Source organism: Papaver somniferum, unplaced genomic scaffold, assembly GCF_003573695.1.
Source record: "Papaver somniferum cultivar HN1 unplaced genomic scaffold, ASM357369v1 unplaced-scaffold_6, whole genome shotgun sequence".
NCBI lineage: Eukaryota > Viridiplantae > Streptophyta > Magnoliopsida > Ranunculales > Papaveraceae > Papaver > Papaver somniferum.
In genome coordinates, this window is record NW_020648748.1 from 1952282 (window position 1) to 2024370 (window position 72089).

The following is a 72089-nucleotide window of genomic DNA, read 5'->3' on the forward strand; positions in this document are numbered from 1 at the left end:
TCATCCCATGGACCATGAACTAGAGACACTAAAGAACCAAAACTGGAGAGCACAAATCCCTGGTACAATACAAAATTTGAAAAGGTACCCCTAAAATTTCTACTACTGCATGATTTCCTCGTATACCTACTAAATCTGATAATGCACTATTAGAAAAAACAATACACTCTAGATTGGCATAGATAATGCACTATTAGAAAAAACTAGATTATCCAATAATATCTTACTTTTGGGAGTTTGTCATTGTATTGTCTTGGAACTGCCAAGGGTTAGGCCAAAAAAAAACTTAAGACTATCTGAAAGATCTATGAGAATCCATATTTAATTTTTCTTTTGGAGACAAAGCAACAATACAAGAAAATGCATAAAATTCTTAAAAACCTAAATGTTCAAAACTACGGGCATGTCCCTCCTAGAGGACAAGTGGTATGCTTGGAAAAGGTCCTACAAATTATAACCGCAAGTGCACGGTGTCGAAAGTGGCAAATGTGCAAGTACGGGTCGATCCACAGAGATCGGGTGTGTTTCGGAAATGTGTTTTAGCTAATTGGGTTCCTAATTTGCTATTGGGCTTAGAAGCCCCTTTGGAACTTTTGGGCTTATTGTGCTAATGGGTTTGTTCATAATAAAAGGAACTGAGCTTGGGCTCAGTTGGTCTTTGAAGTGCAAATGGGCTTAGGCCTTAAACTTAGGCTTTTGATTAAGCCTGAATTGGATTGGGCTTTTAACCTTAACCTAAACTGGGCTTTGAGCCTTAATGAAATGGGCCTTGGTGGACTGAACTTGAGCTTTGATTTAGCTAGGCCTTTGGATCTTAACCTGAGCTGTGGTTTCAATGAACTGAATTGGGCTCAGCTGAAGCAGCAGTCTTTGGCTAGGCCTTTGGGGAGGAAATGGACTAGGCTTGGCAGCAGAAGAAGTGGCAGGGTAGCAGCAAATCAGCATCAGCAGCAGCAGCAGCTTCAGGGCAGATAGTGATGCAGCAGGAACTGCAGGAAGGCAGCAGCAGCAGCTGCAAGAGCTGCACAGCAAGGCCAACAGCAACAGCAGCTGCAGGGCACAAGCAACAGCAGCTTGGCAGCAGCAACAGCAACAGTGACAGAAGGCAATGTAGCAGCAGAGGAGCAAATACAACACAGGGCAAAAACAAGAAACAAAACAAATGAAAACTAAACAGCAACAAAACAATGCACAAAAGCAAAACAAAGCAAAAGCAACAGAAAATAACACAAGAATGAACCAAGGCCTAAGGCCAAGGGCAGGGGTGATAAAGAAACTGAAATGAAGCAAAGCTAAGGCAGGATACAGGCAAACTAAAAGAATGGGAGGAAAATTAGCTTGCTCATTGTCACTAGTGAGCACTAATTTCCCCCAATGCACAATCAACACTACAACCTAAGCATACAAGGAGAATGGCAAGAACATCAGCTTGCTATGAGCACTGATTTCTTGCCATTGCACAATCAGCACATTGCTTCACAGATACCTAGCCTAGCATTCCTTCAAATGTAACAATACATTAAACACAACAGGAACATTTAACTGACAGTGAACATTTAACAGTAAACAACACTAACAGGAATTGAAAACAAGAAATGATACAGGCTAACACATTAACAGAACTTGGGCATAAGCATAACAGGAATATGAACATAAGCATAACACATTAACAGGAAAATTAACAAACAAAGATTTAAAACATGGAACAATGAACAAGAACAACACAACTGTGAACTGAAATTAAGCAGTGACTGAAAATTGAAAATTGAACTAAAGTTAACAGTTAACAGGACATGAGAGTCCTGGATGTGGGCTAATCCCAACATCAGTCTTTACATCACACCCACAGTCCCAATTTATAGTTACAAGCACAATTAGGGTTCTACACAAAAAATCCCCAAATTGACAGTAGACTAGGGTTTTGATTTTCGAGCTTACCAAACGTGATAAGACGAGTCCGTCTTCAACCCATGCTTCTTCTCCCTTCTCTGCTCCTTCCCATGCCTTCAATTTCTCTTTCTAGCTTCACTAATTCGTCAACCATTCACCTAGGGTTTCGGCAGGGGAGAAATTGACGAATTAGGGGGCTATAAAGATGGGTAATAGTTGTAGGAAGGTAGGGGTGATGATGGTGGAGGTGTGGTGGTGGTAGAGGAGTTGGTGATGGAGTCAGAGCAGGTGGAGAAGGTGGTGGTGTACGGTGGTGTCTGTGGAGAAGATGGTGGAGAGGGTATGGCTCGACTGTGTTTGGGGTAGGGGGTGTGTTTGGGTTAGGTGGATGGGCTCGGGTACTAGGGGTGTAAGGCGAATGCATCGAGTCTTGATGTTCTGTGACTCTGAGCTGCGAGATTCGGAGATGGTAGGTAGATCGGACGGTGATTCGGAGGTAAGCGATGAGAGACCGTTGGATTATATGATACAACAAATAAACGGTACTTGATGGAGTTAGGTACTGTAGTGTTAGGCGGAGATATCAAACTTTGATGCACAGCAAGGGAGCGACCGTTGGATTCAACTACCATCTAATCTGAAGGCTTGGAATTTCAGCGCTGTGGTGCTTGGCAGAGACATCAGATTTTGATGCTCAGCAAGGAGCGACCGTCGGATGCTTCTGAGAAATGATCTGATGGCTGAGAACGGAGGCGCTTTTGTGTGTAGAAAATGAGGTTGTGCGCACCATTCTTCGCGGCTTCCTTGCGTAATTTCTCCCGGCTTTTCACTACTTTTCTGCTCTTTTCGCTCCGCGACTCATCCGAACTTTATTTATTACCTAAAAATGCAAAATTAATTAATAAAAATATTTATTCTTGAAAACAATGAAAATACAGAATATGGGATAAAATGTAGAATTACTGCAAAAGATGAGTTAAATGCCAACAAAAAGGGATAAATATATACAATATTTGGCACTCATCAAATACCCCCAAACCTGAATTTTACTTGTCCTCAAGTAAAACAAAACTAAGGAAATCCTAACTATACCACTGTCGCTGGTCTCTCGAATGCATTTAGCGTATGCACTAAGCCTTTTAAACCACTAAGTGTCCCTAGTGGACGAGTTGAAGTCTCGTGAAGGTTTACCAGAGGTGTGCCTACAAAACCTAAGGACAAAATATAAGCTCAGATTCCATCAAACGTGACATGTGCAAAACAGTTTAAGCTCACAGCAAAATGGAGATGTCAATCTAGCTATCGAAGGCACAATCCTAGCACTGATAACAAAAAAAGACATGTGATAAGAGTGTAAAGTGTATCTACACATGTGTAAAGAAAGATCTGAAGTCATGACTACTAATCACCAAGAGATAGTTTCTCAGGCTAAGAACTGAGGTCGAAATCTAGCTAGCTGTCCGGACTTTACGAGAATTGTGAATGAGTTGGAGGTATTTCACAATTACTCGCGTTGTACATCAATGGCATACACCCTCCTTGCTTATTACAAAAACAACAAAAGATGATCTACATGACTCTTATTTACATTGACTATTCTTTTTATTTTTGGAACAAGAGATGATGGAATTGATAAATACTTGTTTTTTTTTTTTTTCTGATTTTTTTTTTTTTTTTTTTTTTTTTTTTTTTTTTTAAGAGAAACACTTTTGATACAATACAAAAGGAAACAAAATTACATGACACTTTGCAAGAGGTAGCCCTTTTTGATGCACCCAGTTAAATTCGATGGTTGTCTTTCTTAATGTAACCTCCACCTTCTATCCCAACCAACCAAAGAACAAGCTAGTCAAGTTTCGTTCAGTATTCTAAAGTGATTGGCAATCGTAACTTCCTATCAAACACCTTGAAGATCGAGGCCATACATGTATTGGTAGATCGTGCGCGTGCAAATTTCTTATCACTATGTGAATTGTGCTAGAATCAGGGTGCCTAAATATCTAGACTAAGACTCCTAATAATTACATATTTGCACAAGAGTCAACATTTCAAGGTAAATGAGCTCCATTTTTATGTTTTTTTTTTTTTTTTTCAATTTTATTTTTAATTTTTTTGAATTTTTCAATTTTTTCAAAAGAAGAAGGAGTTCGTTTTCAATTATAGCATATCATGGTATCATTCCTACCCCCAAACCTAAACTAAACATTGTCCTCAATGTTTCAAAATATGGAAAGAATTAAAATGCAACATATGGAAAGGGACATGCTGAGTAGAGTAAAAGGAGAGAGAATACCCGATTTCGGCGAAAGCAGAATTAAAACTCCGTTATTCAAGGCAAAAATCCAACATATTTTAGCCGAGATCAAATTGGATTAGCAAAATATATACAAAAGGAACAAAAGGTTTTTTTTTTTTTTTTTTTTTTTTTTTTTAAAAAAAAAAAAAACGGGAAAAAAGTAAAGTAAATTTTTTTTTTTTTTTTTTTTTTTTAAATAAAATAAAATTTGGTTTTTGTATGGGAGCAAGCCCACTGTGCAAGCCTCTAATGAAATGGATGGAAGGCTGCGGCCCACGAAACACTAAGTTTTAATTTTGAAAGTTTAATTTGGCCCAGTTGGTTAAGGCCCGACGTTTGTTTTAAAACTTTGGTTTCGAGGTCCACTTTCGAGTGGAATACAAGTCCAATTGATGCTTACAAGCTCAGCTGGGTTTAAACCCAGAGTTCAAAATACAAGTCCAATGAAAGAATTTAAACAAGCCCACAAAAAATAAATACAAGCCCACAAATAAATTATTACAAACCCAAAATAGAAAAATAAAAAGCCCAAAAAAATTGGGTTAATTATTACAAGCCCACAATTAAAAATTTGGAAGCCCACAGGTTGGGTTCTCTCAATGGAATGGGTTTAGGCTTACCTTTGTAGCACAGCCCAGCTGCTCTGATATTGTTGCAAAAACCCAGTTGGGTTTTGGTTCTTTTCCTTGGTGGCGTCCCAGCAGAGGAAGAACAGGTTCAGAACAGCAGGTCCAACAGCAAATGAAGTGAAGCAGATGCAGATGCAAATGCTATGAAATGAAATACAAAATAGCTAAAAACACACAGATAAAACACAGCACCGATCCCCGGCAACGGCGCCAAAAACTTGGTATGCTTGGAAAAGGTCCTACAAATTATAACCGCAAGTGCACGGTGTCGAAAGTGGCAAATGTGCAAGTACGGGTCGATCCACAGAGATCGGGTGTGTTTCGGAAATGTGTTTTAGCTAATTGGGTTCCTAATTTGCTATTGGGCTTAGAAGCCCCTTTGGAACTTTTGGGCTTATTGTGCTAATGGGTTTGTTCATAATAAAAGGAACTGAGCTTGGGCTCAGTTGGTCTTTGAAGTGCAAATGGGCTTAGGCCTTAAACTTAGGCTTTTGATTAAGCCTGAATTGGATTGGGCTTTTAACCTTAACCTAAACTGGGCTTTGAGCCTTAATGAAATGGGCCTTGGTGGACTGAACTTGAGCTTTGATTTAGCTAGGCCTTTGGATCTTAACCTGAGCTGTGGTTTCAATGAACTGAATTGGGCTCAGCTGAAGCAGCAGTCTTTGGCTAGGCCTTTGGGGAGGAAATGGACTAGGCTTGGCAGCAGAAGAAGTGGCAGGGTAGCAGCAAATCAGCATCAGCAGCAGCAGCAGCTTCAGGGCAGATAGTGATGCAGCAGGAACTGCAGGAAGGCAGCAGCAGCAGCTGCAAGAGCTGCACAGCAAGGCCAACAGCAACAGCAGCTGCAGGGCACAAGCAACAGCAGCTTGGCAGCAGCAACAGCAACAGTGACAGAAGGCAATGTAGCAGCAGAGGAGCAAATACAACACAGGGCAAAAACAAGAAACAAAACAAATGAAAACTAAACAGCAACAAAACAATGCACAAAAGCAAAACAAAGCAAAAGCAACAGAAAATAACACAAGAATGAACCAAGGCCTAAGGCCAAGGGCAGGGGTGATAAAGAAACTGAAATGAAGCAAAGCTAAGGCAGGATACAGGCAAACTAAAAGAATGGGAGGAAAATTAGCTTGCTCATTGTCACTAGTGAGCACTAATTTCCCCCAATGCACAATCAACACTACAACCTAAGCATACAAGGAGAATGGCAAGAACATCAGCTTGCTATGAGCACTGATTTCTTGCCATTGCACAATCAGCACATTGCTTCACAGATACCTAGCCTAGCATTCCTTCAAATGTAACAATACATTAAACACAACAGGAACATTTAACTGACAGTGAACATTTAACAGTAAACAACACTAACAGGAATTGAAAACAAGAAATGATACAGGCTAACACATTAACAGAACTTGGGCATAAGCATAACAGGAATATGAACATAAGCATAACACATTAACAGGAAAATTAACAAACAAAGATTTAAAACATGGAACAATGAACAAGAACAACACAACTGTGAACTGAAATTAAGCAGTGACTGAAAATTGAAAATTGAACTAAAGTTAACAGTTAACAGGACATGAGAGTCCTGGATGTGGGCTAATCCCAACATAGTTTTTACAACACAACCCATAGTCCCAATTTATAGTTACAAGCACAATTAGGGTTCTACACAAAAAATCCCCAAATTGACAGTAGACTAGGGTTTTGATTTTCGAGCTTACCAAACGTGATAAGACGAGTCCGTCTTCAACCCATGCTTCTTCTCCCTTCTCTGCTCCTTCCCATGCCTTCAATTTCTCTTTCTAGCTTCACTAATTCGTCAACCATTCACCTAGGGTTTCGGCAGGGGAGAAATTGACGAATTAGGGGGCTATAAAGATGGGTAATAGTTGTAGGAAGGTAGGGGTGATGATGGTGGAGGTGTGGTGGTGGTAGAGGAGTTGGTGATGGAGTCAGAGCAGGTGGAGAAGGTGGTGGTGTACGGTGGTTCTGTGGAGAAGATGGTGGAGAGGGTATGGCTCGACTGTGTTTGGGGTAGGGGGTGTGTTTGGGTTAGGTGGATGGGCTCGGGTACTAGGGTGTAAGGCGAATGCATCGAGTCTTGATGTTCTGTGACTCTGAGCTGCGAGATTCGGAGATGGTAGGTAGATCAGACGGTGATTCGGAGGTAAGCGATGAGAGACCGTTGGATTATATGATACAACAAAATAAACGGTACTTGATGGAGTTAGGTACTGTAGTGCTTGGCAGAGACATCAGATTTTGATGCTCAGCAAGGAGCGACCGTCGGATGCTTCTGAGAAATGATCTGATGGCTGAGAACGGAGGCGCTTTTGTGTGTAGAAAATGAGGTTGTGCGCACCATTCTTCGCGGCTTCCTTGCGTAATTTCTCCCGGCTTTTCACTACTTTTCTGCTCTTTTCGCTCCGCGACTCATCCGAACTTTATTTATTACCTAAAAATGCAAAATTAATTAATAAAAATATTTATTTCTTGAAAACAATGAAAATACAGAATATGAGATAAAATGTAGAATTACTGCACAAAAGATGAGTTAAATGCCAACAAAAAGGGATAAATATATACAATATTTGGCACTCATCAACAAGCAGGTGGGATGGCTATGATTTGGAAAAATAATATACAAGTGAACATTCAAAACCACAAACACAACATTATTGATGCCATGATCACTGATAATACTACTCAAAAGAATTACTTGGTAACTGCCTTCTATGGTAGCCCCTACTCAAGTAAAATAGAGTCTTGGAAACATATAATAAAAATAGCAGATAAAATAAGTATCCCTTGGATGATTATTGGAGACCTGAATATGGTCTTAACAAATGAGTAAAAAAAGGGCTAAGGCCTTTTGATAGAAATGAGGCTGATACTTTTAATGATGTCATCTCTAGTATGAGATTACAAGACATTGGATTCACAGGGTACCCTTTCACTAGGTGCAATCAAAGACTTGATAATACTAGAGTGGAGGAAAGACTTGATATAGCCCTATGCAATGATGAATGGAGCTTTTCCCACAATCCAACTTATTCCATTTAGTTGCAAGGGGCTCAGATCATTGCCCTATTATTCTAAAAACAAATCCTGGATGAAAATATGGAGCCTACCCATTCAAATATTTTGGGGGATGGATGGAACATCCAGACTGCAAAAGATTAATTACGGAAGCTTGGGATTCCACTCAAAATGGCTCTGCTAGTTACTCCATTGCAAAAAACTTATACAATATCAAAAATGTCTTAAAAAATGGAACAAGAATGTTTTTGGCAACATAAAAAACAGAATTGATACCATAAAAAAGAAGATTGAAACTCTATCAAATGACACAAATAGATGCCCAATTACTATCAAAAGACTAGAAGAAACTCTAAGTCGATGGAAAGACATTGAAGAGGATTTTTGGAAGACAAAAAGTAGAAACAACACTATAAATTTGGGAGATAGGAACACCACCTTCTTTCATAATTCTTCCAGAACAAGATATAAGAGAAACAAGGTGGACACCATCAAAGGAAAAGATGGAATATGGCTAAATGATAGAACCACCATAGCAAACTATTTAACTGAACATTTCAGAGATATTTATACCACCTCCAAACCCATTCTCAACATGGATATGATTAAATCTAATTCCAACTGTTGTTAATGAAGAGGATAACAAAAAGCTCACTGAAATTCCATTGCCTGAGGAAATAAAAAATGCTATTTTTGACATGGACGGAAACAAGGCTCCATGCCCATATGGTTTCCCTCCAAATTTTTTCAAGATAATTAGGAAACCATTTGACATGACCTTATCAAGATGGTACAACACTTTTTAAACATTGGATACATGCTCAAGGAAATTAACTCTACCTTCATTTCTCTCATCCCTAAAGTTCAATTCCCTAGTTCCCCTGTGGACTTTAGACCAATTACATTATGTAATACCACATATAAAGTTATCTCTAAGCTTATGGAAAAGAGAATGAAACCTCTTCTCCATAACATAATCTCCCCATATCAATCTGCTTTCATTCCTGGAAGACAGATACATGATAACACTATGGTAGCCCATGAAATAATCCATAATATGAGGGTTAGAAGAGACACTCAGGGCTGGATGGGGTTAAAAATTGACATGTCAAAGGTTTTGACAGAGTAGAATCGGACTTCATCATTTCTGTTCTCACTAAAATGGGATTCTCCAAAAATTGGTGTAACCTTATTCAGCAATGTATATCAACTACCAACCTAACAATAATGCTAAATGGAGTTCCTTGTGATTTCTTTAAACCCACAAGAGGATTGAGACATGGAGATCCTCTATCTCCTTAACTCTTCATCATGTGCATGGAAGTGCTGTCTAGAACAATTCTAGATGCTGAGAACAAAGGGAAGATTCATGGAATAAAAATTGTCAAAAAAGCTCCTTCAGTGAGCCACCTCCTATTTGTTGATGATTGTATAATCTTCTGCAAAGCAAATAGGGAAGAAGCTCATAACATTCTTCAAATCTTTGAAAAGTTCGGTTCTTGCTCTGGTCAAATGATAAACTTAGAAAAGTCTGGGATATTCTTTAGTAAAAACACAACCAGGGAAATGGTTCATGATATCACAAGATTCATGAAAATTGAACCAATACCTATGACAAATACTTGGGATCACCTCTTTTCACAAATAAATCTAAAGTGAAGTCCTTTTATCCTATCACTGTGACCATAAAAAGAAGGTTAACTGGATGGAAAGGAAAAACCATTAATCCAGCTAGGAAAATGGTCCTGATAAAGCATGTAACCTATACTTTGTCTAACTACCAAATGAGTACCTTTAAAATACCAAAAACTACCATTAAGGAAATGAACAACATACAGAGAGACTTCTTCTGGGGAAAGAAAGAAGGAAAGAGTAAAGGCATTCATCCAAAAGCTTGGATAGCTGTCTGTAAAGACAAAGAGGAGGGGGGATTAAACTTTACGAACCTTGAAAAATTCAACAATGCAATGATATCTAATATAGGGTGGAGGATAATGCAACATCCTGATACTTTAGGTGCTCAAGTACTAATGAAGGCTAAATACTACCCATAGGAGGACATTATGCGCACTCCCACAAAACGAAAACCCACTGACTCATGGGTTTGGAAAGGCATTCTAACTGATGTTGAAAGTATTCAAAACTACAACACCTTGAAAGTAGGTAGAGGAGACAAAATTCATATCTGGTCAGATAAATGGGTCCTCAATCAAAAGGAACCTCTGATAAAACCTCCAAACTGTAATGCAAACATACAGAGAGTAAATGATCTAATGATCAATAACTCTTAATGGAATGAGGAACTCATACATGAGATCTTCAATGAGGAAACAACTTATAACATTTGCCACACTAAGATAAATAACAATCAGGAGGATAAAGTAATATGGCCTCTTACAAGAGATGGGAAGTTCACGGTCAAAATTTTATACAAGGAACTAACCAAAAGTAGAAGTAATGTTATAGAAAGGAGAAAGAATTGGCAAACAATTTGGACTCTGAACACAAGCCCTTCTATTAAGCTATTTCTGCGCAAAGAAGCACACAATATTCTACCAACTGGATCAGCAGTAGCAAAACATATCCACTACATCGAAGATATATGTAAAATCTGCAACTGCCAAAGGGAGACTCTAACCCATCTTTTCATGCATTGTCCTTTAATAACTGATGTATGCATAGAACTAAAGACTTACCGTAGAGAAGTCTACGGAGATCATTATGATTTCCACTTATGGTTAACACAAATTTTAGAGTAACATAGAAACCAGACTGACACTAATGAAAGAGTTGAGTTGTACATAACTTATGTATGGCATATTAAGGAGAGGTGTAGTATTAACTTTCACAACACGAAACATATAGCAAAAAATATAGCAAAGGTCATCAAACTTTATATAAACACTATACTTACTGCTACAACAAAAAATAAAAACAACTTTATGTACACAGGTTATAATAAGGAGGAAGCGGAAACAAAGACTATCGAGTTTAGAATACAATGGCTTCCACCTCCAATATTCACTCTGAAACTGAATGTAGCAGTTTATTTCAATATATCTCTGAACTGTTATGGACTTGGTTTAATCCTTTTTGATTTCACAGGGGAATGCACAAGTGCAAGAGGGATCAGGCACCTCCAAGCAATCTAGAGATTCAACATATGACAGCTGAGATGACTTTTGATTGGGTAGCATAATTGAGAAGCCGAATAGAGATTGAATCACACTCATGCAATCTGATAAAGCTGGCGAAAAGACTTCATGCTGAGCAAATGCACAGGAGATTCAAATTAAACTCTAGCAATTACAAATATCTTAAAATAGCTGAGTGGAGTACCACCAACTCCACCCAAAACTATTTAGCTTTAAACTTAGCAACTTTATGTTCAACCTGTAATATTAAACACTGGGAAGAATCAGAGATCCAAAACTTAATGCAACAAATCAGGAGTGATTTGTATGCTGCTGTTGAGGAAGGAGACAACACTGATCAACACTATGAAACTCGGGACCTGTCCTCTGAGACTCATAGTATCTCCACTATTTTGTAATTGCCTTCGGGACCTTATTTTCTTATATAAGAAAAATTACAAAACACACATGTGACTCAAATTGTACTATGTCAATAAAAAATTATCGTATAAGGATCTTCTTTCGACCAAAATCTTCTTGTTATCCAGTCTTCATATCCAGATTCAAACATCACTTATTGATACTTTGGAGGTAGTTGGAAATAGTTGTACTAAATATTAATATGTTTATAGATAGAAGCGCAGGACACCAATGTGGCTGTAGTTTAGTGGTAAGAATTCCACGTTGTGGCCGTGGAGACCTGGGCTCGAATCCCAGCAGCCACATATTCTTTTTTCTCTCTTTTTCTTTTTCTCGAAGACCCGCAAGTTCTTTGTGGGGGAAGGCATTAAGCTTGGAGCATTATAAGTTTACAACTGAACCGATAAGAAGTATGCATTAAATTTCTTTATACATCTACCGGGTATCTCCGTTGGCCAAAATTGAAGAATATCTGAGCTCTTCAAAACTTCTGGTTTTGATGTCGTACAACCAAACCCAATGCTCGCAGCCAAGCAAAACAACATTGCGGTCTACCGGACTGAAATCTGAAACACGGATACTTCTAACATCACATGTCTGAAAACAAATTTCTGCCAATGTATCGTCAACTAAAATATCCTCGTGCAAAACTTGCTATTTGTCCCCATCAAGCATCCAGGAACTGACAGTTATTTGCCTCCGAGTAACTCCGGCTGTAGCGTAACAGATCCGGCCTTCTGACTCTCCAAGAGTACGACTATTAAAGATATCAATCTCATCAAAGGCGCGATAAGCGAAACTTGGACCCGGAAAATTGATCAAACTACACCGATGTCCATAACTTCCGTTATTCTGATTCAGATTATAAACTAACATTCGATCCCATCCTTCCAGAATAAACAGAGCACCATTAAGAGTAATAACACTTCTATGTGGCCCATACGAGAGCTCTTGATCACACGAAACTTCGAAACTTCTCCATTCACCCATATCAGAATCAAACATATCAACATTAGATTCCTTTAAAGACTCGAATCTTGGAATACATACAACCTTGTACGACAACTTGAAGACGATGAATTCTCACAGAATATACCATTATACTCATATGAACTAGGTTCGTGACGCGGTGGTGAAGGAAGTGAAACCCATTGTTGAGTAAGTGGATTACAAACATGAAACCTTCCCCCATCATTCCATGGAAAGCAAAGTACTAGACCATTGCTAGAAGCCAAGAGACGTAGTTCATCTCTTTCCGTTAGATTCTCATTTAAAAGAAACTCAAAAGAGAATCCATGATCATCTTCAGAGATTAGCTGTGAATGTGAATCGGGATATGCATTTCTAAATTTCGATGGGTGAAGATCAAGATAGTGGGGAGTATGTGTATGATACTGAACCATTTGGTAATTAAATTTGGGTTTGAGAGGTTAGATAACCATAACTTCGAGACAGATTTGCATCTGTAAATTGAAGTTCGAGGAAGATACATAAAGATCTCAATCAAGATATCATTTGTTAACGATGAAAAAGTAGTTGAAGAAGCCATCACAAGAATGAAATTGAGATTGAAAAAAAAAACCAGGTTTAGAAATGCTCTGTTAATTTTCATGGTCTAGAGATGATAATTTATATTCAGAATCATGGCTCAGTGTTTTACGAATCTATTTGAATAAATTATAAATAATAGAGATATCCACATGGGAAGAGCACCTACCGCAGTTAGACGTGCTGTCCAAGAATTTATATTTTGGTTGAGTATGAGTGTTGTACGATCTGTACTATCCAGTGATTGTGCACGACAATCTCCTTGTTGTCTAATTGATTATTATTCAACCTCCTGCGTCGCAAGTTAATTAATTATTATTCAATCTCCTTGCATCGCAAGTTAGTTGATTATCATTTAATCTCCTTGTTGTTTCACTTCGGCGCTTTTATATTTAGTGCTTAAAGAACCTATAGTGAGACCTTCATAATACTCAATTACTGCTATGGAGAATCTGGCTTCTCCTTTGTCTCACCTAGTACAAACCGAGGTTAGTCTAGCAAGATTGTTTTCCCCTCTCTTACTTCCACCACTGGTTGGGAAACGTCCCAGGGTCCAGATCAGCACAGTTGGTTAACTCATGTCACAACTCTAAAAACTCTATTAGTCACAATTCTAAAAACTATAATACTAGTTTAATATTTGACTCAGTAGTCTCTCTCTTTGATAAACTATGTAATTATAAACTTTGGTTTTTGAGTGGAGCAATCAGCTAGGTGCTACTGATGTCTTCCTTGTGTTGGTCTTTGATGAAGAATTTCAACCTTCTCCCAGTAGAGATTAAATTTGAGATTCTCAAATTGTTACCTTTTGAATCAGTTTTTACATGTAGGTTATCATGCCAAGACTAGAAAAACATTGTGCATCATCGTCTTCAAGATTATGCTTTACAGAATCCTAATACAAATACATCTTTGCATTCGGTATACAGCTAATGAATGTATGTTTGAGATTGAACGGAAGGCCGAAGAACCAACTAAAACGTACGGGGAACAACGGTCTTTTAAGGTAATCAATTATTTATTAAACTCAGGTGATTTGTGACTTGGTCAAGCGACCAGTTATAAAGGCTATTGAGCAATCTGGAGTCAGTGGTGTACCTACAGCAGATGCTAATCTCTTTAAAGCTATAAAGTCGGCACAGCATTCAGCGAAAGAATTTTATATGGTTAATTTCTGCATGATCAATGATAAAACCAACTGGATGGAAAAACATATGCACAAACTTCTCCAGTAGATTATATTTTGGGAGTTGATCAACTGCTCGGCGTGCCCATGCAAAGTGACTGAATATCCGTTCGTGTGTCTGTGTTTGCTTCTTGGAACCTTTGTCCTAGGACAAATTACGTCATCGGAATTGCATGTTTGCTATAAAAGTTTTGCTTCATCCCAAGGAGAGATGGAAACCTTAAATTGTTTTAAATTATTATTAGAAACTTGAAATTGTTAGAAACTGTTTGAAGTTTGTGGGCTTCCAACTCAAAATCAATTGGCAATGAGTGGAGTGGCTCCACACCTTATATTAAGATCTAGGCTAAGGAGTTAGCTATGTGGGACTATCTTATAGTTTCTCCAACATGCTCCCCCTCCACGTGTAGGGCGGAGGAGAATAAGCCACTACAACGTGGACCTCTGTATGGGTGGATGGACAGCCCTTTGGGTCTACTTCTCATTCCACTCTCATAGAGGCCTAGCTCTGATACCATGATAGAAGTGTGTGCACCGCATGATCTTAGATGCCCAGACAATGTGGTTCTAATAATATTAACACGCCCTCTCACGTGTCGCCTCGTTGAGTCTAACACGTGGACAATAAATTGGGTGACGCGGAGTAAAGGCGCGGTCTAATGACTCGTCGCAAAATAACCTGCTCTGATACCATGTTAGAATACGGGCATCCAACTCATAACCAATTGGCAATGAGTGGAGAGGCCCTAAGAAATTATAAACCGCAGGATCTTAGATGCGCAGACAATGTGGGTCTAATAATCTTAACACCAACCCTCAAAACGAGGTCCAGAGGGAATGTAGAATGAAGACGGGTAAGATTTGGGACTAGGTCTAGAAAGAGTGATATGCAAGTAATACCCATTTGCATTGCCGAGCTTTGTAGCAGAAAACCATTTTTGATTATCTTCATGTTTCCATACTCTTTTTCCAAGATCACCATTTTTCCCAGCATCAAACAATAAATTCTGGAGATCTTTGGCTAGGTTAAAGGTGAAGGAGCCCATAAGCTTTCCATGAGAATGAAACTCAGTGAGTGTAATATAAGAAGAAGGAATGGTTTTGCTCAGAACATATGGGATTTAAAACTAGGGGTTCTATGGGATCTAGGTTGGAGGTAACTAATGGATCTAATCTCTAACAGGGATGAAGAAACTAGTGGTTTTTTTGAAACTTGAAATTGTTATCTGCTATAAAATTGCTGCCTTTACATTTTGAGAAGAAAAGAGAAACAAAGATAGTGGTTTCATTGATCGAGGGACAATAACTCAAATATGTTCTTAGCCTGCAATTACTTCGTCATATATATTTTATAGCTGTAACAGTGGTTCGACTTACAAAGTTACAAATGCTGTAAAAAACCATATTTTCATTCCTATGAAATTTTCTCAGTTTTGACATGATATTGAGAGACTACAGTTGATAAAGAAGTTATATTCTGAAGATCAAAACAAAGGAGTTAAAAGCTATAAAAGTATACATACGTACTAAACCAAACGTCCTAAACAACATGCTCAATTCTCTACGGGACGTACAAGTGAAGTGACAGAACAACAAACGAAACGAAGATTAACCGTATAAAAAGAATGATTTCTTCATCGCTTTGGAACAGAAGTTTGGCAAAACTTGTAGAGATACCAACAACCATCAGTGCAAAAATATTTTGTCTTGCCGAATCCATGTATAAACTTATGACATTACCGTTGACCACATATCTGAAGAATATAATGTGTTCTGTGGTGATTAGGCTTATATGAAAATGCATCAGACGTCAAGTTAAAATATTCAAACTCATACCCCAACCAGTAATCTTTTCTCCTTCTCCTTATTGAACTCAAAATCTAAATTTGTATCATTGAATGACTCCCCAAGTTTGTTGGGGTGCTTACTGGTCCAGTTGGGCGCAAGAAGGGAGCTAGATATGAACAAGTAGAGGCAACTCCAACTTCTCGGTATCTTAGTATTTCACGTATAAGTTCTACATTACCAGACCCAACATACCTTCCACATACAACACCATCTCTGACAAACATAAATGTTGGAGCTTTAACAATTTTCATATCTTTCAAGAATTGCATACAGCTATCATTTTCATCTCCATCCATTCTTGCGAAAACTACAGTATCCCTCATTAGTCGTGATAGCATTAAGACGGTTGGATATACCTTAACACATGGTCGGCAATGTTTTAACCCTACGTCCAGAACAATTAACTTGTTATTTATTCTATGTTCTTCAAACAGATTTTCCACATCTTTTCTTGAATATAATTGAATTACACCTGAATAATTGTCTCCGTAGTATAATACGTCTCGCATGAGTTCATCCCGACCAATTATACCGCTTTCTTCATGGATTTTCTCCATACTTCTGTAAAAATTAAAGTGTGGAACTTTTTCAATTTTTTCTCTTTCACAAAGCGCTCTTGTCTTGTTAGATTCATCACCCCTTACTAATACAAACTTAGTGTCATTACATCTTCTACTTAAATCTTCCATGAAAGGATAGATTTTCTGATTATGTTTACTATAACTTGCGGCTACTACAAGCTTGTCTCTCGCTGTTTGAAGTGCTTCGTCGAATTCTTCAATACTGTGAACTTGTTGAACTCTGTCGTTACTACTTTTTCCCTTCTTGGTTGCAGTTATTATCACTTTTTTATCGAATTTCTTGCGAGTTAACTGGAGTTTTTTTGGTTGGAACGGTTTGGATAGTGGAGGGAGGAAAAAAGGGGGAGTTTTGGAGGAATATGGGTGTGCTTTTACTGTAGAAGAATGTTGTTTGAATAAGAAGCTTTTTGGTGTAGTAAGGGCAGCCATGATAATTGAGAGTTAGAGTTTTGGAAATTGTGTTGAACAGAATGGACCGATACTATATATCATAGAAAACCAGCTTCAAATGTTCGGAGAGGGATGGAAGCCTAGAAAACCAGAGAGATGAAAACTATCGCAAGATTGATAGATCTATATAAGCTATAGAAAACCAGAAAGTATTCCCTAAGAAAAAATATAACTCTGATTATAATACTTGGTCTTCTTATATAGGCTTCAATTTCCATATAGCACTAAGAAACAGACCGAAGTTAGAAAAAGGAAATCCTACATTAAGAAACTAACTAAAATTGAGGTTTTGGCCGGACCTGCCCACAAGGCAAGCCTGGCGGTGCAGGTTTATTTAGGGTTCGGTTCTTGCAGTGAAAGCTTTAAGCTTGCACTTTTCTGGCTAATCCCTACTACCAAATTACAAAACAGACATTTGGCTCAAATTGTACTATATCAAGTTTAGCTAAGCGGCCAAAGGGTATCTCAGTTGGACCAAAATCATCTTGTTATCCAGATTCAAACATCACTTATTATAAACTTAAACATCGTTGGAAATCGTGGTACTAAATGTCTGCATACGTAATCTGTGTGTAGATAGAATTACAGGACACCAATGTAGCTTTAGTTTAGTGGTAAGAATTCCACGTTGTGGCCGTGGAGACTTGGGCCCGAATCCCAGCAGCCACATCAAAGTTTTTTTTTCTCTCTATCACTCTTTTTTTTTTTTCGTTTTTTTATTTTTCTCCAAGACCCGCAAGTTCTATATGCCAGGGTTCTTTGTGGGTGAAGGCATTAAGCTTGGAGTATTATAAGTTTACAACTGAACCAATGAGAAGTATGTATTAAATTTCTTTATCTGCATAAACAAGCATCATGGAACAACAAACACCTTAAAATTGAAACATTGACTTATATATCTAGATTCATGTAATCTGTAAAGGACTAGTCCAGCAACTATCCTAATCCAGTTCCGCGTTCATCATCTTCAGAAGAGAACAGTTGAGAAATAGAGAAAACAGTCATACCTTCATCATCTCCTCCCCGTGGGTCTTCTTCGGACGAGAACAATTGTGCAATAGAGAAAACATCTCCCATATCCAAAGGGACATATTTGGGGGGAGGCGGACGACAAAAATCATCATCTTTGTCTGTCCAGGTTGGCTGCGGAAATGCTGTTGGCATCACCTGTATCGCAAATGACTCGTGCATTTCCCCAGCATCTCTGTTGTGTAGGGAATAGTCGTGCACTACTATCCCGATTGATTATTGCGGAAAGTAGATCAGTGAGAAAATACACCTAACATGATAGAAACACTCAATAGAAAAGAGAAGCACACAGCAATTTACGTGGTTCGGCAAGTTTCCTACGTCCACGGACAAAGAAGATTGTTTCACTATAATAATTCAAGAAGAATACACACTGATTTCTCACCAAGACCTTTCAAATAAAGTCTCATTACAACTCTCTGCACACAAAAGAAAGCTAACTCTCTTTATCTCTTGTCGCAGCTACTTGAGTTGTGAAACTCTGCGATGCTTAAACAAGCTAATGAAGAACCCCTTTTATAGGGTCTTTCCATGCGACATTGATCCCTGAATTAAGGGACAACTCCGTGTTGTACCAAAAGAGCTCCATACTTTCACATTGTGAAAGTCTAATGTGTAGGCACATTAATTGTCTTCACATCCTGTGTACTTTTGTTTGGTAAACAAAAGTTGTCTTGTACGTACCCTGTAGTTTTGTTTTGGTAAACAAAAAACTACTCCATATGAAAAATGAGACAATAGCAGCTTTTCCAATAGTGTACTGATTGTTGTGACAACAGTACTCACTATGTAGGAATAGCTCCACAAATCTCCACCTTGTCTCAATTTTTCACGCCACATTCACATGATCTTCAAGAATCTCCACCTTGGCATGATAAATTGTGCCAACTTAGTGCTACAAACTTCGATGTCTTTGCGCCATTACAGCGCGTTGAACCCAAAAGTGCTTAATTTCTGAGGATGTTTATCAAATTTGAGCAATGCTCAAACTTCACCGCTGGTACCGTCTTCGTCATCATGTCGGCTGGATTTTCATGAGTGCTGATTTTCTTAAGACAAATTTCACCTTCGTCGACAGTCTCTCGTATAAAATGAAACCGAATGTCGATGTGCTTGGTCCGTGCATGGTGAACCTGATTCTTAGCTAAATGAATAGCACTTTGACTGTCACAGTAGACTCATATTTTCTTGAGAAATTCCCATGTCACTAACCATACCTTGTAACCACAAAGCTTCCTTGACACCCTCTGTAACTGCCATATATTTAGCTTCTGTAGTAGATAATGCAATTGTTGACTGCAACATAGAACGCCAACTAAAGTAAATACGTAGCCTGTTGTAGACCGGGGTTTATCCAAGTCACCTGCGTAATCTGAATCCACATAACCTTTGACATAAGACCCCAAACTTGCATCTCTCTGGTACACCAAACCAACCTCCAATGTGCCGCACAAAAAACGCAATATCCATTTCACAGCATTCCAGTGCTATTTTCCTGGATTAACCATATACCTACTAACCACTCTGACTGCCTGTGAAATATCTGGCCGAGTGCAAACCATCGAATACATGAGACTACCAACCGCACTCGCATAAGGAACCTTGTACATGTAATCGCGTTCCTCATTTGTTGATGGAGACATACTTGCTGACAGTTTCATATGAGATGCCAAAGGAGTCACAACAGGCTATGAGTTTTGCATTCCAAAACGTTCCACAACCTTTTGTAGATTTTGCCTTTGACTAAGACGAACACATCCACTACTTCTGTCTCTAACAATCTCCATCCCAATAATTTTCTGTGTTGGACCCATATCTTTCAGTTCAAACTCTCTCTACCCAATTCAAACTTGAGCTTGTTAATTTCCCCCATGCTTTTGGCAGCAATAAGCATGTTGTTAACATAGAGAAGTAAGAAAATAGAAGAACCGTCTTGTAGTCTCCTGAAGTATACACAGTGATCGAATTCACTTCGTGCAAATCCCCGATCAAGCATGAAATTATCAAATCTTAAGTACCATTTTCGAGGCGATTGTTTTAGTCCGTACAAAGATTTCTTCAACTTGCATACTAAACTTTCTTTACCAACAACGTTAAATCCTTCGGGCTGTGAAATGTATATGTCTTCCTCCAAGTCTCCGTGTAAGAACGCAGTTTTGATGTCAAGTTGTTCTAACTCGATATCAAAATAACCCACCATAGCTAAAATGACCCGAATAGAAGTATGTTTTACCACCGGAGAGAAGATTTCATGGTAGTCAATGCCTTCCAATTGTGCATAAACTTTTGATACTGTCGCGCCTTATATCGTACACCGTTTTTGGAGCCCAGAACACCATCTTTCTTGGTAAAAACCCACTTGCTGCCAATAGACTTCTTTCCATTAGGTAATGGTACCAATTCCCAAGTTTTATTTTTGGGAAGAGATTGCATTTCCTCTTCCATAGCAAATTTCCAATCCTCCACATGAGGATCCTTTAACGCTTCTTTGAAACCAGAAGGCGCTTCATCAAACATTGTTAATACAAAAGCCACTGTGTCTTGGAACCTTGCTGGCTTCATAATTGCTCTTCTTAGTCTGTCGCGTCCAATTAATGGTTGTTCTTCTTGTTGTCCTAAGTTATCTTCATTAGTAACATCCTCATCTATAAAAGTATTTTGCTGCGAATATTCATTTATAGAATCATCTTGAGCATCAATCTCCAAAACTTGAGATCCACCATCTCTACTTGGCTCCACCTGAGAGTCAACCACACCGGAGGATAACATCAGTGACTCATCAAATGTAACATCTCTGCTCACCACAAATTTATCCAATTCTGGGCACCACAACCTATATCCCTTAACATACCCGTCTTGGCTCTTGGCTCAAGCTTATTATTCTGCACATGGAAATATGCAGCTGTTTGAGGGTGAATACAAGTTCTGCTGGTTTCGGTAATTTCGTGTGTTGTGGGAGAAACGAGTCTTAACCATAAGCAATGTACTGCAAGGGAGTACTTTAGATTCGAGAGATAAATCTGTACAAATCCGGACTAAACCAAGAAATGGCCGTTCCAGACTTGCTTCGGTCACAAAGTGAAGGAGAAGGGTTGGTTTTGGTGAGGGAAGTGAAGAGAGTGTTGAGACCAGAGTAGTTGATTCTGGAAGAATAGTTGTTTGACTTGTATCAGAAAGTGAAAGCTAACATATGGGAAATCTAACAAGTGATTTCTGAGTATTGTATGCTCCTGACCAAAACTTGTTGTTCGGTGGTAATGGGTAAGACCTATTTATACAAGTCGAAGTGAAACGTACTCTGATATCGTGAGAAATGGAAACGAATGAGTAAATGGGAGGAGGTGGTAACTGGTAACGCCTGGAATTGATGTTCCATAATGAAGGAAAGCGTTTCACCATTACTCCCGATATTTACTAACCGCCTCATTCTTATGACACTGTCTTGTAACGGGCGTAGTGTACGCTTCACGCTTTAAACCGCCAAACCAATACCCTAATGAGTATCCCCCAGTTTGTGACATGTGTTGATGTCTCGAGTGTTTTTCGTGGAAAACATGTAGCAGGTTGATGTTGTTTGGCAAGTTGAGCTTGGGAGACTTGGCGGCTCGGTGGTGACTCTCGACGGTCGAGATTTGCATCTTGAGAGGAAGGGTAGCCGTTGATTATTGCAACCCTTCGTTTGGTAGCCAGCTACATGAAAGCATGGCCGGCATGGCTTTGACTTGGTTAGGCGTGGCCAAGCTTGGATTTTGGCATAGTTTAGGCGCGGCCAAGAACTAGGGTTTCAGCATAGTTTGGGCGCGGCCAAAATTAGGGCTTGGCGTTTGGCCAAAGGTTGCCACGCGTTAGCTGGTGACCTTGGACGGCTAAGATATGCATCTTAAATGGAAGGGTGGCCGTTGATTTTCGCAACCCTTCGTTTTGGAAGCCAACGGCGTGGAGGAAAGGCTGGCATGGTTTTGGCATAGCGGTGCGGATGGCATGGTTGGCATGCCTTGGCACGGAGATGTGGCTGGCACGATATGCCATTGGCACATGTGGAGCACTGGCATGGTTGGTATGCTTTGGGCGCGGAGATGTGGCGCGGCATCCCATTGGCACATGCGGCACGGTTGTCATGCCTTGGCGCGGAAAGGTTGCACGGCATTCCATTGGCACATGTGGCATGGTTGGCATGCCTTGGCATAGAGATGAGGCTGGCACGGCATGACATTGGCACATGTGGCATGGTTGGCATGCCTTGGCGCGGAAAGGTTGCACGGAATGCCATTGGCCATGTGGTGCGGCTGGCATGGTTTAGGCGTGGTCAAGCTAGGATTTTTGCATAGTTTAGGCGCGGCCAAAAAATTGAGTCTTAGCATAGTTTGGGCGCGGCCAAAATTTGGGCCAAAGGCTACCACGCGTTATCTGGCAACCTTGGACGTCTAAGATTTGCATTTCAGATGGAAGGGTGGTCGTTGATTGTTGCAACCCTTCATTTTGGAAGCCTGAAGTAAAGGCCGGTATGGCATGGTTTAGGCGTGGCCAAGCTAGGATTTTGGCATAGTTTAGGCGCGTCCAGAAACTAGGGTTTGACATAGTTTGGGCGCGGCCAAAATTTGGGCCAAAGGATACCACGCGTTACCTGGCGACCTTGGATGGATAAGATTTGCATCCCAGGCGAAGTTAATTGCTGAAGAGAAAAGACATCTTGAGGAAACTGAGAAGCTGGGTGCGAAGTTAACCGCTCGCAACTCCAAATATCAGAAACTTAAGAGGAACTATACTATCACTGTCTCCAATAATAGAAAAGATGATGTTCGTGTCCGTGATGCAGCAGTTAAGAAAATCTGTGTCAATAATAACATTCCTCTTTTAAATTATAAGCTTGTTGATGTTGCTCCCAACGAAGTAATGTCTAACATTTCTGATAGTGAAGGGGAGTATGAAGAACACGAAGAATAAGAAACTGGTAAGACTGATCCTGAGCGAGATGATGGAGGTGATTCTGAGAATGAGCGAAATAGTGAAAGTAATCCATGCGGGGAAATTAATCATATCTTTATGTTCTTTAAACTTCTTTTTCAATGCACACCTTTTAAGTATCAATTTTGTGAATAACAAAGCACCATCATTTCTCACATGTGCATGAGTCTATCATATGGGTCAAATAACATTCTTGTTCATGCTTCCATTCCCATTCTTGCCTCTATTAGTTGCCACAGAATGATGGACGAATAAACATGTCTTTGTTGCTTGCCTCAGTTATGAAACTTGCAGTATATTTATCTTCTGCGATCAGACAGAATTAATTCATGAGGTCTTATTTTTCCTTCTTAATTAAAGGTCTTATTTTTCCTATCATATTGTTTATTATTGTGCGACGAGATCGCAGGCGGTCCTTACATTTTAGTGTAATGACCCATTGATCTCGCCTTATCATATTCTTGTATTGTTGCCTCTGCAGGTTTAATTGTCGCGTAAATACGATAAGCCTTAATACTCCCGTGAGTAAAAAGCCTCATGATATTTTCGTCTTTTGACACAATTCAGCTTCCTAATGGAGGATGTCGTCCTTATATTCCCCCTGATTGCCCCTCCAAGGAGGCTTACCCCGACCGGGTTATGGTGGGCTCCTTCCATCCGGTAAAGCAACAATCAGTTGATTTCACAGTTTCTTACCCCTCTACCGATAAGGTTTATGGTTACAAGACCGCACCCTAAGTGGGGTTTCTTCGGACCAAGTGCATCATAGTCAGGACTTGTCAAGCGTGGCAAGGTACGCCTCCAGAATCCCCGGTCACTCTTGACTCAACCGTGTACCTCGGCGCCCTGATCGAGTTTCTGCACTCCTTAGGAGAGATGTTATTACCTTAATATTTCGATTTAGGTGTCTCTCCTGGATGGGATTTCATCTTACCCCAAATCTCCATGACTCAAGTTCCAGGGTCGATGATGTAGCTTTCCCTTGAGCCATGTTCACCAGGTTTTCCCCAATTATGACGTGCGTTAGGTCTTATCTTTGCCTCTTGCATTTATGCGAACTAAGGTGCACGCCACAATTGGATGCCTAGCCTCCCTAATTAGAGTCTTTACTTTTGTTGCCTTCTATTAAGGTCTTATGATAAGGTCTTACTTTTGCCTTTTCTTAACTCAATATCTTCATAATGAAATAAAGTTTTTCATTCCACTGTTACTTTTGAGTTATACAACTCTAGTACATAGAATTTTTATTATGTTCTTACTCATGAATAAAAAATAGATTTGCTTCAAAGACTACTCACTTGCTTCTTTCGCCTTTTTTTCTCTTTGAGTTCGCAAATGTTTTTCAGAACATTAATTCGCATAAGCTCTTCAGTGTCACTCATGCGATAGTTATCACATGGCTCATACTTCTTCAAATATACCTGGTTCCAGATTCCAGTAGATGCCTTTCCTTCTTTTCCTTCTTCCAGTTTGTATATTCCATTACCTATTGCTTTCTTAACTTTATACGGCCCTTCGCATATGCTTTCCATGACTTCTTCACCATTTTTATGAGTATGTAAATTTTGCTTCAACACCCATTCTCCTTCCTGAAATTCAGTTTTTCGCATTCGCTTACTGCGTTTGCTCGCAAAAAATTCTGTTTCAGCATCATTTCCATCATTCTTATTAACTTCTTCATTTTTGGATACGACATCAACCATTAGTTTTTCGCCTCTTTGACATTCCTGAACCTGCTTCTTCCAATCTCTTCTCTTGCTGTCACGCTCTTCGCACTTGTCAACATCTATTTCCTTAAAGGTTTTGCTTTCAATTGGATCTCCTCTTATAATTCCAATACCTTGGGGCATGGGGAATTTGATGCACCGATGAAAAGTTGAAGTAACTTTCAGAATACTATGGAGCCATGGTCTTCCAATCAAGGCATTATAGGGTGATTCTACGTCAACCACGCAGAATACAATCTCTGATGTCAGGTTCTTTAAAGGAATTCGCATAGTTACTTGTCCTTTTGGTTTATTGGTTGTACCGTTAAAACCATAAACTTGTACGCTGATAGAATCAGCTCATCTCTACCACCCATAGTCTTGTATGTTTGTATCACCTCATCCGACGGTATCTACAAGCTCCACTCCACTTCCCTGCAACTCTGTTGCTTTTACCTTGATTGTGCCCCCCTGCCCTGCAACTCTGTTGCACTCCTGTTTAGCACTTTCTTCCCTGCTTGAGCAGCTGCAACTTCCTCTGCAGCTCTGTTGATACTGCACTACAGTGCATTCTCTGCTGCCTTGCCACATTCTCTGTTGCCTTTGTCTTGCAGCTGCAGTTCCTGCTGCATTGCCTCCCTGCCAAGTTTTTGGCAGGGTTCAGGGTTCAGGGTTCCTCTGATAAAACCTCCAAACTGTAATGCAAACATACATAGAGTAAATGATCTAATGATCAATAACTCTTAATGGAATGAGGAACTCATACATGAGATCTTCAATGAGGAAACAACTTATAACATTTGCCACACTAAGATAAATAACAATCAGGAGGATAAAGTAATATGGCCTCTTACAAGAGATGGGAAGTTCACGGTCAAAATTTTATACAAGGAACTAACCAAAAGTAGAAGTAATGTTATAGAAAGGAGAAAGAATTGGCAAACAATTTGGACTCTGAACACAAGCCCTTCTATTAAGCTATTTCTGCGCAAAGCAGCACACAATATTCTACCAACTGGATCAGCAGTAGCAAAACATATCCACTACATCGAAGATATATGCAAAATCTGCAACTGCCAAAGGGAGACTCTAACCCATCTTTTCATGCATTGTCCTTTAATAACTGATGTATGCATAGAACTAAAGACTTACCGTAGAGAAGTCTACGGAGATCATTATGATTTCCACTTATGGTTAACACAAATTTTAGAGGAACATAGAAACCAGACTGACACTAATGAAAGAGTTGAGTTGTACATAACTTATGTATGGCATATTAAGGAGAGGTGTAGTATTAACTTTCACAACACGAAACCTATAGCAAAAAATATAGCAAAGGTCATCAAACTTTATATAAACACTATACTTACTGCTACAACAAAAAATAAAACAACTTTATGTACACATGTTATAATAAGGAGGCAGCGGAAACAAAGACTATCGAGTTTAGAATACAATGGCTTCCACCTCCAATATTCACTCTGAAACTGAATGTAGCAGTTTATTTCAATATATCTCTGAACTGTTATGGACTTGGTTTAATCCTTTTTGATTTAACAGGGGAATGCAGAAGTGCAAGAGGGATCAGGCACCTCCAAGCAATCTAGAGATTCAACATATGACAGCTGAGATGACTTTTGATTGGGCAGCATAATTGAGAAGCCGAATAGAGATTGAATCACACTCATGCAATCTGATAAAGCTGGCGAAAAGACTTCATGCTGAGCAAATGCACAGGAGATTCAAATTAAACTCTAGAAATTACAAATATCTTAAAATAGCTGAGTGGAGTACCACCAACTCCACCCAAAACTATTTAGCTTTAAACTTAGCAACTTTATGTTCAACCTGTAATATTAAACACTGGGAAGAATCAGAGATCCAAAACTTAATGCAACAAATCAGGAGTGATTTGTATGCTGCTGTTGAGGAAGGATACAACACTGATCAACACTATGAAACTCGGGACCTGTCCTCTGAGACTCATAGTATCTCCACTATTTTGTAATTGCCTTCGGGACCTTATTTTCTTATATAAGAAAAATTACAAAACACACATGTGACTCAAATTGTACTATGTCAATAAAAAATTATCGTATAAGGATCTTCTTTGGACCAAAATCTTCTTGTTATCCAGTCTTCATATCCAGATTCAAACATCACTTATTGATACTTTGGAGGTAGTTGGAAATAGTTGTACTAAATATTAATATTTATAGATAGAAGCGCAGGACACCAATGTGGCTGTAGTTTAGTGGTAAGAATTCCACGTTGTGGCCGTGGAGACCTGGGCTCGAATCCCAGCAGCCACATATTCTTTTTCTCTCTTTTTCTTTTTCTCCAAGACCCGCAAGTTCTTTGTGGGGGAAGGCATTAAGCTTGGAGCATTATAAGTTTACAACTGAACCGATAAGAAGTAGATGAGAAGTATGCATTAAATTTCTTTATACATCTACCGGGTATCTCCGTTGGCCAAAATTGAAGAATATCTGAGCTCTTCAAAACTTCTGGTTTTGATGTCGTACAACCAAACCCAATGCTCGCAGCCAAGCAAAACAACATTGCGGTCTACCGGACTGAAATCTGAAACACGGATACTTCTAACATCACATGTCTGAAAACAAATTTCTGCCAATGTATCGTCAACTAAAATATCCTCGTGCAAAACTTGCTATTTGTCCCCATCAAGCATCCAGGAACTGACAGTTATTTGCCTCCGAGTAACTCCGGCTGTAGCGTAACAGATCCGGCCTTCTGACTCTCCAAGAGTACGACTATTAAAGATATCAATCTCATCAAAGGCGCGATAAGCGAAACTTGGACCCGGAAAATTGATCAAACTACACCGATGTCCATAACTTCCGTTATTCTGATTCAGATTATAAACTAACATTCGATCCCATCCTTCCAGAATAAACAGAGCACCATTAAGAGTAATAACACTTCTATGTGGCCCATACGAGAGCTCTTGATCACACGAAACTTCGAAACTTCTCCATTCACCCATATCAGAATCAAACATATCAACATTAGATTCCTTTAAAGACTCGAATCTTGGAATACATACAACCTTGTACGACAACTTGAAGACGATGAATTCTCACAGAATATACCATTATACTCATATGAACTAGGTTCGTGACGCGGTGGTGAAGGAAGTGAAACCCATTGTTGAGTAAGTGGATTACAAACATGAAACCTTCCCCCACCATTCCATGGAAAGCAAAGTACTAGACCATTGCTAGAAGCCAAGAGACGTAGTTCATCTCTTTCCGTTAGAGTCTCATTTAAAAGAAACTCAAAAGAGAATCCATGATCATCTTCAGAGATTAGCTGTGAATGTGAATCGGGATATGCATTTCTAAATTTCGATGGGTGAAGATCAAGATAGTGGGGAGTATGTGTATGATACTGAACCATTTGGTAATTAAATTTGGGTTTGAGAGGTTAGATAACCATAACTTCGAGACAGATTTGCATCTGTAAATTGAAGTTCGAGGAAGATACATAAAGATCTCAATCAAGATATCATTTGTTAACGATGAAAAAGTAGTTGAAGAAGCCATCACAAGAATGAAATTGAGATTGAAAAAAAAACCAGGTTTAGAAATGCTCTGTTAATTTTCATGGTCTAGAGATGATAATTTATATTCAGAATCATGGCTCAGTGTTTTACGAATCTATTTGAATAAATTATAAATAATAGAGATATCCACATGGGAAGAGCACCTACCGCAGTTAGACGTGCTGTCCAAGAATTTATATTTTGGTTGAGTATGAGTGTTGTACGATCTGTACTATCCAGTGATTGTGCACGACAATCTCCTTGTTGTCTAATTGATTATTATTCAACCTCCTGCGTCGCAAGTTAATTAATTATTATTCAATCTCCTTGCATCGCAAGTTAGTTGATTATCATTTAATCTCCTTGTTGTTTCACTTCGGCGCTTTTATATTTAGTGCTTAAAGAACCTATAGTGAGACCTTCATAATACTCAATTACTGCTATGGAGAATCTGGCTTCTCCTTTGTCTCACCTAGTACAAACCGAGGTTAGTCTAGCAAGATTGTTTTCCCCTCTCTTACTTCCACCACTGGTTGGGAAACGTCCCAGGGTCCAGATCAGCACAGTTGGTTAACTCATGTCACAACTCTAAAAACTCTATTAGTCACAATTCTAAAAACTATAATACTAGTTTAATATTTGACTCAGTAGTCTCTCTCTTTGATAAACTATGTAATTATAAACTTTGGTTTTTGAGTGGAGCAATCAGCTAGGTGCTACTGATGTCTTCCTTGTGTTGGTCTTTGATGAAGAATTTCAACCTTCTCCCAGTAGAGATTAAATTTGAGATTCTCAAATTGTTACCTTTTGAATCAGTTTTTACATGTAGGTTATCATGCCAAGACTAGAAAAACATTGTGCATCATCGTCTTCAAGATTATGCTTTACAGAATCCTAATACAAATACATCTTTGCATTCGGTATACAGCTAATGAATGTATGTTTGAGATTGAACGGAAGGCCGAAGAACCAACTAAAACGTACGGGGAACAACGGTCTTTTAAGGTAATCAATTATTTATTAAACTCAGGTGATTTGTGACTTGGTCAAGCGACCAGTTATAAAGGCTATTGAGCAATCTGGAGTCAGTGGTGTACCTACAGCAGATGCTAATCTCTTTAAAGCTATAAAGTCGGCACAGCATTCAGCGAAAGAATTTTATATGGTTAATTTCTGCATGATCAATGATAAAACCAACTGGATGGAAAAACATATGCACAAACTTCTCCAGTAGATTATATTTTGGGAGTTGATCAACTGCTCGGCGTGCCCATGCAAAGTGACTGAATATCCGTTCGTGTGTCTGTTTTGCTTCTTGGAACCTTTGTCCTAGGACAAATTACGTCATCGGAATTGCATGTTTGCTATAAAAGTTTTGCTTCATCCCAAGGAGAGATGGAAACCTTAAATTGTTTTAAATTATTATTAGAAACTTGAAATTGTTAGAAACTGTTTGAAGTTTGTGGGCTTCCAACTCAAAATCAATTGGCAGTGGAGTGGCTCCACACCTTATATATTAAGATCTAGGCTAAGGAGTTAGCTATGTGGGACTATCTTATAGTTTCTCCAACATGCTCCCCCTCCACGTGTAGGGCGGAGGAGAATAAGCCACTACAACGTGGACCTCTGTATGGGTGGATGGACAGCCCTTTGGGTCTACTTCTCATTCCACTCTCATAGAGGCCTAGCTCTGATACCATGATAGAAGTGTGTGCACCGCATGATCTTAGATGCCCAGACAATGTGGTTCTAATAATATTAACACGCCCTCTCACGTGTCGCCTCGTTGAGTCTAACACGTGGACAATAAATTGGGTGACCGGAGAGTAAAGGCGCGGTCTAATGACTCGTCGCAAAATAACCTGCTCTGATACCATGTTAGAATACGGGCATCCAACTCATAACCAATTGGCAATGAGTGGAGAGGCCCTAAGAAATTATAAACCGCAGGATCTTAGATGCGCAGACAATGTGGGTCTAATAATCTTAACACCAACCCTCAAAACGAGGTCCAGAGGGAATGTAGAATGAAGACGGGTAAGATTTGGGACTAGGTCTAGAAAGAGTGATATGCAAGTAATACCCATTTGCATTGCCGAGCTTTGTAGCAGAAAACCATTTTTGATTATCTTCATGTTTCCATACTCTTTTTCCAAGATCACCATTTTTCCCAGCATCAAACAATAAATTCTGGAGATCTTTGGCTAGGTTAAAGGTGAAGGAGCCCATAAGCTTTCCATGAGAATGAAACTCAGTGAGTGTAATATAAGAAGAAGGAATGGTTTTGCTCAGAACATATGGGATTTAAAACTAGGGGTTCTATGGGATCTAGGTTGGAGGTAACTAATGGATCTAATCTCTAACAGGGATGAAGAAACTAGTGGTTTTTTTGAAACTTGAAATTGTTATCTGCTATAAAATTGCTTGCCTTTACATTTTGAGAAGAAAAGAGAAACAAAGATAGTGGTTTCATTGATCGAGGGACAATAACTCAAATATGTTCTTAGCCTGCAATTACTTCGTCATATATATTTTATAGCTGTAACAGTGGTTCGACTTACAAAGTTACAAATGCTGTAAAAACCATATTTTCATTCCTATGAAATTTTCTCAGTTTTGACATGATATTGAGAGACTACAGTTGATAAAGAAGTTATATTCTGAAGATCAAAACAAAGGAGTTAAAAGCTATAAAAGTATACATACGTACTAAACCAAACGTCCTAAACAACATGCTCAATTCTCTACGGGACGTACAAGTGAAGTGACAGAACAACAAACGAAACGAAGATTAACCGTATAAAAAAGAATGATTTCTTCATCGCTTTGGAACAGAAGTTTGGCAAAACTTGTAGAGATACCAACAACCATCAGTGCAAAAATATTTTGTCTTGCCGAATCCATGTATAAACTTATGACATTACCGTTGACCACATATCTGAAGAATATAATGTGTTCTGTGGTGATTAGGCTTATATGAAAATGCATCAGACGTCAAGTTAAAATATTCAAACTCATACCCCAACCAGTAATCTTTTCTCCTTCTCCTTATTGAACTCAAAATCTAAATTTGTATCATTGAATGACTCCCCAAGTTTGTTGGGGTGCTTACTGGTCCAGTTGGGCGCAAGAAGGGAGCTAGATATGAACAAGTAGAGGCAACTCCAACTTCTCGGTATCTTAGTATTTCACGTATAAGTTTCTACATTACCAGACCCAACATACCTTCCACACAACACCATCTCTGACAAACATAAATGTTGGAGCTTTAACAATTTTCATATCTTTCAAGAATTGCATACAGCTATCATTTTCATCTCCATCCATTCTTGCGAAAACTACAGTATCCCTCATTAGTCGTGATAGCATTAAGACGGTTGGATATACCTTAACACATGGTCGGCAATGTTTTAACCCTACGTCCAGAACAATTAACTTGTTATTTATTCTATGTTCTTCAAACAGATTTTCCACATCTTTTCTTGAATATAATTGAATTACACCTGAATAATTGTCTCCGTAGTATAATACGTCTCGCATGAGTTCATCCCGACCAATTATACCGCTTTCTTCATGGATTTTCTCCATACTTCTGTAAAAATTAAAGTGTGGAACTTTTTCAATTTTTTCTCTTTCACAAAGCGCTCTTGTCTTGTTAGATTCATCACCCCTTACTAATACAAACTTAGTGTCATTACATCTTCTACTTAAATCTTCCATGAAAGGATAGATTTTCTGATTATGTTTACTATAACTTGCGGCTACTACAAGCTTGTCTCTCGCTGTTTGAAGTGCTTCGTCGAATTCTTCAATACTGTGAACTTGTTGAACTCTGTCGTTACTACTTTTTCCCTTCTTGGTTGCAGTTATTATCACTTTTTTATCGAATTTCTTGCGAGTTAACTGGAGTTTTTTTGGTTGGAACGGTTTGGATAGTGGAGGGAGGAAAAAAGGGGGAGTTTTGGAGGAATATGGGTGTGCTTTTACTGTAGAAGAATGTTGTTTGAATAAGAAGCTTTTTGGTGTAGTAAGGGCAGCCATGATAATTGAGAGTTAGAGTTTTGGAAATTGTGTTGAACAGAATGGACCGATACTATATATCATAGAAAACCAGCTTCAAATGTTCGGAGAGGGATGGAAGCCTAGAAAACCAGAGAGATGAAAACTATCGCAAGATTGATAGATCTATATAAGCTATAGAAAACCAGAAAGTATTCCCTAAGAAAAAATATAACTCTGATTATAATACTTGGTCTTCTTATATAGGCTTCAATTTCCATATAGCACTAAGAAACAGACCGAAGTTAGAAAAAGGAAATCCTACATTAAGAAACTAACTAAAATTGAGGTTTTGGCCGGACCTGCCCACAAGGCAAGCCTGGCGGTGCAGGTTTATTTAGGGTTCGGTTCTTGCAGTGAAAGCTTTAAGCTTGCACTTTTCTGGCTAATCCCTACTACCAAATTACAAAACAGACATTTGGCTCAAATTGTACTATATCAAGTTTAGCTAAGCGGCCAAAGGGTATCTCAGTTGGACCAAAATCATCTTGTTATCCAGATTCAAACATCACTTATTATAAACTTAAACATCGTTGGAAATCGTGGTACTAAATGTCTGCATACGTAATCTGTGTGTAGATAGAATTACAGGACACCAATGTAGCTTTAGTTTAGTGGTAAGAATTCCACGTTGTGGCCGTGGAGACTTGGGCCCGAATCCCAGCAGCCACATCAAAGTTTTTTTTTCTCTCTATCACTCTTTTTTTTTTTCGTTTTTTTATTTTTCTCCAAGACCCGCAAGTTCTATATGCCAGGGTTCTTTGTGGGTGAAGGCATTAAGCTTGGAGTATTATAAGTTTACAACTGAACCAATGAGAAGTATGTATTAAATTTCTTTATCTGCATAAACAAGCATCATGGAACAACAAACACCTTAAAATTGAAACATTGACTTATATATCTAGATTCATGTAATCTGTAAAGGACTAGTCCAGCAACTATCCTAATCCAGTTCCGCGTTCATCATCTTCAGAAGAGAACAGTTGAGAAATAGAGAAAACAGTCATACCTTCATCATCTCCTCCCCGTGGGTCTTCTTCGGACGAGAACAATTGTGCAATAGAGAAAACATCTCCCATATCCAAAGGGACATATTTGGGGGGAGGCGGACGACAAAAATCATCATCTTTGTCTGTCCAGGTTGGCTGCGGAAATGCTGTTGGCATCACCTGTATCGCAAATGACTCGTGCATTTCCCCAGCATCTCTGTTGTGTAGGGAATAGTCGTGCACTACTATCCCGATTGATTATTGCGGAAAGTAGATCAGTGAGAAAATACACCTAACATGATAGAAACACTCAATAGAAAAGAGAAGCACACAGCAATTTACGTGGTTCGGCAAGTTTCCTACGTCCACGGACAAAGAAGATTGTTTCACTATAATAATTCAAGAAGAATACACACTGATTTCTCACCAAGACCTTTCAAATAAAGTCTCATTACAACTCTCTGCACACAAAAGAAAGCTAACTCTCTTTATCTCTTGTCGCAGCTACTTGAGTTGTGAAACTCTGCGATGCTTAAACAAGCTAATGAAGAACCCCTTTTATAGGGTCTTTCCATGCGACATTGATCCCTGAATTAAGGGACAACTCCGTGTTGTACCAAAAGAGCTCCATACTTTCACATTGTGAAAGTCTAATGTGTAGGCACATTAATTGTCTTCACATCCTGTGTACTTTTGTTTGGTAAACAAAAGTTGTCTTGTACGTACCCTGTAGTTTTGTTTTGGTAAACAAAAAACTACTCCATATGAAAAATGAGACAATAGCAGCTTTTCCAATAGTGTACTGATTGTTGTGACAACAGTACTCACTATGTAGGAATAGCTCCACAAATCTCCACCTTGTCTCAATTTTTCACGCCACATTCACATGATCTTCAAGAATCTCCACCTTGGCATGATAAATTGTGCCAACTTAGTGCTACAAACTTCGATGTCTTTGCGCCATTACAGCGCGTTGAACCCAAAAGTGCTTAATTTCTGAGGATGTTTATCAAATTTGAGCAATGCTCAAACTTCACCGCTGGTACCGTCTTCGTCATCATGTCGGCTGGATTTTCATGAGTGCTGATTTTCTTAAGACAAATTTCACCTTCGTCGACAGTCTCTCGTATAAAATGAAACCGAATGTCGATGTGCTTGGTCCGTGCATGGTGAACCTGATTCTTAGCTAAATGAATAGCACTTTGACTGTCACAGTAGACTCATATTTTCTTGAGAAATTCCCATGTCACTAACCATACCTTGTAACCACAAAGCTTCCTTGACACCCTCTGTAACTGCCATATATTTAGCTTCTGTAGTAGATAATGCAATTGTTGACTGCAACATAGAACGCCAACTAAAGTAAATACGTAGCCTGTTGTAGACCGGGGTTTATCCAAGTCACCTGCGTAATCTGAATCCACATAACCTTTGACATAAGACCCCAAACTTGCATCTCTCTGGTACACCAAACCAACCTCCAATGTGCCGCACAAAAAACGCAATATCCATTTCACAGCATTCCAGTGCTATTTTCCTGGATTAACCATATACCTACTAACCACTCTGACTGCCTGTGAAATATCTGGCCGAGTGCAAACCATCGAATACATGAGACTACCAACCGCACTCGCATAAGGAACCTTGTACATGTAATCGCGTTCCTCATTTGTTGATGGAGACATACTTGCTGACAGTTTCATATGAGATGCCAAAGGAGTCACAACAGGCTATGAGTTTTGCATTCCAAAACGTTCCACAACCTTTTGTAGATTTTGCCTTTGACTAAGACGAACACATCCACTACTTCTGTCTCTAACAATCTCCATCCCAATAATTTTCTGTGTTGGACCCATATCTTTCAGTTCAAACTCTCTCTACCCAATTCAAACTTGAGCTTGTTAATTTCCCCCATGCTTTTGGCAGCAATAAGCATGTTGTTAACATAGAGAAGTAAGAAAATAGAAGAACCGTCTTGTAGTCTCCTGAAGTATACACAGTGATCGAATTCACTTCGTGCAAATCCCCGATCAAGCATGAAATTATCAAATCTTAAGTACCATTTTCGAGGCGATTGTTTTAGTCCGTACAAAGATTTCTTCAACTTGCATACTAAACTTTCTTTACCAACAACGTTAAATCCTTCGGGCTGTGAAATGTATATGTCTTCCTCCAAGTCTCCGTGTAAGAACGCAGTTTTGATGTCAAGTTGTTCTAACTCGATATCAAAATAACCCACCATAGCTAAAATGACCCGAATAGAAGTATGTTTTACCACCGGAGAGAAGATTTCATGGTAGTCAATGCCTTCCAATTGTGCATAAACTTTTGATACTGTCGCGCCTTATATCGTACACCGTTTTTGGAGCCCAGAACACCATCTTTCTTGGTAAAAACCCACTTGCTGCCAATAGACTTCTTTCCATTAGGTAATGGTACCAATTCCCAAGTTTTATTTTTGGGAAGAGATTGCATTTCCTCTTCCATAGCAAATTTCCAATCCTCCACATGAGGATCCTTTAACGCTTCTTTGAAACCAGAAGGCGCTTCATCAAACATTGTTAATACAAAAGCCACTGTGTCTTGGAACCTTGCTGGCTTCATAATTGCTCTTCTTAGTCTGTCGCGTCCAATTAATGGTTGTTCTTCTTGTTGTCCTAAGTTATCTTCATTAGTAACATCCTCATCTATAAAAGTATTTTGCTGCGAATATTCATTTATAGAATCATCTTGAGCATCAATCTCCAAAACTTGAGATCCACCATCTCTACTTGGCTCCACCTGAGAGTCAACCACACCGGAGGATAACATCAGTGACTCATCAAATGTAACATCTCTGCTCACCACAAATTTATCCAATTCTGGGCACCACAACCTATATCCCTTAACATACCCGTCTTGGCTCTTGGCTCAAGCTTATTATTCTGCACATGGAAATATGCAGCTGTTTGAGGGTGAATACAAGTTCTGCTGGTTTCGGTAATTTCGTGTGTTGTGGAGAAACGAGTCTTAACCATAAGCAATGTACTGCAAGGGAGTACTTTAGATTCGAGAGATAAATCTGTACAAATCCGGACTAAACCAAGAAATGGCCGTTCCAGACTTGCTTCGGTCACAAAGTGAAGGAGAAGGGTTGGTTTTGGTGAGGGAAGTGAAGAGAGTGTTGAGACCAGAGTAGTTGATTCTGGAAGAATAGTTGTTTGACTTGTATCAGAAAGTGAAAGCTAACATATGGGAAATCTAACAAGTGATTTCTGAGTATTGTATGCTCCTGACCAAAACTTGTTGTTCGGTGGTAATGGGTAAGACCTATTTATACAAGTCGAAGTGAAACGTACTCTGATATCGTGAGAAATGGAAACGAATGAGTAAATGGGAGGAGGTGGTAACTGGTAACGCCTGGAATTGATGTTCCATAATGAAGGAAAGCGTTTCACCATTACTCCCGATATTTACTAACCGCCTCATTCTTATGACACTGTCTTGTAACGGGCGTAGTGTACGCTTCACGCTTTAAACCGCCAAACCAATACCCTAATGAGTATCCCCCAGTTTGTGACATGTGTTGATGTCTCGAGTGTTTTTCGTGGAAAACATGTAGCAGGTTGATGTTGTTTGGCAAGTTGAGCTTGGGAGACTTGGCGGCTCGGTGGTGACTCTCGACGGTCGAGATTTGCATCTTGAGAGGAAGGGTAGCCGTTGATTATTGCAACCCTTCGTTTGGTAGCCAGCTACATGAAAGCATGGCCGGCATGGCTTTGACTTGGTTAGGCGTGGCCAAGCTTGGATTTTGGCATAGTTTAGGCGCGGCCAAGAACTAGGGTTTCAGCATAGTTTGGGCGCGGCCAAAATTAGGGCTTGGCGTTTGGCCAAAGGTTGCCACGCGTTAGCTGGTGACCTTGGACGGCTAAGATATGCATCTTAAATGGAAGGGTGGCCGTTGATTTTCGCAACCCTTCGTTTTGGAAGCCAACGGCGTGGAGGAAAGGCTGGCATGGTTTTGGCATAGCGGTGCGGATGGCATGGTTGGCATGCCTTGGCACGGAGATGTGGCTGGCACGATATGCCATTGGCACATGTGGAGCACTGGCATGGTTGGTATGCTTTGGGCGCGGAGATGTGGCGCGGCATCCCATTGGCACATGCGGCACGGTTGTCATGCCTTGGCGCGGAAAGGTTGCACGGCATTCCATTGGCACATGTGGCATGGTTGGCATGCCTTGGCATAGAGATGAGGCTGGCACGGCATGACATTGGCACATGTGGCATGGTTGGCATGCCTTGGCGCGGAAAGGTTGCACGGAATGCCATTGGCCATGTGGTGCGGCTGGCATGGTTTAGGCGTGGTCAAGCTAGGATTTTTGCATAGTTTAGGCGCGGCCAAAAAATTGAGTCTTAGCATAGTTTGGGCGCGGCCAAAATTTGGGCCAAAGGCTACCACGCGTTATCTGGCAACCTTGGACGTCTAAGATTTGCATTTCAGATGGAAGGGTGGTCGTTGATTGTTGCAACCCTTCATTTTGGAAGCCTGAAGTAAAGGCCGGTATGGCATGGTTTAGGCGTGGCCAAGCTAGGATTTTGGCATAGTTTAGGCGCGTCCAGAAACTAGGGTTTGACATAGTTTGGGCGCGGCCAAAATTTGGGCCAAAGGATACCACGCGTTACCTGGCGACCTTGGATGGATAAGATTTGCATCCCAGGCGAAGTTAATTGCTGAAGAGAAAAGACATCTTGAGGAAACTGAGAAGCTGGGTGCGAAGTTAACCGCTCGCAACTCCAAATATCAGAAACTTAAGAGGAACTATACTATCACTGTCTCCAATAATAGAAAAGATGATGTTCGTGTCCGTGATGCAGCAGTTAAGAAAATCTGTGTCAATAATAACATTCCTCTTTTAAATTATAAGCTTGTTGATGTTGCTCCCAACGAAGTAATGTCTAACATTTCTGATAGTGAAGGGGAGTATGAAGAACACGAAGAATAAGAAACTGGTAAGACTGATCCTGAGCGAGATGGAGGTGATTCTGAGAATGAGCGAAATAGTGAAAGTAATCCATGCGGAAATTAATCATATCTTTATGTTCTTTAAACTTCTTTTTCAATGCACACCTTTTAAGTATCAATTTTGTGAATAACAAAGCACCATCATTTCTCACATGTGCATGAGTCTATCATATGGGTCAAATAACATTCTTGTTCATGCTTCCATTCCCATTCTTGCCTCTATTAGTTGCCACAGAATGATGGACGAATAAACATGTCTTTGTTGCTTGCCTCAGTTATGAAACTTGCAGTATATTTATCTTCTGCGATCAGACAGAATTAATTCATGAGGTCTTATTTTTCCTTCTTAATTAAAGGTCTTATTTTTCCTATCATATTGTTTATTATTGTGCGACGAGATCGCAGGCGGTCCTTACATTTTAGTGTAATGACCCATTGATCTCGCCTTATCATATTCTTGTATTGTTGCCTCTGCAGGTTTAATTGTCGCGTAAATACGATAAGCCTTAATACTCCCGTGAGTAAAAAGCCTCATGATATTTTCGTCTTTTGACACAATTCAGCTTCCTAATGGAGGATGTCGTCCTTATATTCCCCCTGATTGCCCCTCCAAGGAGGCTTACCCCGACCGGGTTATGGTGGGCTCCTTCCATCCGGTAAAGCAACAATCAGTTGATTTCACAGTTTCTTACCCCTCTACCGATAAGGTTTATGGTTACAAGACCGCACCCTAAGTGGGGTTTCTTCGGACCAAGTGCATCATAGTCAGGACTTGTCAAGCGTGGCAAGGTACGCCTCCAGAATCCCCGGTCACTCTTGACTCAACCGTGTACCTCGGCGCCCTGATCGAGTTTCTGCACTCCTTAGGAGAGATGTTATTACCTTAATATTTCGATTTAGGTGTCTCTCCTGGATGGGATTTCATCTTACCCCAAATCTCCATGACTCAAGTTCCAGGGTCGATGTAGCTTTCCCTTGAGCCATGTTCACCAGGTTTTCCCCAATTATGACGTGCGTTAGGTCTTATCTTTGCCTCTTGCATTTATGCGAACTAAGGTGCACGCCACAATTGGATGCCTAGCCTCCCTAATTAGAGTCTTTACTTTTGTTGCCTTCTATTAAGGTCTTATGATAAGGTCTTACTTTTGCCTTTTCTTAACTCAATATCTTCATAATGAAATAAAGTTTTTCATTCCACTGTTACTTTTGAGTTATACAACTCTAGTACATAGAATTTTTATTATGTTCTTACTCATGAATAAAAAATAGATTTGCTTCAAAGACTACTCACTTGCTTCTTTCGCCTTTTTTTCTTCTTTGAGTTCGCAAATGTTTTTCAGAACATTAATTCGCATAAGCTCTTCAGTGTCACTCATGCGATAGTTATCACATGGCTCATACTTCTTCAAATATACCTGGTTCCAGATTCCAGTAGATGCCTTTCCTTCTTTTCCTTCTTCCAGTTTGTATATTCCATTACCTATTGCTTTCTTAACTTTATACGGCCCTTCGCATATGCTTTCCATGACTTCTTCACCATTTTTATGAGTATGTAAATTTTGCTTCAACACCCATTCTCCTTCCTGAAATTCAGTTTTTCGCATTCGCTTACTGCGTTTGCTCGCAAAAAATTCTGTTTCAGCATCATTTCCATCATTCTTATTAACTTCTTCATTTTTGGATACGACATCAACCATTAGTTTTTCGCCTCTTTGACATTCCTGAACCTGCTTCTTCCAATCTCTTCTCTTGCTGTCACGCTCTTCGCACTTGTCAACATCTATTTCCTTAAAGGTTTTGCTTTCAATTGGATCTCCTCTTATAATTCCAATACCTTGGGGCATGGGGAATTTGATGCACCGATGAAAAGTTGAAGTAACTTTCAGAATACTATGGAGCCATGGTCTTCCAATCAAGGCATTATAGGGTGATTCTACGTCAACCACGCAGAATACAATCTCTGATGTCAGGTTCTTTAAAGGAATTCGCATAGTTACTTGTCCTTTTGGTTTATTGGTTGTACCGTTAAAACCATAAACTTGTACGCTGATAGAATCAGCTCATCATCTCTACCACCCATAGTCTTGTATGTTTGTATCACCTCATCCGACGGTATCTACAAGCTCCACTCCACTTCCCTGCAACTCTGTTGCTTTTACCTTGATTGTGCCCCCCTGCCCTGCAACTCTGTTGCACTCCTGTTTAGCACTTTCTTCCCTGCTTGAGCAGCTGCAACTTCCTCTGCAGCTCTGTTGATACTGCACTACAGTGCATTCTCTGCTGCCTTGCCACATTCTCTGTTGCCTTTGTCTTGCAGCTGCAGTTCCTGCTGCATTGCCTCCCTGCCAAGTTTTTGGCAGGGTTCAGGGTTCAGGGTTCCTCTGATAAAACCTCCAAACTGTAATGCAAACATACATAGAGTAAATGATCTAATGATCAATAACTCTTAATGGAATGAGGAACTCATACATGAGATCTTCAATGAGGAAACAACTTATAACATTTGCCACACTAAGATAAATAACAATCAGGAGGATAAAGTATGGCCTCTTACAAGAGATGGGAAGTTCACGGTCAAAATTTTATACAAGGAACTAACCAAAAGTAGAAGTAATGTTATAGAAAGGAGAAAGAATTGGCAAACAATTTGGACTCTGAACACAAGCCCTTCTATTAAGCTATTTCTGCGCAAAGCAGCACACAATATTCTACCAACTGGATCAGCAGTAGCAAAACATATCCACTACATCGAAGATATATGCAAAATCTGCAACTGCCAAAGGGAGACTCTAACCCATCTTTTCATGCATTGTCCTTTAATAACTGATGTATGCATAGAACTAAAGACTTACCGTAGAGAAGTCTACGGAGATCATTATGATTTCCACTTATGGTTAACACAAATTTTAGAGGAACATAGAAACCAGACTGACACTAATGAAAGAGTTGAGTTGTACATAACTTATGTATGGCATATTAAGGAGAGGTGTAGTATTAACTTTCACAACACGAAACTATAGCAAAAAATATAGCAAAGGTCATCAAACTTTATATAAACACTATACTTACTGCTACAACAAAAAATAAAAACAACTTTATGTACACATGTTATAATAAGGAGGCAGCGGAAACAAAGACTATCGAGTTTAGAATACAATGGCTTCCACCTCCAATATTCACTCTGAAACTGAATGTAGCAGTTTATTTCAATATATCTCTGAACTGTTATGGACTTGGTTTAATCCTTTTTGATTTAACAGGGGAATGCAAGTGCAAGAGGGATCAGGCACCTCCAAGCAATCTAGAGATTCAACATATGACAGCTGAGATGACTTTTGATTGGGCAGCATAATTGAGAAGCCGAATAGAGATTGAATCACACTCATGCAATCTGATAAAGCTGGCGAAAAGACTTCATGCTGAGCAAATGCACAGGAGATTCAAATTAAACTCTAGAAATTACAAATATCTTAAAATAGCTGAGTGGAGTACCACCAACTCCACCCAAAACTATTTAGCTTTAAACTTAGCAACTTTATGTTCAACCTGTAATATTAAACACTGGGAAGAATCAGAGATCCAAAACTTAATGCAACAAATCAGGAGTGATTTGTATGCTGCTGTTGAGGAAGGATACAACACTGATCAACACTATGAAACTCGGGACCTGTCCTCTGAGACTCATAGTATCTCCACTATTTTGTAATTGCCTTCGGGACCTTATTTTCTTATATAAGAAAAATTACAAAACACACATGTGACTCAAATTGTACTATGTCAATAAAAAATTATCGTATAAGGATCTTCTTTGGACCAAAATCTTCTTGTTATCCAGTCTTCATATCCAGATTCAAACATCACTTATTGATACTTTGGAGGTAGTTGGAAATAGTTGTACTAAATATTAATATCTTTATAGATAGAAGCGCAGGACACCAATGTGGCTGTAGTTTAGTGGTAAGAATTCCACGTTGTGGCCGTGGAGACCTGGGCTCGAATCCCAGCAGCCACATATTCTTTTTTCTCTCTTTTTCTTTTTCTCCAAGACCCGCAAGTTCTTTGTGGGGGAAGGCATTAAGCTTGGAGCATTATAAGTTTACAACTGAACCGATAAGAAGTAGATGAGAAGTATGCATTAAATTTCTTTATACATCTACCGGGTATCTCCGTTGGCCAAAATTGAAGAATATCTGAGCTCTTCAAAACTTCTGGTTTTGATGTCGTACAACCAAACCCAATGCTCGCAGCCAAGCAAAACAACATTGCGGTCTACCGGACTGAAATCTGAAACACGGATACTTCTAACATCACATGTCTGAAAACAAATTTCTGCCAATGTATCGTCAACTAAAATATCCTCGTGCAAAACTTGCTATTTGTCCCCATCAAGCATCCAGGAACTGACAGTTATTTGCCTCCGAGTAACTCCGGCTGTAGCGTAACAGATCCGGCCTTCTGACTCTCCAAGAGTACGACTATTAAAGATATCAATCTCATCAAAGGCGCGATAAGCGAAACTTGGACGGCCGGAAAATTGATCAAACTACACCGATGTCCATAACTTCCGTTATTCTGATTCAGATTATAAACTAACATTCGATCCCATCCTTCCAGAATAAACAGAGCACCATTAAGAGTAATAACACTTCTATGTGGCCCATACGAGAGCTCTTGATCACACGAAACTTCGAAACTTCTCCATTCACCCATATCAGAATCAAACATATCAACATTAGATTCCTTTAAAGACTCGAATCTTGGAATACATACAACCTTGTACGACAACTTGAAGACGATGAATTCTCACAGAATATACCATTATACTCATATGAACTAGGTTCGTGACGCGGTGGTGAAGGAAGTGAAACCCATTGTTGAGTAAGTGGATTACAAACATGAAACCTTCCCCCACCATTCCATGGAAAGCAAAGTACTAGACCATTGCTAGAAGCCAAGAGACGTAGTTCATCTCTTTCCGTTAGTCTCATTTAAAAGAAACTCAAAAGAGAATCCATGATCATCTTCAGAGATTAGCTGTGAATGTGAATCGGGATATGCATTTCTAAATTTCGATGGGTGAAGATCAAGATAGTGGGGAGTATGTGTATGATACTGAACCATTTGGTAATTAAATTTGGGTTTGAGAGGTTAGATAACCATAACTTCGAGACAGATTTGCATCTGTAAATTGAAGTTCGAGGAAGATACATAAAGATCTCAATCAAGATATCATTTGTTAACGATGAAAAAGTAGTTGAAGAAGCCATCACAAGAATGAAATTGAGATTGAAAAAAAAACCAGGTTTAGAAATGCTCTGTTAATTTTCATGGTCTAGAGATGATAATTTATATTCAGAATCATGGCTCAGTGTTTTACGAATCTATTTGAATAAATTATAAATAATAGAGATATCCACATGGGAAGAGCACCTACCGCAGTTAGACGTGCTGTCCAAGAATTTATATTTTGGTTGAGTATGAGTGTTGTACGATCTGTACTATCCAGTGATTGTGCACGACAATCTCCTTGTTGTCTAATTGATTATTATTCAACCTCCTGCGTCGCAAGTTAATTAATTATTATTCAATCTCCTTGCATCGCAAGTTAGTTGATTATCATTTAATCTCCTTGTTGTTTCACTTCGGCGCTTTTATATTTAGTGCTTAAAGAACCTATAGTGAGACCTTCATAATACTCAATTACTGCTATGGAGAATCTGGCTTCTCCTTTGTCTCACCTAGTACAAACCGAGGTTAGTCTAGCAAGATTGTTTTCCCCTCTCTTACTTCCACCACTGGTTGGGAAACGTCCCAGGGTCCAGATCAGCACAGTTGGTTAACTCATGTCACAACTCTAAAAACTCTATTAGTCACAATTCTAAAAACTATAATACTAGTTTAATATTTGACTCAGTAGTCTCTCTCTTTGATAAACTATGTAATTATAAACTTTGGTTTTTGAGTGGAGCAATCAGCTAGGTGCTACTGATGTCTTCCTTGTGTTGGTCTTTGATGAAGAATTTCAACCTTCTCCCAGTAGAGATTAAATTTGAGATTCTCAAATTGTTACCTTTTGAATCAGTTTTTACATGTAGGTTATCATGCCAAGACTAGAAAAACATTGTGCATCATCGTCTTCAAGATTATGCTTTACAGAATCCTAATACAAATACATCTTTGCATTCGGTATACAGCTAATGAATGTATGTTTGAGATTGAACGGAAGGCCGAAGAACCAACTAAAACGTACGGGGAACAACGGTCTTTTAAGGTAATCAATTATTTATTAAACTCAGGTGATTTGTGACTTGGTCAAGCGACCAGTTATAAAGGCTATTGAGCAATCTGGAGTCAGTGGTGTACCTACAGCAAGATGCTAATCTCTTTAAAGCTATAAAGTCGGCACAGCATTCAGCGAAAGAATTTTATATGGTTAATTTCTGCATGATCAATGATAAAACCAACTGGATGGAAAAACATATGCACAAACTTCTCCAGTAGATTATATTTTGGGAGTTGATCAACTGCTCGGCGTGCCCATGCAAAGTGACTGAATATCCGTTCGTGTGTCTGTGTTTGCTTCTTGGAACCTTTGTCCTAGGACAAATTACGTCATCGGAATTGCATGTTTGCTATAAAAGTTTTGCTTCATCCCAAGGAGAGATGGAAACCTTAAATTGTTTTAAATTATTATTAGAAACTTGAAATTGTTAGAAACTGTTTGAAGTTTGTGGGCTTCCAACTCAAAATCAATTGGCAATGAGTGGAGTGGCTCCACACCTTATATATTAAGATCTAGGCTAAGGAGTTAGCTATGTGGGACTATCTTATAGTTTCTCCAACATGCTCCCCCTCCACGTGTAGGGCGGAGGAGAATAAGCCACTACAACGTGGACCTCTGTATGGGTGGATGGACAGCCCTTTGGGTCTACTTCTCATTCCACTCTCATAGAGGCCTAGCTCTGATACCATGATAGAAGTGTGTGCACCGCATGATCTTAGATGCCCAGACAATGTGGTTCTAATAATATTAACACGCCCTCTCACGTGTCGCCTCGTTGAGTCTAACACGTGGACAATAAATTGGGTGACGCGGAGTAAAGGCGCGGTCTAATGACTCGTCGCAAAATAACCTGCTCTGATACCATGTTAGAATACGGGCATCCAACTCATAACCAATTGGCAATGAGTGGAGAGGCCCTAAGAAATTATAAACCGCAGGATCTTAGATGCGCAGACAATGTGGGTCTATAATCTTAACACCAACCCTCAAAACGAGGTCCAGAGGGAATGTAGAATGAAGACGGGTAAGATTTGGGACTAGGTCTAGAAAGAGTGATATGCAAGTAATACCCATTTGCATTGCCGAGCTTTGTAGCAGAAAACCATTTTTGATTATCTTCATGTTTCCATACTCTTTTTCCAAGATCACCATTTTTCCCAGCATCAAACAATAAATTCTGGAGATCTTTGGCTAGGTTAAAGGTGAAGGAGCCCATAAGCTTTCCATGAGAATGAAACTCAGTGAGTGTAATATAAGAAGAAGGAATGGTTTTGCTCAGAACATATGGGATTTAAAACTAGGGGTTCTATGGGATCTAGGTTGAGTACTAATGGGCTAATCTCTAACAGGGCTGAAGAAACTAGTGGTTTTTTTGCCCCTTCCCTTGTTTCTGCTATCCCATTGCTGCCTTCCTTTTGCGAAGCAGCGATAGTGGTTTCCTTGCTCGCGGGACCTCACTCCCCTATGTTCTTCGCCTGCACTTCCTTCCGTCATCTATATTTTATCGCTGTCCCCGTGGTTCGCCTTCCCCCGTTCCCCCTGCTTGCTGTCCCCCCCATCTTTTCCTTCCTCTGCCATTTTCTCAGTTTTGCCATGCTATGAGCGCCTCAGTGCTACAGACGTATCTTCTGAAGCTCCAACCACGGCGAGTTTTCAACGCTCTAAAAGTTACATACGTACTAAACCAAACGTCCTAAACAACATGCTCAATTCTCTACGGGACGTACAGTGAAGTGACAGAACAACAAACGAAACGAAGATTAACCGTATAAAAAAGAATGATTTCTTCATCGCTTTGGAACAGAAGTTTGGCAAAACTTGTAGAGATACCAACAACCATCAGTGCAAAAATATTTTGTCTTGCCGAATCCATGTATAAACTTATGACATTACCGTTGACCACATATCTGAAGATATAATGTGTCTGTGGTGATTAGGCTTATATGAAAATGCATCAGACGTCAAGTTAAATATTCAAACTCATACCCCAACCAGTAATCTTTTCTCCTTCTCCTTATTGAACTCAAATCTAAATTTGTATCATTGAATGACTCCCCAAGTTTGTTGGGGTGCTTACTTATGGTCAGTTGGGCGCAAGAAGGAGGCTAGATATGAACAAGTAGAGGCAACTCCAACTTCTCGGTATCTTAGTATTTCACGTATAAGTTCTACATTACCAGACCCAACATACCTTCCACATACAACACCATCTCTGACAAACATAAATGTTGGAGCTTTAACAATTTTCATATCTTTCAAGAATTGCATACAGCTATCATTTTCATCTCCATCCATTCTTGCGAAAACTACAGTATCCCTCATTAGTCGTGATAGCATTAAGACGGTTGGATATACCTTAACACATGGTCGGCAATGTTTTAACCCTACGTCCAGAACAATTAACTTGTTATTTATTCTATGTTCTTCAAACAGATTTTCCACATCTTTTCTTGAATATAATTGAATTACACCTGAATAATTGTCTCCGTAGTATAATACGTCTCGCATGAGTTCATCCCGACCAATTATACCGCTTTCTTCATGGATTTTCTCCATACTTCTGTAAAAATTAAAGTGTGGAACTTTTTCAATTTTTTCTCTTTCACAAAGCGCTCTTGTCTTGTTAGATTCATCACCCCTTACTAATACAAACTTAGTGTCATTACATCTTCTACTTAAATCTTCCATGAAAGGATAGATTTTCTGATTATGTTTACTATAACTTGCGGCTACTACAAGCTTGTCTCTCGCTGTTTGAAGTGCTTCGTCGAATTCTTCAATACTGTGAACTTGTTGAACTCTGTCGTTACTACTTTTTCCCTTCTTGGTTGCAGTTATTATCACTTTTTTATCGAATTTCTTGCGAGTTAACTGGAGTTTTTTTGGTTGGAACGGTTTGGATAGTGGAGGGAGGAAAAAAGGGGGAGTTTTGGAGGAATATGGGTGTGCTTTTACTGTAGAAGAATGTTGTTTGAATAAGAAGCTTTTTGGTGTAGTAAGGGCAGCCATGATAATTGAGAGTTAGAGTTTTGGAAATTGTGTTGAACAGAATGGACCGATACTATATCATAGAAAACCAGCTTCAAATGTTCGGAGAGGGATGGAAGCCTAGAAAACCAGAGAGATGAAAACTATCGCAAGATTGATAGATCTATATAAGCTATAGAAAACCAGAAAGTATTCCCTAAGAAAAATATAACTCTGATTATAATACTTGGTCTTCTTATATAGGCTTCAATTTCCATATAGCACTAAGAAACAGACCGAAGTTAGAAAAAGGAAATCCTACATTAAGAAACTAACTAAAATTGAGGTTTTGGCCGGACCTGCCCACAAGGCAAGCCTGGCGGTGCAGGTTTATTTAGGGTTCGGTTCTTGCAGTGAAAGCTTTAAGCTTGCACTTTTCTGGCTAATCCCTACTACCAAATTACAAAACAGACATTTGGCTCAAATTGTACTATATCAAGTTTAGCTAAGCGGCCAAAGGGTATCTCAGTTGGACCAAAATCATCTTGTTATCCAGATTCAAACATCACTTATTATAAACTTAAACATCGTTGGAAATCGTGGTACTAAATGTCTGCATACGTAATCTGTGTGTAGATAGAATTACAGGACACCAATGTAGCTTTAGTTTAGTGGTAAGAATTCCACGTTGTGGCCGTGGAGACTTGGGCCCGAATCCCAGCCCACAAAGTTTTTTTTTCTCTCTATCACTCTTTTTTTTTTTTTTTTTATTTTTCTCCAAGACCCGCAAGTTCTATATGCCAGGGTTCTTTGTGGGTGAAGGCATTAAGCTTGGAGTATTATAAGTTTACAACTGAACCAATGAGAAGTATGTATTAAATTTCTTTATCTGCATAAACAAGCATCATGGAACAACAAACACCTTAAAATTGAAACATTGACTTATATATCTAGATTCATGTAATCTGTAAAGGACTAGTCCAGCAACTATCCTAATCCAGTTCCGCGTTCATCATCTTCAGAAGAGAACAGTTGAGAAATAGAGAAAACAGTCATACCTTCATCATCTCCTCCCCGTGGGTCTTCTTCGGACGAGAACAATTGTGCAATAGAGAAAACATCTCCCATATCCAAAGGGACATATTTGGGGGGAGGCGGACGACAAAAATCATCATCTTTGTCTGTCCAGGTTGGCTGCGGAAATGCTGTTGGCATCACCTGTATCGCAAATGACTCGTGCATTTCCCCAGCATCTCTGTTGTGTGTAGGGAATAGTCGTGCACTACTATCCCGATTGATTATTGCGGAAAGTAGATCAGTGAGAAAAACACCTAACATGATAGAAACACTCAATAGAAAAGAGAAGCACACAGCAATTTACGTGGTTCGGCAAGTTTCCTACGTCCACGGACAAAGAAGATTGTTTCACTATAATAATTCAAGAAGAATACACACTGATTTCTCACCAAGACCTTTCAAATAAAGTCTCATTACAACTCTCTGCACACAAAAGAAAGCTAACTCTCTTTATCTCTTGTCGCAGCTACTTGAGTTGTGAAACTCTGCGATGCTTAAACAAGCTAATGAAGAACCCCTTTTATAGGGTCTTTCCATGCGACATTGATCCCTGAATTAAGGGACAACTCCGTGTTGTACCAAAAGAGCTCCATACTTTCACATTGTGAAAGTCTAATGTGTAGGCACATTAATTGTCTTCACATCCTGTGTACTTTTGTTTGGTAAACAAAAGTTGTCTTGTACGTACCCTGTAGTTTTGTTTTGGTAAACAAAAAACTACTCCATATGAAAAATGAGACAATAGCAGCTTTTCCAATAGTGTACTGATTGTTGTGACAACAGTACTCACTATGTAGGAATAGCTCCACAAATCTCCACCTTGTCTCAATTTTTCACGCCACATTCACATGATCTTCAAGAATCTCCACCTTGGCATGATAAATTGTGCCAACTTAGTGCTACAAACTTCGATGTCTTTGCGCCATTACAGCGCGTTGAACCCAAAAGTGCTTAATTTCTGAGGATGTTTATCAAATTTGAGCAATGCTCAAACTTCACCGCTGGTACCGTCTTCGTCATCATGTCGGCTGGATTTTCATGAGTGCTGATTTTCTTAAGACAAATTTCACCTTCGTCGACAGTCTCTCGTATAAAATGAAACCGAATGTCGATGTGCTTGGTCCGTGCATGGTGAACCTGATTCTTAGCTAAATGAATAGCACTTTGACTGTCACAGTAGACTCATATTTTCTTGAGAAATTCCCATGTCACTAACCATACCTTGTAACCACAAAGCTTCCTTGACACCCTCTGTAACTGCCATATATTTAGCTTCTGTAGTAGATAATGCAATTGTTGACTGCAACATAGAACGCCAACTAAAGTAAATACGTAGCCTGTTGTAGACCGGGGTTTATCCAAGTCACCTGCGTAATCTGAATCCACATAACCTTTGACATAAGACCCCAAACTTGCATCTCTCTGGTACACCAAACCAACCTCCAATGTGCCGCACAAAAAACGCAATATCCATTTCACAGCATTCCAGTGCTATTTTCCTGGATTAACCATATACCTACTAACCACTCTGACTGCCTGTGAAATATCTGGCCGAGTGCAAACCATCGAATACATGAGACTACCAACCGCACTCGCATAAGGAACCTTGTACATGTAATCGCGTTCCTCATTTGTTGATGGAGACATACTTGCTGACAGTTTCATATGAGATGCCAAAGGAGTCACAACAGGCTATGAGTTTTGCATTCCAAAACGTTCCACAACCTTTTGTAGATTTTGCCTTTGACTAAGACGAACACATCCACTACTTCTGTCTCTAACAATCTCCATCCCAATAATTTTCTGTGTTGGACCCATATCTTTCAGTTCAAACTCTCTCTACCCAATTCAAACTTGAGCTTGTTAATTTCCCCCATGCTTTTGGCAGCAATAAGCATGTTGTTAACATAGAGAAGTAAGAAAATAGAAGAACCGTCTTGTAGTCTCCTGAAGTATACACAGTGATCGAATTCACTTCGTGCAAATCCCCGATCAAGCATGAAATTATCAAATCTTAAGTACCATTTTCGAGGCGATTGTTTTAGTCCGTACAAAGATTTCTTCAACTTGCATACTAAACTTTCTTTACCAACAACGTTAAATCCTTCGGGCTGTGAAATGTATATGTCTTCCTCCAAGTCTCCGTGTAAGAACGCAGTTTTGATGTCAAGTTGTTCTAACTCGATATCAAAATAACCCACCATAGCTAAAATGACCCGAATAGAAGTATGTTTTACCACCGGAGAGAAGATTTCATGGTAGTCAATGCCTTCCAATTGTGCATAAACTTTTGATACTGTCGCGCCTTATATCGTACACCGTTTTTGGAGCCCAGAACACCATCTTTCTTGGTAAAAACCCACTTGCTGCCAATAGACTTCTTTCCATTAGGTAATGGTACCAATTCCCAAGTTTTATTTTTGGGAAGAGATTGCATTTCCTCTTCCATAGCAAATTTCCAATCCTCCACATGAGGATCCTTTAACGCTTCTTTGAAACCAGAAGGCGCTTCATCAAACATTGTTAATACAAAAGCCACTGTGTCTTGGAACCTTGCTGGCTTCATAATTGCTCTTCTTAGTCTGTCGCGTCCAATTAATGGTTGTTCTTCTTGTTGTCCTAAGTTATCTTCATTAGTAACATCCTCATCTATAAAAGTATTTTGCTGCGAATATTCATTTATAGAATCATCTTGAGCATCAATCTCCAAAACTTGAGATCCACCATCTCTACTTGGCTCCACCTGAGAGTCAACCACACCGGAGGATAACATCAGTGACTCATCAAATGTAACATCTCTGCTCACCACAAATTTATCCAATTCTGGGCACCACAACCTATATCCCTTAACATACCCGTCTTGGCTCTTGGCTCAAGCTTATTATTCTGCACATGGAAATATGCAGCTGTTTGAGGGTGAATACAAGTTCTGCTGGTTTCGGTAATTTCGTGTGTTGTGGGAGAAACGAGTCTTAACCATAAGCAATGTACTGCAAGGGAGTACTTTAGATTCGAGAGATAAATCTGTACAAATCCGGACTAAACCAAGAAATGGCCGTTCCAGACTTGCTTCGGTCACAAAGTGAAGGAGAAGGGTTGGTTTTGGTGAGGGAAGTGAAGAGAGTGTTGAGACCAGAGTAGTTGATTCTGGAAGAATAGTTGTTTGACTTGTATCAGAAAGTGAAAGCTAACATATGGGAAATCTAACAAGTGATTTCTGAGTATTGTATGCTCCTGACCAAAACTTGTTGTTCGGTGGTAATGGGTAAGACCTATTTATACAAGTCGAAGTGAAACGTACTCTGATATCGTGAGAAATGGAAACGAATGAGTAAATGGGAGGAGGTGGTAACTGGTAACGCCTGGAATTGATGTTCCATAATGAAGGAAAGCGTTTCACCATTACTCCCGATATTTACTAACCGCCTCATTCTTATGACACTGTCTTGTAACGGGCGTAGTGTACGCTTCACGCTTTAAACCGCCAAACCAATACCCTAATGAGTATCCCCCAGTTTGTGACATGTGTTGATGTCTCGAGTGTTTTTCGTGGAAAACATGTAGCAGGTTGATGTTGTTTGGCAAGTTGAGCTTGGGAGACTTGGCGGCTCGGTGGTGACTCTCGACGGTCGAGATTTGCATCTTGAGAGGAAGGGTAGCCGTTGATTATTGCAACCCTTCGTTTGGTAGCCAGCTACATGAAAGCATGGCCGGCATGGCTTTGACTTGGTTAGGCGTGGCCAAGCTTGGATTTTGGCATAGTTTAGGCGCGGCCAAGAACTAGGGTTTCAGCATAGTTTGGGCGCGGCCAAAATTAGGGCTTGGCGTTTGGCCAAAGGTTGCCACGCGTTAGCTGGTGACCTTGGACGGCTAAGATATGCATCTTAAATGGAAGGGTGGCCGTTGATTTTCGCAACCCTTCGTTTTGGAAGCCAACGGCGTGGAGGAAAGGCTGGCATGGTTTTGGCATAGCGGTGCGGATGGCATGGTTGGCATGCCTTGGCACGGAGATGTGGCTGGCACGATATGCCATTGGCACATGTGGAGCACTGGCATGGTTGGTATGCTTTGGGCGCGGAGATGTGGCGCGGCATCCCATTGGCACATGCGGCACGGTTGTCATGCCTTGGCGCGGAAAGGTTGCACGGCATTCCATTGGCACATGTGGCATGGTTGGCATGCCTTGGCATAGAGATGAGGCTGGCACGGCATGACATTGGCACATGTGGCATGGTTGGCATGCCTTGGCGCGGAAAGGTTGCACGGAATGCCATTGGCCATGTGGTGCGGCTGGCATGGTTTAGGCGTGGTCAAGCTAGGATTTTTGCATAGTTTAGGCGCGGCCAAAAAATTGAGTCTTAGCATAGTTTGGGCGCGGCCAAAATTTGGGCCAAAGGCTACCACGCGTTATCTGGCAACCTTGGACGTCTAAGATTTGCATTTCAGATGGAAGGGTGGTCGTTGATTGTTGCAACCCTTCATTTTGGAAGCCTGAAGTAAAGGCCGGTATGGCATGGTTTAGGCGTGGCCAAGCTAGGATTTTGGCATAGTTTAGGCGCGTCCAGAAACTAGGGTTTGACATAGTTTGGGCGCGGCCAAAATTTGGGCCAAAGGATACCACGCGTTACCTGGCGACCTTGGATGGATAAGATTTGCATCCCAGGCGAAGTTAATTGCTGAAGAGAAAACATCTTGAGGAAACTGAGAAGCTGGGTGCGAAGTTAACCGCTCGCAACTCCAAATATCAGAAACTTAAGAGGAACTATACTATCACTGTCTCCAATAATAGAAAAGATGATGTTCGTGTCCGTGATGCAGCAGTTAAGAAAATCTGTGTCAATAATAACATTCCTCTTTTAAATTATAAGCTTGTTGATGTTGCTCCCAACGAAGTAATGTCTAACATTTCTGATAGTGAAGGGGAGTATGAAGAACACGAAGAATAAGAAACTGGTAAGACTGATCCTGAGCGAGATGATGGAGGTGATTCTGAGAATGAGCGAAATAGTGAAAGTAATCCATGCGGAAATTAATCATATCTTTATGTTCTTTAAACTTCTTTTTCAATGCACACCTTTTAAGTATCAATTTTGTGAATAACAAAGCACCATCATTTCTCACATGTGCATGAGTCTATCATATGGGTCAAATAACATTCTTGTTCATGCTTCCATTCCCATTCTTGCCTCTATTAGTTGCCACAGAATGATGGACGAATAAACATGTCTTTGTTGCTTGCCTCAGTTATGAAACTTGCAGTATATTTATCTTCTGCGATCAGACAGAATTAATTCATGAGGTCTTATTTTTCCTTCTTAATTAAAGGTCTTATTTTTCCTATCATATTGTTTATTATTGTGCGACGAGATCGCAGGCGGTCCTTACATTTTAGTGTAATGACCCATTGATCTCGCCTTATCATATTCTTGTATTGTTGCCTCTGCAGGTTTAATTGTCGCGTAAATACGATAAGCCTTAATACTCCCGTGAGTAAAAAGCCTCATGATATTTTCGTCTTTTGACACAATTCAGCTTCCTAATGGAGGATGTCGTCCTTATTCCCCCTGATTGCCCCCCAAGGAGGCTTACCCCGACCGGGTTATGGTGGGCTCCTTCCATCCGGTAAAGCAACAATCGTTGATTTCACAGTTTCTTACCCCTCTACCGATAAGGTTTATGGTTACAAGACCGCACCCTAAGTGGGTTTCTTCGGACCAAGTGCATCATAGTCAGGACTTGTCAGCGTGGCAAGGTACGCCTCCAAATCCCCGGTCACTCTTGACTCAACCGTGTACCTCGGCGCCCTGATCGAGTTTCTGCACTCCTTAGGAGAGATGTTATTACCTTAATATTTCGATTTAGGTGTCTCTCCTGGATGGGATTTCATCTTACCCCAAATCTCCATGACTCAAGTTCCAGGGTCGATGTAGCTTTCCCTTGAGCCATGTTCACCAGGTTTTCCCCAATTATGACGTGCGTTAGGTCTTATCTTTGCCTCTTGCATTTATGCGAACTAAGGTGCACGCCACAATTGGATGCCTAGCCTCCCTAATTAGAGTCTTTACTTTTGTTGCCTTCTATTAAGGTCTTATGATAAGGTCTTACTTTTGCCTTTTCTTAACTCAATATCTTCATAATGAAATAAAGTTTTTCATTCCACTGTTACTTTTGAGTTATACAACTCTAGTACATAGAATTTTTATTATGTTCTTACTCATGAATAAAAAATAGATTTGCTTCAAAGACTACTCACTTGCTTCTTTCGCCTTTTTTTCTTCTTGAGTTCGCAAATGTTTTTCAGAACATTAATTCGCATAAGCTCTTCAGTGTCACTCATGCGATAGTTATCACATGGCTCATACTTCTTCAAATATACCTGGTTCCAGATTCCAGTAGATGCCTTTCCTTCTTTTCCTTCTTCCAGTTTGTATATTCCATTACCTATTGCTTTCTTAACTTTATACGGCCCTTCGCATATGCTTTCCATGACTTCTTCACCATTTTTATGAGTATGTAAATTTTGCTTCAACACCCATTCTCCTTCCTGAAATTCAGTTTTTCGCATTCGCTTACTGCGTTTGCTCGCAAAAAATTCTGTTTCAGCATCATTTCCATCATTCTTATTAACTTCTTCATTTTTGGATACGACATCAACCATTAGTTTTTCGCCTCTTTGACATTCCTGAACCTGCTTCTTCCAATCTCTTCTCTTGCTGTCACGCTCTTCGCACTTGTCAACATCTATTTCCTTAAAGGTTTTGCTTTCAATTGGATCTCCTCTTATAATTCCAATACCTTGGGGCATGGGGAATTTGATGCACCGATGAAAAGTTGAAGTAACTTTCAGAATACTATGGAGCCATGGTCTTCCAATCAAGGCATTATAGGGTGATTCTACGTCAACCACGCAGAATACAATCTCTGATGTCAGGTTCTTTAAAGGAATTCGCATAGTTACTTGTCCTTTTGGTTTATTGGTTGTACCGTTAAAACCATAAACTTGTACGCTGATAGAATCAGCTCATCATCTCTACCACCCATAGTCTTGTATGTTTGTATCACCTCATCCGACGGTATCTACAAGCTCCACTCCACTTCCCTGCAACTCTGTTGCTTTTACCTTGATTGTGCCCCCCTGCCCTGCAACTCTGTTGCACTCCTGTTTAGCACTTTCTTCCCTGCTTGAGCAGCTGCAACTTCCTCTGCAGCTCTGTTGATACTGCACTACAGTGCATTCTCTGCTGCCTTGCCACATTCTCTGTTGCCTTTGTCTTGCAGCTGCAGTTCCTGCTGCATTGCCTCCCTGCCAAGTTTTTGGCAGGGTTCAGGGTTCAGGGTTCCTCTGATAAAACCTCCAAACTGTAATGCAAACATACATAGAGTAAATGATCTAATGATCAATAACTCTTAATGGAATGAGGAACTCATACATGAGATCTTCAATGAGGAAACAACTTATAACATTTGCCACACTAAGATAAATAACAATCAGGAGGATAAAGTAATATGGCCTCTTACAAGAGATGGGAAGTTCACGGTCAAAATTTTATACAAGGAACTAACCAAAAGTAGAAGTAATGTTATAGAAAGGAGAAAGAATTGGCAAACAATTTGGACTCTGAACACAAGCCCTTCTATTAAGCTATTTCTGCGCAAAGCAGCACACAATATTCTACCAACTGGATCAGCAGTAGCAAAACATATCCACTACATCGAAGATATATGCAAAATCTGCAACTGCCAAAGGGAGACTCTAACCCATCTTTTCATGCATTGTCCTTTAATAACTGATGTATGCATAGAACTAAAGACTTACCGTAGAGAAGTCTACGGAGATCATTATGATTTCCACTTATGGTTAACACAAATTTTAGAGGAACATAGAAACCAGACTGACACTAATGAAAGAGTTGAGTTGTACATAACTTATGTATGGCATATTAAGGAGAGGTGTAGTATTAACTTTCACAACACGAAACCTATAGCAAAAAATATAGCAAAGGTCATCAAACTTTATATAAACACTATACTTACTGCTACAACAAAAAATAAAAACAACTTTATGTACACAGGTTATAATAAGGAGGCAGCGGAAACAAAGACTATCGAGTTTAGAATACAATGGCTTCCACCTCCAATATTCACTCTGAAACTGAATGTAGCAGTTTATTTCAATATATCTCTGAACTGTTATGGACTTGGTTTAATCCTTTTTGATTTAACAGGGGAATGCAGAAGTGCAAGAGGGATCAGGCACCTCCAAGCAATCTAGAGATTCAACATATGACAGCTGAGATGACTTTTGATTGGGCAGCATAATTGAGAAGCCGAATAGAGATTGAATCACACTCATGCAATCTGATAAAGCTGGCGAAAAGACTTCATGCTGAGCAAATGCACAGGAGATTCAAATTAAACTCTAGAAATTACAAATATCTTAAAATAGCTGAGTGGAGTACCACCAACTCCACCCAAAACTATTTAGCTTTAAACTTAGCAACTTTATGTTCAACCTGTAATATTAAACACTGGGAAGAATCAGAGATCCAAAACTTAATGCAACAAATCAGGAGTGATTTGTATGCTGCTGTTGAGGAAGGATACAACACTGATCAACACTATGAAACTCGGGACCTGTCCTCTGAGACTCATAGTATCTCCACTATTTTGTAATTGCCTTCGGGACCTTATTTTCTTATATAAGAAAAATTACAAAACACACATGTGACTCAAATTGTACTATGTCAATAAAAAATTATCGTATAAGGATCTTCTTTGGACCAAAATCTTCTTGTTATCCAGTCTTCATATCCAGATTCAAACATCACTTATTGATACTTTGGAGGTAGTTGGAAATAGTTGTACTAAATATTAATATTTATAGATAGAAGCGCAGGACACCAATGTGGCTGTAGTTTAGTGGTAAGAATTCCACGTTGTGGCCGTGGAGACCTGGGCTCGAATCCCAGCAGCCACATATTCTTTTTTCTCTCTTTTTCTTTTTCTCAAGACCCGCAAGTTCTTTGTGGGGGAAGGCATTAAGCTTGGAGCATTATAAGTTTACAACAACGATAAGAAGTAGATGAGAAGTATGCATTAAATTTCTTTATACATCTACCGGGTATCTCCGTTGGCCAAAATTGAAGAATATCTGAGCTCTTCAAAACTGGTTTTGATGTCGTACAACCAAACCCAATGCTCGCAGCCAAGCAAAACAACATTGCGGTCTACCGGACTGAAATCTGAAACACGGATACTTCTAACATCACATGTCTGAAAACAAATTTCTGCCAATGTATCGTCAACTAAAATATCCTCGTGCAAAACTTGCTATTTGTCCCCATCAAGCATCCAGGAACTGACAGTTATTTGCCTCCGAGTAACTCCGGCTGTAGCGTAACAGATCCGGCCTTCTGACTCTCCAAGAGTACGACTATTAAAGATATCAATCTCATCAAAGGCGCGATAAGCGAAACTTGGACCCGGAAAATTGATCAAACTACACCGATGTCCATAACTTCCGTTATTCTGATTCAGATTATAAACTAACATTCGATCCCATCCTTCCAGAATAAACAGAGCACCATTAAGAGTAATAACACTTCTATGTGGCCCATACGAGAGCTCTTGATCACACGAAACTTCGAAACTTCTCCATTCACCCATATCAGAATCAAACATATCAACATTAGATTCCTTTAAAGACTCGAATCTTGGAATACATACAACCTTGTACGACAACTTGAAGACGATGAATTCTCACAGAATATACCATTATACTCATATGAACTAGGTTCGTGACGCGGTGGTGAAGGAAGTGAAACCCATTGTTGAGTAAGTGGATTACAAACATGAAACCTTCCCCCATCATTCCATGGAAAGCAAAGTACTAGACCATTGCTAGAAGCCAAGAGACGTAGTTCATCTCTTTCCGTTAGAGTCTCATTTAAAAGAAACTCAAAAGAGAATCCATGATCATCTTCAGAGATTAGCTGTGAATGTGAATCGGGATATGCATTTCTAAATTTCGATGGGTGAAGATCAAGATAGTGGGGAGTATGTGTATGATACTGAACCATTTGGTAATTAAATTTGGGTTTGAGAGGTTAGATAACCATAACTTCGAGACAGATTTGCATCTGTAAATTGAAGTTCGAGGAAGATACATAAAGATCTCAATCAAGATATCATTTGTTAACGATGAAAAAGTAGTTGAAGAAGCCATCACAAGAATGAAATTGAGATTGAAAAAAAAAACCAGGTTTAGAAATGCTCTGTTAATTTTCATGGTCTAGAGATGATAATTTATATTCAGAATCATGGCTCAGTGTTTTACGAATCTATTTGAATAAATTATAAATAATAGAGATATCCACATGGGAAGAGCACCTACCGCAGTTAGACGTGCTGTCCAAGCTGTCCTTATTTTGGTTGAGTATGAGTGTTTGTACGATCTGTACTATCCAGTGATTGTGCACGACAATCTCCTTGTTGTCTAATTGATTATTATTCAACCTCCTGCGTCGCAAGTTAATTAATTATTATTCAATCTCCTTGCATCGCAAGTTAGTTGATTATCATTTAATCTCCTTGTTGTTTCACTTCGGCGCTTTTATATTTAGTGCTTAAAGAACCTATAGTGAGACCTTCATAATACTCAATTACTGCTATGGAGAATCTGGCTTCTCCTTTGTCTCACCTAGTACAAACCGAGGTTAGTCTAGCAAGATTGTTTTCCCCTCTCTTACTTCCACCACTGGTTGGGAAACGTCCCAGGGTCCAGATCAGCACAGTTGGTTAACTCATGTCACAACTCTAAAAACTCTATTAGTCACAATTCTAAAAACTATAATACTAGTTTAATATTTGACTCAGTAGTCTCTCTCTTTGATAAACTATGTAATTATAAACTTTGGTTTTTGAGTGGAGCAATCAGCTAGGTGCTACTGATGTCTTCCTTGTGTTGGTCTTTGATGAAGAATTTCAACCTTCTCCCAGTAGAGATTAAATTTGAGATTCTCAAATTGTTACCTTTTGAATCAGTTTTTACATGTAGGTTATCATGCCAAGACTAGAAAAACATTGTGCATCATCGTCTTCAAGATTATGCTTTACAGAATCCTAATACAAATACATCTTTGCATTCGGTATACAGCTAATGAATGTATGTTTGAGATTGAACGGAAGGCCGAAGAACCAACTAAAACGTACGGGGAACAACGGTCTTTTAAGGTAATCAATTATTTATTAAACTCAGGTGATTTGTGACTTGGTCAAGCGACCAGTTATAAAGGCTATTGAGCAATCTGGAGTCAGTGGTGTACCTACAGCAGATGCTAATCTCTTTAAAGCTATAAAGTCGGCACAGCATTCAGCGAAAGAATTTTATATGGTTAATTTCTGCATGATCAATGATAAAACCAACTGGATGGAAAAACATATGCACAAACTTCTCCAGTAGATTATATTTTGGGAGTTGATCAACTGCTCGGCGTGCCCATGCAAAGTGACTGAATATCCGTTCGTGTGTCTGTGTTTGCTTCTTGGAACCTTTGTCCTAGGACAAATTACGTCATCGGAATTGCATGTTTGCTATAAAAGTTTTGCTTCATCCCAAGGAGAGATGGAAACCTTAAATTGTTTTAAATTATTATTAGAAACTTGAAATTGTTAGAAACTGTTTGAAGTTTGTGGGCTTCCAACTCAAAATCAATTGGCAATGAGTGGAGTGGCTCCACACCTTATATATTAAGATCTAGGCTAAGGAGTTAGCTATGTGGGACTATCTTATAGTTTCTCCAACATGCTCCCCCTCCACGTGTAGGGCGGAGGAGAATAAGCCACTACAACGTGGACCTCTGTATGGGTGGATGGACAGCCCTTTGGGTCTACTTCTCATTCCACTCTCATAGAGGCCTAGCTCTGATACCATGATAGAAGTGTGTGCACCGCATGATCTTAGATGCCCAGACAATGTGGTTCTAATAATATTAACACGCCCTCTCACGTGTCGCCTCGTTGAGTCTAACACGTGGACAATAAATTGGGTGACGCGGAGTAAAGGCGCGGTCTAATGACTCGTCGCAAAATAACCTGCTCTGATACCATGTTAGAATACGGGCATCCAACTCATAACCAATTGGCAATGAGTGGAGAGGCCCTAAGAAATTATAAACCGCAGGATCTTAGATGCGCAGACAATGTGGGTCTAATAATCTTAACACCAACCCTCAAAACGAGGTCCAGAGGGAATGTAGAATGAAGACGGGTAAGATTTGGGACTAGGTCTAGAAAGAGTGATATGCAAGTAATACCCATTTGCATTGCCGAGCTTTGTAGCAGAAAACCATTTTTGATTATCTTCATGTTTCCATACTCTTTTTCCAAGATCACCATTTTTCCCAGCATCAAACAATAAATTCTGGAGATCTTTGGCTAGGTTAAAGGTGAAGGAGCCCATAAGCTTTCCATGAGAATGAAACTCAGTGAGTGTAATATAAGAAGAAGGAATGGTTTTGCTCAGAACATATGGGATTTAAAACTAGGGGTTCTATGGGATCTAGGTTGGAGGTAACTAATGGATCTAATCTCTAACAGGGATGAAGAAACTAGTGGTTTTTTTGAAACTTGAAATTGTTATCTGCTATAAAATTGCTGCCTTTACATTTTGAGAAGAAAAGAGAAACAAAGATAGTGGTTTCATTGATCGAGGGACAATAACTCAAATATGTTCTTAGCCTGCAATTACTTCGTCATATATATTTTATAGCTGTAACAGTGGTTCGACTTACAAAGTTACAAATGCTGTAAAAAACCATATTTTCATTCCTATGAAATTTTCTCAGTTTTGACATGATATTGAGAGACTACAGTTGATAAAGAAGTTATATTCTGAAGATCAAAACAAAGGAGTTAAAAGCTATAAAAGTATACATACGTACTAAACCAAACGTCCTAAACAACATGCTCAATTCTCTACGGGACGTACAAGTGAAGTGACAGAACAACAAACGAAACGAAGATTAACCGTATAAAAAAGAATGATTTCTTCATCGCTTTGGAACAGAAGTTTGGCAAAACTTGTAGAGATACCAACAACCATCAGTGCAAAAATATTTTGTCTTGCCGAATCCATGTATAAACTTATGACATTACCGTTGACCACATATCTGAAGAATATAATGTGTTCTGTGGTGATTAGGCTTATATGAAAATGCATCAGACGTCAAGTTAAAATATTCAAACTCATACCCCAACCAGTAATCTTTTCTCCTTCTCCTTATTGAACTCAAAATCTAAATTTGTATCATTGAATGACTCCCCAAGTTTGTTGGGGTGCTTACTGGTCCAGTTGGGCGCAAGAAGGGAGCTAGATATGAACAAGTAGAGGCAACTCCAACTTCTCGGTATCTTAGTATTTCACGTATAAGTTCTACATTACCAGACCCAACATACCTTCCACATACAACACCATCTCTGACAAACATAAATGTTGGAGCTTTAACAATTTTCATATCTTTCAAGAATTGCATACAGCTATCATTTTCATCTCCATCCATTCTTGCGAAAACTACAGTATCCCTCATTAGTCGTGATAGCATTAAGACGGTTGGATATACCTTAACACATGGTCGGCAATGTTTTAACCCTACGTCCAGAACAATTAACTTGTTATTTATTCTATGTTCTTCAAACAGATTTTCCACATCTTTTCTTGAATATAATTGAATTACACCTGAATAATTGTCTCCGTAGTATAATACGTCTCGCATGAGTTCATCCCGACCAATTATACCGCTTTCTTCATGGATTTTCTCCATACTTCTGTAAAAATTAAAGTGTGGAACTTTTTCAATTTTTTCTCTTTCACAAAGCGCTCTTGTCTTGTTAGATTCATCACCCCTTACTAATACAAACTTAGTGTCATTACATCTTCTACTTAAATCTTCCATGAAAGGATAGATTTTCTGATTATGTTTACTATAACTTGCGGCTACTACAAGCTTGTCTCTCGCTGTTTGAAGTGCTTCGTCGAATTCTTCAATACTGTGAACTTGTTGAACTCTGTCGTTACTACTTTTTCCCTTCTTGGTTGCAGTTATTATCACTTTTTTATCGAATTTCTTGCGAGTTAACTGGAGTTTTTTTGGTTGGAACGGTTTGGATAGTGGAGGGAGGAAAAAAGGGGGAGTTTTGGAGGAATATGGGTGTGCTTTTACTGTAGAAGAATGTTGTTTGAATAAGAAGCTTTTTGGTGTAGTAAGGGCAGCCATGATAATTGAGAGTTAGAGTTTTGGAAATTGTGTTGAACAGAATGGACCGATACTATATATCATAGAAAACCAGCTTCAAATGTTCGGAGAGGGATGGAAGCCTAGAAAACCAGAGAGATGAAAACTATCGCAAGATTGATAGATCTATATAAGCTATAGAAAACCAGAAAGTATTCCCTAAGAAAAAATATAACTCTGATTATAATACTTGGTCTTCTTATATAGGCTTCAATTTCCATATAGCACTAAGAAACAGACCGAAGTTAGAAAAAGGAAATCCTACATTAAGAAACTAACTAAAATTGAGGTTTTGGCCGGACCTGCCCACAAGGCAAGCCTGGCGGTGCAGGTTTATTTAGGGTTCGGTTCTTGCAGTGAAAGCTTTAAGCTTGCACTTTTCTGGCTAATCCCTACTACCAAATTACAAAACAGACATTTGGCTCAAATTGTACTATATCAAGTTTAGCTAAGCGGCCAAAGGGTATCTCAGTTGGACCAAAATCATCTTGTTATCCAGATTCAAACATCACTTATTATAAACTTAAACATCGTTGGAAATCGTGGTACTAAATGTCTGCATACGTAATCTGTGTGTAGATAGAATTACAGGACACCAATGTAGCTTTAGTTTAGTGGTAAGAATTCCACGTTGTGGCCGTGGAGACTTGGGCCCGAATCCCAGCAGCCACATCAAAGTTTTTTTTTCTCTCTATCACTCTTTTTTTTTTTTTCGTTTTTTTATTTTTCTCCAAGACCCGCAAGTTCTATATGCCAGGGTTCTTTGTGGGTGAAGGCATTAAGCTTGGAGTATTATAAGTTTACAACTGAACCAATGAGAAGTATGTATTAAATTTCTTTATCTGCATAAACAAGCATCATGGAACAACAAACACCTTAAAATTGAAACATTGACTTATATATCTAGATTCATGTAATCTGTAAAGGACTAGTCCAGCAACTATCCTAATCCAGTTCCGCGTTCATCATCTTCAGAAGAGAACAGTTGAGAAATAGAGAAAACAGTCATACCTTCATCATCTCCTCCCCGTGGGTCTTCTTCGGACGAGAACAATTGTGCAATAGAGAAAACATCTCCCATATCCAAAGGGACATATTTGGGGGGAGGCGGACGACAAAAATCATCATCTTTGTCTGTCCAGGTTGGCTGCGGAAATGCTGTTGGCATCACCTGTATCGCAAATGACTCGTGCATTTCCCCAGCATCTCTGTTGTGTAGGGAATAGTCGTGCACTACTATCCCGATTGATTATTGCGGAAAGTAGATCAGTGAGAAAATACACCTAACATGATAGAAACACTCAATAGAAAAGAGAAGCACACAGCAATTTACGTGGTTCGGCAAGTTTCCTACGTCCACGGACAAAGAAGATTGTTTCACTATAATAATTCAAGAAGAATACACACTGATTTCTCACCAAGACCTTTCAAATAAAGTCTCATTACAACTCTCTGCACACAAAAGAAAGCTAACTCTCTTTATCTCTTGTCGCAGCTACTTGAGTTGTGAAACTCTGCGATGCTTAAACAAGCTAATGAAGAACCCCTTTTATAGGGTCTTTCCATGCGACATTGATCCCTGAATTAAGGGACAACTCCGTGTTGTACCAAAAGAGCTCCATACTTTCACATTGTGAAAGTCTAATGTGTAGGCACATTAATTGTCTTCACATCCTGTGTACTTTTGTTTGGTAAACAAAAGTTGTCTTGTACGTACCCTGTAGTTTTGTTTTGGTAAACAAAAAACTACTCCATATGAAAAATGAGACAATAGCAGCTTTTCCAATAGTGTACTGATTGTTGTGACAACAGTACTCACTATGTAGGAATAGCTCCACAAATCTCCACCTTGTCTCAATTTTTCACGCCACATTCACATGATCTTCAAGAATCTCCACCTTGGCATGATAAATTGTGCCAACTTAGTGCTACAAACTTCGATGTCTTTGCGCCATTACAGCGCGTTGAACCCAAAAGTGCTTAATTTCTGAGGATGTTTATCAAATTTGAGCAATGCTCAAACTTCACCGCTGGTACCGTCTTCGTCATCATGTCGGCTGGATTTTCATGAGTGCTGATTTTCTTAAGACAAATTTCACCTTCGTCGACAGTCTCTCGTATAAAATGAAACCGAATGTCGATGTGCTTGGTCCGTGCATGGTGAACCTGATTCTTAGCTAAATGAATAGCACTTTGACTGTCACAGTAGACTCATATTTTCTTGAGAAATTCCCATGTCACTAACCATACCTTGTAACCACAAAGCTTCCTTGACACCCTCTGTAACTGCCATATATTTAGCTTCTGTAGTAGATAATGCAATTGTTGACTGCAACATAGAACGCCAACTAAAGTAAATACGTAGCCTGTTGTAGACCGGGGTTTATCCAAGTCACCTGCGTAATCTGAATCCACATAACCTTTGACATAAGACCCCAAACTTGCATCTCTCTGGTACACCAAACCAACCTCCAATGTGCCGCACAAAAAACGCAATATCCATTTCACAGCATTCCAGTGCTATTTTCCTGGATTAACCATATACCTACTAACCACTCTGACTGCCTGTGAAATATCTGGCCGAGTGCAAACCATCGAATACATGAGACTACCAACCGCACTCGCATAAGGAACCTTGTACATGTAATCGCGTTCCTCATTTGTTGATGGAGACATACTTGCTGACAGTTTCATATGAGATGCCAAAGGAGTCACAACAGGCTATGAGTTTTGCATTCCAAAACGTTCCACAACCTTTTGTAGATTTTGCCTTTGACTAAGACGAACACATCCACTACTTCTGTCTCTAACAATCTCCATCCCAATAATTTTCTGTGTTGGACCCATATCTTTCAGTTCAAACTCTCTCTACCCAATTCAAACTTGAGCTTGTTAATTTCCCCCATGCTTTTGGCAGCAATAAGCATGTTGTTAACATAGAGAAGTAAGAAAATAGAAGAACCGTCTTGTAGTCTCCTGAAGTATACACAGTGATCGAATTCACTTCGTGCAAATCCCCGATCAAGCATGAAATTATCAAATCTTAAGTACCATTTTCGAGGCGATTGTTTTAGTCCGTACAAAGATTTCTTCAACTTGCATACTAAACTTTCTTTACCAACAACGTTAAATCCTTCGGGCTGTGAAATGTATATGTCTTCCTCCAAGTCTCCGTGTAAGAACGCAGTTTTGATGTCAAGTTGTTCTAACTCGATATCAAAATAACCCACCATAGCTAAAATGACCCGAATAGAAGTATGTTTTACCACCGGAGAGAAGATTTCATGGTAGTCAATGCCTTCCAATTGTGCATAAACTTTTGATACTGTCGCGCCTTATATCGTACACCGTTTTTGGAGCCCAGAACACCATCTTTCTTGGTAAAAACCCACTTGCTGCCAATAGACTTCTTTCCATTAGGTAATGGTACCAATTCCCAAGTTTTATTTTTGGGAAGAGATTGCATTTCCTCTTCCATAGCAAATTTCCAATCCTCCACATGAGGATCCTTTAACGCTTCTTTGAAACCAGAAGGCGCTTCATCAAACATTGTTAATACAAAAGCCACTGTGTCTTGGAACCTTGCTGGCTTCATAATTGCTCTTCTTAGTCTGTCGCGTCCAATTAATGGTTGTCTTCTTGTTGTCCTAAGTTATCTTCATTAGTAACATCCTCATCTATAAAAGTATTTTGCTGCGAATATTCATTTATAGAATCATCTTGAGCATCAATCTCCAAAACTTGAGATCCACCATCTCTACTTGGCTCCACCTGAGAGTCAACCACACCGGAGGATAACATCAGTGACTCATCAAATGTAACATCTCTGCTCACCACAAATTTATCCAATTCTGGGCACCACAACCTATATCCCTTAACATACCCGTCTTGGCTCTTGGCTCAAGCTTATTATTCTGCACATGGAAATATGCAGCTGTTTGAGGGTGAATACAAGTCTGCTGGTTTCGGTAATTTCGTGTGTTGTGGAGAAACGAGTCTTAACCATAAGCAATGTACTGCAAGGGAGTACTTTAGATTCGAGAGATAAATCTGTACAAATCCGGACTAAACCAAGAAATGGCCGTTCCAGACTTGCTTCGGTCACAAAGTGAAGGAGAAGGGTTGGTTTTGGTGAGGGAAGTGAAGAGAGTGTTGAGACCAGAGTAGTTGATTCTGGAAGAATAGTTGTTTGACTTGTATCAGAAAGTGAAAGCTAACATATGGGAAATCTAACAAGTGATTTCTGAGTATTGTATGCTCCTGACCAAAACTTGTTGTTCGGTGGTAATGGGTAAGACCTATTTATACAAGTCGAAGTGAAACGTACTCTGATATCGTGAGAAATGGAAACGAATGAGTAAATGGGAGGAGGTGGTAACTGGTAACGCCTGGAATTGATGTTCCATAATGAAGGAAAGCGTTTCACCATTACTCCCGATATTTACTAACCGCCTCATTCTTATGACACTGTCTTGTAACGGGCGTAGTGTACGCTTCACGCTTTAAACCGCCAAACCAATACCCTAATGAGTATCCCCCAGTTTGTGACATGTGTTGATGTCTCGAGTGTTTTTCGTGGAAAACATGTAGCAGGTTGATGTTGTTTGGCAAGTTGAGCTTGGGAGACTTGGCGGCTCGGTGGTGACTCTCGACGGTCGAGATTTGCATCTTGAGAGGAAGGGTAGCCGTTGATTATTGCAACCCTTCGTTGGTAGCCAGCTACATGAAAGCATGGCCGGCATGGCTTTGACTTGGTTAGGCGTGGCCAAGCTTGGATTTTGGCATAGTTTAGGCGCGGCCAAGAACTAGGGTTTCAGCATAGTTTGGGCGCGGCCAAAATTAGGGCTTGGCGTTTGGCCAAAGGTTGCCACGCGTTAGCTGGTGACCTTGGACGGCTAAGATATGCATCTTAAATGGAAGGGTGGCCGTTGATTTTCGCAACCCTTCGTTTTGGAAGCCAACGGCGTGGAGGAAAGGCTGGCATGGTTTTGGCATAGCGGTGCGGATGGCATGGTTGGCATGCCTTGGCACGGAGATGTGGCTGGCACGATATGCCATTGGCACATGTGGAGCACTGGCATGGTTGGTATGCTTTGGGCGCGGAGATGTGGCGCGGCATCCCATTGGCACATGCGGCACGGTTGTCATGCCTTGGCGCGGAAAGGTTGCACGGCATTCCATTGGCACATGTGGCATGGTTGGCATGCCTTGGCATAGAGATGAGGCTGGCACGGCATGACATTGGCACATGTGGCATGGTTGGCATGCCTTGGCGCGGAAAGGTTGCACGGAATGCCATTGGCCATGTGGTGCGGCTGGCATGGTTTAGGCGTGGTCAAGCTAGGATTTTTGCATAGTTTAGGCGCGGCCAAAAAATTGAGTCTTAGCATAGTTTGGGCGCGGCCAAAATTTGGGCCAAAGGCTACCACGCGTTATCTGGCAACCTTGGACGTCTAAGATTTGCATTTCAGATGGAAGGGTGGTCGTTGATTGTTGCAACCCTTCATTTTGGAAGCCTGAAGTAAAGGCCGGTATGGCATGGTTTAGGCGTGGCCAAGCTAGGATTTTGGCATAGTTTAGGCGCGTCCAGAAACTAGGGTTTGACATAGTTTGGGCGCGGCCAAAATTTGGGCCAAAGGATACCACGCGTTACCTGGCGACCTTGGATGGATAAGATTTGCATCCCAGGCGAAGTTAATTGCTGAGAGAAAAGACATCTTGAGGAAACTGAGAAGCTGGGTGCGAAGTTAACCGCTCGCAACTCCAAATATCAGAAACTTAAGAGGAACTATACTATCACTGTCTCCAATAATAGAAAAGATGATGTTCGTGTCCGTGATGCAGCAGTTAAGAAAATCTGTGTCAATAATAACATTCCTCTTTTAAATTATAAGCTTGTTGATGTTGCTCCCAACGAAGTAATGTCTAACATTTCTGATAGTGAAGGGGAGTATGAAGAACACGAAGAATAAGAAACTGGTAAGACTGATCCTGAGCGAGATGATGGAGGTGATTCTGAGAATGAGCGAAATAGTGAAAGTAATCCATGCGGAAATTAATCATATCTTTATGTTCTTTAAACTTCTTTTTCAATGCACACCTTTTAAGTATCAATTTTGTGAATAACAAAGCACCATCATTTCTCACATGTGCATGAGTCTATCATATGGGTCAAATAACATTCTTGTTCATGCTTCCATTCCCATTCTTGCCTCTATTAGTTGCCACAGAATGATGGACGAATAAACATGTCTTTGTTGCTTGCCTCAGTTATGAAACTTGCAGTATATTTATCTTCTGCGATCAGACAGAATTAATTCATGAGGTCTTATTTTTCCTTCTTAATTAAAGGTCTTATTTTTCCTATCATATTGTTTATTATTGTGCGACGAGATCGCAGGCGGTCCTTACATTTTAGTGTAATGACCCATTGATCTCGCCTTATCATATTCTTGTATTGTTGCCTCTGCAGGTTTAATTGTCGCGTAAATACGATAAGCCTTAATACTCCCGTGAGTAAAAAGCCTCATGATATTTTCGTCTTTTGACACAATTCAGCTTCCTAATGGAGGATGTCGTCCTTATATTCCCCCTGATTGCCCCTCCAAGGAGGCTTACCCCGACCGGGTTATGGTGGGCTCCTTCCATCCGGTAAAGCAACAATCAGTTGATTTCACAGTTTCTTACCCCTCTACCGATAAGGTTTATGGTTACAAGACCGCACCCTAAGTGGGGTTTCTTCGGACCAAGTGCATCATAGTCAGGACTTGTCAAGCGTGGCAAGGTACGCCTCCAGAATCCCCGGTCACTCTTGACTCAACCGTGTACCTCGGCGCCCTGATCGAGTTTCTGCACTCCTTAGGAGAGATGTTATTACCTTAATATTTCGATTTAGGTGTCTCTCCTGGATGGGATTTCATCTTACCCCAAATCTCCATGACTCAAGTTCCAGGGTCGATGTAGCTTTCCCTTGAGCCATGTTCACCAGGTTTTCCCCAATTATGACGTGCGTTAGGTCTTATCTTTGCCTCTTGCATTTATGCGAACTAAGGTGCACGCCACAATTGGATGCCTAGCCTCCCTAATTAGAGTCTTTACTTTTGTTGCCTTCTATTAAGGTCTTATGATAAGGTCTTACTTTTGCCTTTTCTTAACTCAATATCTTCATAATGAAATAAAGTTTTTCATTCCACTGTTACTTTTGAGTTATACAACTCTAGTACATAGAATTTTTATTATGTTCTTACTCATGAATAAAAAATAGATTTGCTTCAAAGACTACTCACTTGCTTCTTTCGCCTTTTTTTCTTCTTTGAGTTCGCAAATGTTTTTCAGAACATTAATTCGCATAAGCTCTTCAGTGTCACTCATGCGATAGTTATCACATGGCTCATACTTCTTCAAATATACCTGGTTCCAGATTCCAGTAGATGCCTTTCCTTCTTTTCCTTCTTCCAGTTTGTATATTCCATTACCTATTGCTTTCTTAACTTTATACGGCCCTTCGCATATGCTTTCCATGACTTCTTCACCATTTTTATGAGTATGTAAATTTTGCTTCAACACCCATTCTCCTTCCTGAAATTCAGTTTTTCGCATTCGCTTACTGCGTTTGCTCGCAAAAAATTCTGTTTCAGCATCATTTCCATCATTCTTATTAACTTCTTCATTTTTGGATACGACATCAACCATTAGTTTTTCGCCTCTTTGACATTCCTGAACCTGCTTCTTCCAATCTCTTCTCTTGCTGTCACGCTCTTCGCACTTGTCAACATCTATTTCCTTAAAGGTTTTGCTTTCAATTGGATCTCCTCTTATAATTCCAATACCTTGGGGCATGGGGAATTTGATGCACCGATGAAAAGTTGAAGTAACTTTCAGAATACTATGGAGCCATGGTCTTCCAATCAAGGCATTATAGGGTGATTCTACGTCAACCACGCAGAATACAATCTCTGATGTCAGGTTCTTTAAAGGAATTCGCATAGTTACTTGTCCTTTTGGTTTATTGGTTGTACCGTTAAAACCATAAACTTGTACGCTGATAGAATCAGCTCATCATCTCTACCACCCATAGTCTTGTATGTTTGGTAGAACAGAATATCTAAGGAACTTCCAGGATCTATTAATATTCTATCTATAGCCCACGTATTTGTATCATCCTCTTCGTCTTCATCAACTTTTTCTTTTGGATTTATCCCTAACTTCACCACCAATGGACATTCATGTGGCTCTCCTCCTCCTGGCACCTCTTCTGCGTTGAACGAAATTGGTTGCTTCTACCAATCTTTCAAGGGCGACATCTTCGCAAGGTTAAGAATCTCTCTTCTATCGACATCTCTCGCATAGACTCGACTTAAGATATTATCATGAAAGTCCTCTATACTTCTGAATGAATGTATTATCGAATTACAATACAAGTTCTTAGCCTTCGCTCCCACTTCTATTAAGTATGTATTCCTTCCTTTCTCTGCATTTTGCGTGTGCCCTTCTGGTGGTGGTGGTGGTAGATTCTGTTGTTGCACCAATAAGTGATTTAATTTTCCTTGATCAATCATTCGCAAAATGATTTTCTTCACATTTCTACAATTGTTTGTGGTGTGACCATGGAAGCGATGATATGCACAGAACTCTTTGCTTCTTGTTCCCGGTTGTGGTTCATCTCCCATATTATGTGGTTCTGTTATGTCTTCCATTAAAATTACAGCTTCCCATATTTTATCTATTGCAGTATTTAGATGAGGCATTTTTATCTGCTCCCAAACCACTTTACCAGTTCCTTGACGTCGATTATAACGGTTGTTGACCTCCATAACCTTCAGGCTGATTATCCATTCTTTGAATTTTATTGTTTCCTCCACGATTATGAAATTTCTTTTCTTTATACTCTCTCTCTAACTCCTCTTGATTTCTACTTCCCATGGCTACAAGCTTTCGTCCTTCCTCTTGATGTTCTTTTAAATTTTTCTTTCCTTGACTTCCTTGAGATGTGCTCGCAACAGTATTTGTCATTCATGGAAGTAAACTTGCATTCCCTTCATTCCCATTGGAAATCGCAATTGGGTAAGACTCCATATCTCTCTGCTTATCCTCAAGCGCTATGTATTCTTTTTTATATTC

At 39.7% G+C, this 72089-nt stretch overlaps 4 protein-coding genes, 4 non-coding genes and 1 pseudogene across 8 annotated transcripts in view; 4 read left to right on the top strand and 5 right to left on the bottom strand.

Annotated features, from left to right (window-relative positions):
- Nucleotides 1–11653: 11653 nt before the first annotated feature.
- Nucleotides 11654–11725, top strand: TRNAH-GUG. Its single transcript has one exon. It is a non-coding gene; the product is annotated as a tRNA-His (tRNA).
- A 4309-nt stretch (nucleotides 11726–16034) lies between these two features.
- On the bottom strand, nucleotides 16035–17012 carry LOC113343503 (thioredoxin-like protein CDSP32, chloroplastic). Its single transcript, XM_026587661.1, has one exon. The coding sequence runs from the start codon at nucleotides 17010–17012 to the stop codon at nucleotides 16035–16037; it is 978 nt and encodes a 325-aa protein (XP_026443446.1).
- Nucleotides 17013–26973: 9961 nt separating this feature from the next.
- Nucleotides 26974–27045, top strand: TRNAH-GUG. Its single transcript has one exon. It is a non-coding gene; the product is annotated as a tRNA-His (tRNA).
- A 4441-nt stretch (nucleotides 27046–31486) lies between these two features.
- On the bottom strand, nucleotides 31487–32339 carry LOC113343504 (annotated as a pseudogene).
- A 9952-nt stretch (nucleotides 32340–42291) lies between these two features.
- TRNAH-GUG lies at nucleotides 42292–42363 on the top strand. The gene has a single exon. It is a non-coding gene; the product is annotated as a tRNA-His (tRNA).
- Nucleotides 42364–46707: 4344 nt separating this feature from the next.
- LOC113343505 (thioredoxin-like protein CDSP32, chloroplastic) lies at nucleotides 46708–47643 on the bottom strand. The gene has a single exon (XM_026587662.1). The coding sequence runs from the start codon at nucleotides 47641–47643 to the stop codon at nucleotides 46708–46710; it is 936 nt and encodes a 311-aa protein (XP_026443447.1).
- A 9940-nt stretch (nucleotides 47644–57583) lies between these two features.
- TRNAH-GUG lies at nucleotides 57584–57655 on the top strand. The gene has a single exon. It is a non-coding gene; the product is annotated as a tRNA-His (tRNA).
- A 4318-nt stretch (nucleotides 57656–61973) lies between these two features.
- Nucleotides 61974–62951, bottom strand: LOC113343506 (thioredoxin-like protein CDSP32, chloroplastic). Its single transcript, XM_026587663.1, has one exon. It carries the CDS (start codon nucleotides 62949–62951, stop codon nucleotides 61974–61976), a length of 978 nt encoding a protein of 325 aa, XP_026443448.1.
- A 9030-nt stretch (nucleotides 62952–71981) lies between these two features.
- The window catches only part of LOC113343507, a 696-nt gene continuing 588 nt past the window's right edge, over nucleotides 71982–72089 (bottom strand). The window contains exon 1 of the mRNA XM_026587664.1: nucleotides 71982–72089. This exon is cut by the window's right edge and continues 588 nt beyond it. Within this exon, the coding sequence (XP_026443449.1) occupies nucleotides 71982–72089 (108 nt within the window).

What these genes read in the sequence shown, in the direction of transcription:
- LOC113343503 (XM_026587661.1), bottom strand. Translation starts at nt 17,012, where the DNA reads ATGGCTGCCCTTACTACACCAAAAAGCTTCTTATTCAAACAACATTCT.
- LOC113343505 (XM_026587662.1), bottom strand. Translation starts at nt 47,643, where the DNA reads ATGGCTGCCCTTACTACACCAAAAAGCTTCTTATTCAAACAACATTCT.
- LOC113343506 (XM_026587663.1), bottom strand. Translation starts at nt 62,951, where the DNA reads ATGGCTGCCCTTACTACACCAAAAAGCTTCTTATTCAAACAACATTCT.